This window comes from Gossypium arboreum, chromosome 10 (assembly GCF_025698485.1).
Source record: "Gossypium arboreum isolate Shixiya-1 chromosome 10, ASM2569848v2, whole genome shotgun sequence".
NCBI lineage: Eukaryota > Viridiplantae > Streptophyta > Magnoliopsida > Malvales > Malvaceae > Gossypium > Gossypium arboreum.
In genome coordinates this window covers 118697519-118769121 of record NC_069079.1, presented here as the reverse complement: position 1 = coordinate 118769121, position 71603 = coordinate 118697519, and the positions used below count along the sequence as shown (strand labels likewise).

At 32.4% G+C, this 71603-nt stretch overlaps 6 protein-coding genes and 1 long non-coding RNA gene across 10 annotated transcripts; 3 read left to right on the top strand and 4 right to left on the bottom strand.

Moving 5' to 3' along the window:
* The first annotated feature begins 5686 nt into the window (after positions 1 to 5686).
* On the top strand, positions 5687 to 12396 carry LOC108489296 (phospholipid-transporting ATPase 1-like). The gene is made up of 7 exons (XM_017793736.2): positions 5687 to 8050; positions 8150 to 8456; positions 8947 to 9664; positions 9783 to 9906; positions 10035 to 10254; positions 10828 to 11286; positions 11893 to 12396. Exons 1-7 carry the CDS (start codon positions 6535 to 6537, stop codon positions 12110 to 12112), a joined length of 3564 nt encoding a protein of 1187 aa, XP_017649225.1. The 5' UTR covers positions 5687 to 6534; the 3' UTR covers positions 12113 to 12396.
* Positions 12397 to 12534: 138 nt separating this feature from the next.
* On the bottom strand, positions 12535 to 19952 carry LOC108487358 (chlorophyll(ide) b reductase NOL, chloroplastic). 2 transcript variants are annotated; one of them, XM_017791677.2, is made up of 13 exons: positions 19650 to 19952; positions 19469 to 19537; positions 18756 to 18817; positions 18547 to 18633; positions 17741 to 17808; positions 17589 to 17637; positions 17431 to 17516; positions 16252 to 16309; positions 15304 to 15354; positions 13420 to 13470; positions 13303 to 13344; positions 12860 to 12970; positions 12535 to 12726 (listed from the first exon to the last, which is right to left on the bottom strand). In XM_017791677.2, exons 1-13 carry the CDS (start codon positions 19921 to 19923, stop codon positions 12679 to 12681), a joined length of 1056 nt encoding a protein of 351 aa, XP_017647166.1. In that variant the 5' UTR covers positions 19924 to 19952; the 3' UTR covers positions 12535 to 12678. The 2 variants fall into 2 exon arrangements, with proteins under 2 accessions (XP_017647166.1, XP_017647167.1); XM_017791678.2 differs by lacking the exon at positions 18547 to 18633.
* A 605-nt stretch (positions 19953 to 20557) lies between these two features.
* On the top strand, positions 20558 to 22355 carry LOC108488419 (pentatricopeptide repeat-containing protein At2g13420, mitochondrial-like). The gene has a single exon (XM_017792699.2). The coding sequence runs from the start codon at positions 20658 to 20660 to the stop codon at positions 22233 to 22235; it is 1578 nt and encodes a 525-aa protein (XP_017648188.2). The 5' UTR covers positions 20558 to 20657; the 3' UTR covers positions 22236 to 22355.
* Positions 22356 to 23648: 1293 nt separating this feature from the next.
* On the bottom strand, positions 23649 to 31187 carry LOC108489701 (uncharacterized). The gene is made up of 15 exons (XM_017794404.2): positions 30603 to 31187; positions 29850 to 29947; positions 29415 to 29577; positions 29207 to 29317; positions 27818 to 28867; positions 27578 to 27730; positions 27391 to 27490; positions 27189 to 27283; positions 26800 to 26991; positions 26647 to 26703; positions 26499 to 26570; positions 26233 to 26331; positions 24766 to 24897; positions 24475 to 24648; positions 23649 to 24233 (listed from the first exon to the last, which is right to left on the bottom strand). The coding sequence occupies exons 1-15, from the start codon at positions 31005 to 31007 to the stop codon at positions 24072 to 24074; spliced, it is 3063 nt and encodes a 1020-aa protein (XP_017649893.1). The 5' UTR covers positions 31008 to 31187; the 3' UTR covers positions 23649 to 24071.
* Positions 31188 to 37520: 6333 nt separating this feature from the next.
* On the top strand, positions 37521 to 38256 carry LOC108488382 (uncharacterized). The gene is made up of 2 exons (XR_001871746.2): positions 37521 to 37705; positions 37967 to 38256. It is a non-coding gene; the product is annotated as an uncharacterized LOC108488382 (long non-coding RNA).
* A 2975-nt stretch (positions 38257 to 41231) lies between these two features.
* LOC108489339 (ubiquitin carboxyl-terminal hydrolase 5) lies at positions 41232 to 54369 on the bottom strand. 3 transcript variants are annotated; one of them, XM_053019982.1, is made up of 14 exons: positions 53969 to 54369; positions 53575 to 53847; positions 52243 to 52387; positions 52086 to 52145; positions 51887 to 51982; positions 50749 to 51165; positions 49041 to 49181; positions 48785 to 48955; positions 45157 to 45414; positions 44919 to 45067; positions 43960 to 44493; positions 42368 to 42488; positions 42215 to 42286; positions 41232 to 41777 (listed from the first exon to the last, which is right to left on the bottom strand). In XM_053019982.1, exons 1-14 carry the CDS (start codon positions 54136 to 54138, stop codon positions 41598 to 41600), a joined length of 2787 nt encoding a protein of 928 aa, XP_052875942.1. In that variant the 5' UTR covers positions 54139 to 54369; the 3' UTR covers positions 41232 to 41597. The 3 variants fall into 3 exon arrangements, 2 of the variants coding, with proteins under 2 accessions (XP_052875942.1, XP_017649302.1); XR_008272131.1 differs by having other exon boundaries at positions 41639 to 41777; positions 42215 to 42312; positions 42422 to 42488; positions 53969 to 54368; XM_017793813.2 differs by having other exon boundaries at positions 42215 to 42488.
* A 10074-nt stretch (positions 54370 to 64443) lies between these two features.
* Positions 64444 to 69131, bottom strand: LOC108489715 (ethylene-responsive transcription factor WRI1-like). The gene is made up of 7 exons (XM_017794422.2): positions 68723 to 69131; positions 68524 to 68606; positions 68287 to 68295; positions 67962 to 68050; positions 67747 to 67871; positions 67204 to 67280; positions 64444 to 65310 (listed from the first exon to the last, which is right to left on the bottom strand). Exons 1-7 carry the CDS (start codon positions 68971 to 68973, stop codon positions 64631 to 64633), a joined length of 1314 nt encoding a protein of 437 aa, XP_017649911.1. The 5' UTR covers positions 68974 to 69131; the 3' UTR covers positions 64444 to 64630.
* Positions 69132 to 71603: the final 2472 nt, after the last annotated feature.

Sequence of the window (71603 nt, the reverse complement as noted above, 5' to 3'; positions counted from 1 at the left end):
TATTAATTTTTTTAAAATAATCTCATTATAGGTACTAATTAGACTTGCTCGGACTGTTCGAAAAGTAAGAGGGTTTGGGTAAAAATATAAACCCAAAAAATAAGTTTGGGCAAAAAAAAAAGTCCATTTAGAAAATGGGTCAGGCATCGGGTAAGGCTTTTTTGACCCCGGCATTTACTTGTTAAGTTGCATCACTTTTAGTGTTATTTAAGTATACATATTTTTTTAAAATTTTACATGCAGAATTTTAGGCCAATTTTTTTAACGAGCCCGAGCCTAACAAATGAACTTAAAATTTTAGTTGAACTCAATCCAGCCCATGAGCACTTCTAGTACCAGTCATATCTATTGTCCTACTCTAACTCATAAATAGGAGAATAATGCATTTCAGTACACTCGAACTCACATATTCCTATGTTGGTAACAATACCTCTACTAATCGAACTAAGACTTAATCGACAATATTATTATCTTTTTATTACGGTAAAACTTGAAAATTATTTATTTAATATTTTTAACATTTTAATATAATATTTTTATTTTGAAAGTTTAATATAACAGCTATAATTTTTTCATAAATTTAAAATAATTGATTTAATATTTTCTAAATTAGCATTTAGCATCTTTTGTTAAAAATTATATTAACTAAAATTTAATATAAGGTATCAAATAAAAAATAGTGTTAAATTTTTACTTTTTCGAATATGTAAAATTTTGTCTTTTTTTATTAATCTTATTACAAGTTATTTATCATATCTATTCTTTTTATAATGTGTCTAGAAATAGTCCCTCCCCAACCCCCATAGTTCCTTTCTAACCTTTAAACAAAAAGATAATGCATTTCAGTACACTTAAACCTACGTCATTCTGCACTAATAATAAAAAAATCAAGCTATCAATATGTTTTGTATTGATTCACTTTGAATTAGAAGTTCTTTTTTAAAGTGGATTTGTGTAATGGAGAGGCAATTTTGGTTAAGTTCTTGTTTTACTCCATCCTATTTCACTTTAAAAAAATTTCATTTTAGTCCCTTGTAATATTGTACAATCCTTCTTATATATTTTTAGTAAATATATTAAATTATATTAACATGTCGATATATATATTAAATTATGGTACGCTTATAACTTGAGTAAAAAATTATATAATAATATATTTATTAAAAGTTTAATAATCAAATGGACTTATCAATGAAGAGATCTTTGTGTGTAGTCTAAAGGTTTTAAAGATCCAAGACATCCCAACCATGATTATAAACTTACCCAAGACTTGTATGGTTTAAAGCAAGCCTTAGGGTATGTTATGAGAATCTTTCAAAATTCAAGCTTGAATAAAGTTAAATGAAGGGCAATGTATATAAAATTTGTTTATAAAGAAAAAGAAATGTGAGATGATAGTTGCACATGTATATATGGATGATATAATTTTTTAATTAATATCTCAGCAAGCCAAAAAAAAAAAAGCTTTTGCTAGAATGATGTAGCTAGAGTTTGAGATAAGGATGGTAGAAGATTTATCCTACTTCTCAAGTTTTTAGATTAAGATGGAATCTTTCTATCTCCAAAAAAGTATGCTCGCGACTTAGTTAAGAAGTTTAATTTGAAGGGATCAATAGTAATTAAGACATTTACGAGAGTTTTAAAATAATCAAGCTCAGATGTTAAGGGAGTTGCAACTAATCTTAATAATTATTGTAGTATGATTGGTAGCCTTCTTTATCTCACTACAAATAATCAAGATTTGTGCTACAATATAGAGTACGTGTATGTGTGTGTAAAGTATCAATCTAATCCTAAGGAGTCTCAATTAAAAATTTTAAATTCATATGATTCAGTTAATGTGCTAAATGATCTTGAGGGTCTCCTCAACCATCATACATAAGAAATTTAAATGTAGGGAAACATGATGTCGCAATATCTTCTTAGCTAAGGGCTCATTTTTATATTTCTTCACAAGGACCTCATTTTTTGAAAATCCTGTAAATGTTTTCCTAACTTTTCTACTTTTTCAGTGTTTTGACTAGTATAACTATAACTGTCATCATAGCTATAATCTCTATCATCGATATCGACGTCCTCATCTACTAAATTTTCATTACCTTGGTTTGCACGTTGTTGATCTTACTCAAAATGAATAGATTCTTACTTTCTACTCGTGGGTTTTTTTTTCCTAATTCATCATATCTGCTTTAAACTCCTTAATGAGTTTTTTTTTTTTCATTTCTCTCACCCGTCTGTCACTGCCTTTCCATCTACTCCTGGATAAATTTTTGTTGTTCCTCATATCTCTTTTGTTAAAAGGACTTTTTTCCTTTTGTAACTTTTATTTTCTCTTGCATGTTAAGATACTGTTGATTACCAGACTGATGACGCTAGGAGCTTTGAACCGTCGATGATGCTCTGACTCGGTGCTGGTTTTAGGGGTTATAATACCATGGGGGATATTGGTAAAACCGGTAGCTTGAATTTTGTAGATTTTGATTTTGTAGGGGATATTGTTAACCAACATGCAATGGGTCCTGGTTCATTTTCTTATTCTACTCCATATTTACTCCAATGTTATGACCAATAGAGTCTATAACTTGATAATTGGTTGGGTCAAACTCAATACTAGAAGGATCATTAGTGTGTGGATGCACCTTATCTTTATACTGAGATGAACAAAGAGAAGAAGATGAAGGTTTGGTGAAGAATGAAGAAATAGAGGTTAGGAGGAAGTTTCAATTCTCTTGCGAGAGAAAGGGATTTGGTGGGTTGTCTACTTGAGTTTGTGAGCTATTTGCATGGCTATTTTATAGGAAAAAACAAATTTGACTACATACCCTAATATTGTTGATGTGAAAGTCTGATTTGATGCCATTGATAGTGATAATGATGTAATGTCTTAAGATGAGACATGTTAAAGTGGCTAACAATTAACTACTCTAAATTTTCATGTGATCCTCATATAGCCTTAACAAAAATGTATAATTTGTCAGGTTGAGGTTTGTGGACTAATCATAAGCGATGAGGTGCATAGCTCACCAAGTTGAGATTCGCAAACTAATTATGATAAGTTGTAAGATCCCCTATACAAAGCATAACAAAAATCTAAAAGTTCATAATTTATTTTCTAAAATTATAAAAATATTTTTAAAATATAGTTATGCAAAAAAATCATAAAACTATAGAAAATCCTTATAATTTTGAAAGAAACTAAAATACATAATTTTTCCAATTTAATGATGTTTTTATTGTTGACAAATCTACAATGTTTTGGTGAAGTTATATTTTTATTATTATAGAATTTCAGTTTTTCATATAGCAATAATAATCTTATTTATTTCACAAAATAAAAATAAAATTTCGAATATGGTGATATGATTTTTCTTTTAAAGTTTTTTTTATTATATATCAGAAAATCATATGCAATATTTAAGTCCAAATATGAGTTGAATAGGTAGAAAGTTGATGTTGTTGGCCAAAGGGGTAAAATTAGCAGTTGTGTTTATCGGGCGTTGTTCTTCACCTACCAAATTTATGTGCCCACAATTAAGAAGGAATTTCTCAAATTTGGTAGAGAATTTATTTGAGTTAGAGAAACTTAAACATGTATATATCAATAAAAATATATTAAAATTATGTATAAATATAATTTTATGATTGATATTGTAAATAAATTTAAATTATTCTATTACAAGTAAAATCTAATAAAATGTGATAATTAATATTTAAAAAATTTATGTTAAAATCAAAGTTAACAATTGATAATAAATAAATATTTAAGTTAAATCATATGGACAAAATTATCTATTTTATTTAATTAAATATTTATTTTTATTATCTAATTAAATATTTAAGATAATATAAATATCTAATATTTATTTTAAAGTTATTTGGAAATAATGATAAAACCTGAGGAATAGATAAATTATCTAATTTAAAAATACTTTTAAAATGTGATAATTAATCAGTTAAAACCGAAATTTTAAAATAAATAGATAATAAATAATAAATATTTAAGTTAAATTAGACAAATAAATTATCTAATTAATTTTAAAATTCTGATCATCTAATTAAATATTTAAGATAATATAACAAGTTATTTGAAAATAATGATAAAACCTAAGGAATGGATAAATTACGTAAATTAAAAAGAATATCCTTTTTTTAAAATGTGATAATTATTTTTTAATTTTTTATTGAAATCAAAATTTAAAATCTATAAGAATATAGATAATAAAATAAATATTTAATTTAAACTAAATAGATAATTTATTTAATTAATATTTATCTAAATACAAAAAAATGCTACTTGTCGCAATTTTAATATTTGTGTTCCTTCTTATTATATTATTCATATAATAGCAGTAAAAAGTCATATGTTAACTTCTCACTTTTTTTTTATTTTTTTAAAATATTAAAAAAAAGAAATTGTAAGGGCATGTCTTTGAACTTTTAGAACAAACCTTAAATAATTTCAATAATCTTTGCATTTTATATATATATATATATATATATATATATATACATGATCCTAAATAATATGAAAAAATGAAAAATTAGAGAGAAAAGAAAAGCATTACTGTGTGGGTTTGGGTTGTGATAATGGATTGATGTTGTCATTTTTTTTAACCTTTAAACATTCTTTTAGATTTTTAAAATAATTTTGAAATTATTATTAAAAAATCTAAAAGTACTAAATTAATATTTTATCCATAATTCAAATATGAAATTAAAATTAATCCTTAAATTAACATGCCATATCATCGGTCAAGTAACTAAAACATTAAAAGTTAACAGAAAAATAATAAACTTCAACAAACCTATATCTTCCTACGTTGACAATAATACTAATATCAATTGAACTAAGACTTAATTAATTATATTTTTTATAATTAAATAACTTAAAAGAATTACTTAATAATAATAAAATAACATTATCTTTTAACTTATACGGAACAATAATTAAAACTGCCACTAAACATTCATTTAATATAAATTCAAATTGTGTGATCTCATTTTCCTGACTCCACATATTAATGAGAATGGCCATTTAATAATTTATCTCAAAATTATTTAGGGACTGGTCCCTGCCTTAGCTTCATCTTTGATTATATTGATGAATGAATGGATATTGGCTTCAACAATTAAACTCAAATTTCAATCAATTTTTATAAAAAGATAGAGAATTGTAAAATTAAATGTTAGTGTCATAAACTGAAAAATAATATTAAATTTATTTAAGTATATATTCAAAAGTAAGTAGGAAATATGATAAGATTATTTGATAAATGTAAATTTTATATATAAAATATTTAAAAGATAATATTAAAAGAATTCGAAATTTTTATATATTAAGTGATAATTCTTTATTATGGATTATCTGTTGTATATGATAATCTGTCCAATTTGTTGATATGTTAACGAAGTTTTATCTGGAATAAGAGAACAAAACATAATTTTCAGTTAATTTAATTTTTCAAATAAAATTTTAGTCAAGATGATTTTGAATTTTTTGAAGTTGTAATTTATTATATCAAAGTTCATATCGAACTCAAACACAGATAAAAATAAATTTATTCAATAATTAATTTAATTTATTATTATTATTCCAATTACTGTATGAAGATCGAACAGCATACGAATACGACAGTGATGAGTTGTAATGAACGATTAAACGAGTAAACGACAGTTCAGAGCTTCTAGAAACAGGAATTAAAAATGTTTGTTTTTTAATCAGAATCCAAGAACCTTCTTCTCTCACCATGTAAAGAATTTTTATTTATTTTTAATGGTCAAATAAAAATTCGGGATTGAAATTTTCCGGTGAAATGAAAAAGACTTGATTTCAACTTTTTCATTGATTGTTTTGTTAGTACAAAATTTTTCCTTGAAAAACCCGCTCTCTCTTTCTCATTGGTTTTCCATTGCAATGCGTTTTGACTTTTGGACATTTTCATCTCTCAGTAGCTAAAAGAAAACAACAACAGAATCGAAAACCTCGAAATCCCAAGCTTCATAATGAGTGGCGCATCTACCATCATTATGACTCATTTTCCATTGTCTTGTTCTCGAACGTACTCGCTTTTCAAGTTATATTACCAAAGGATCATAAACTGAAAGGTTCTTACTTCTTTCTTCCTTCCTTTCTGCTTTGTACTTGTGTAAGTTGAATTTGTTTTTGAACTGGGAGAGTAGCTTTGGCTTTATTCGGCTGATTGGAATTCTGGGTTGTTTTCTGTTTCTTATTATCTGTTGCTGAAGTTTGGTTTTCTAGCAAACCGTAAGCTGGGAATTATATTCCTCTGATCTGGGATCCTGCATTTGTTTCTGGGATGGATTTTAAAACCCCAGTTTTGAGATCTCTTGCTGAGCATTAAACCAGCAAATTTGGTTGAAACCATAATCTATGCCTTTTTTTTTCATGATTTTTGTTGGTTTGTTGACTTTGAGCTGTTAGAGATGTATTTGATCCATAGATAGTGGTTTTTGTAGTATAGTCCTCTGATCTAGAAGAAGAAAGTTGGAGGGGATCCTGCATTTGTTTTTGGGATGGATTCAAGAACCTCATTTGAGGATTTTTATAGTATTGAATCTGCCTTCAGTTCCTCATCAAGAAGGAGCAATTTTTCTGTTCAGTCCAAAGCTTCGGGTGGGAATTCGATTAGGGAAGTGAATTTTGGTGATTTGGGAACTAAGCCTGTGAGATATGGATCTCATGGTGCTGATTCAGAGACGTATAGCATTAGCATGTCACAAAAAGAGATCAATGATGAAGATGCTAGGTTGGTACATATAAATGATCCTGTCCAGACAAATGAGAGGTTCGAGTTTTCTGGGAATTCGATTCGGACTGGGAAGTACTCGATCCTAACATTTTTGCCTAGGAACTTGTTTGAGCAGTTTCATAGAGTTGCCTATATATACTTCCTTCTCATTGCTGTGCTTAATCAGCTGCCTCAGCTCGCAGTATTTGGTCGTGGAGCTTCCATTCTACCATTGGCATTTGTCCTTTTGGTTACAGCAGTTAAAGATGCATATGAGGACTATAGGCGCCATAGGTCGGACCGGATTGAGAATAACAGGCTAGCATCAGTTTTGGTAGATGATCAATTTCAAGAAAAGAAATGGAAGAACATTCAGGTTGGTGAGATAATCAAGATTTATGCAAATGAAACCATTCCTTGTGATATGGTTCTGCTCTCAACTAGTGATCCAACTGGGGTTGCATATGTGCAGACTATTAATTTGGATGGAGAATCCAATTTGAAGACACGCTATGCAAAACAAGAGACCCTTATGAAGATTCCAGAAAATGATGAGGTTATTGGGTTGATCAAGTGTGAGAAACCCAACAGGAACATATATGGATTTCAGGCAAACATGGAAGTGGATGGGAAACAACTGTCACTTGGTCCCTCCAATATTATTCTTCGTGGGTGTGAGCTAAAAAATACTGCTTGGGCTGTTGGGGTTGCTGTCTATACTGGTCGTGAGACTAAAGCTATGCTTAACAGCTCAGGAGCCCCATCTAAAAGGAGCCGGCTTGAGACTCATATGAACTTGGAGATCATCTTCCTATCATTGTTTCTTATTGCTTTGTGTACAGTTGTCTCTATTTGTGCCGCTGTTTGGTTGAGGCACCACAGGAAGGAGTTGGATTACTTGCCTTTCTATAGAAGAAAGGAATTCTCTGATGGAGAAGAAGAGAACTATAATTATTATGGATGGGGATTGGAAATATGTTTCACATTCCTAATGTCAGTAATTGTGTTCCAGATCATGATTCCCATCTCATTGTATATTTCCATGGAGCTAGTCCGGGTTGGTCAAGCTTACTTCATGATTCGAGATACCCGGATGTACGATGAGTCTTCAAATTCGAGATTTCAGTGCAGGGCTTTGAATATAAATGAGGATCTAGGACAAATAAAATATGTTTTCTCTGACAAAACTGGTACACTTACTGAGAACAAGATGGAATTTCAGTGTGCAAGCATTTGGGGGGTAGATTACAGTGGTGGAAATGCCATTTCACTGGATCAGAATGATGGTTACTTTGTCAAAGGTAAACAACAGATATATTTCTAATACCTTTTGTCATAGAAAGGAATGTTTTTGAGATCTCTTTCGCATTTTCTGACTTTGTTTCCTTCTTTCTAATCAGTGGATGGAAAGGTTTTGAGGCCTAAGATGAAGGTTAAGACTGATCCAGAGCTTCTACAATTCGCAAGGAACGGAAAAGAGACACAAGAAGGCAGTCATGTATATGATTTCTTCCTTGCATTGGCAGCTTGCAATACAATTGTGCCTCTAATTGTAGATACGCCTGATCCTACCGTAAAGTTGATAGATTACCAAGGAGAGTCTCCAGATGAACAAGCATTGGTTTATGCTGCTGCATCATATGGATTTATGCTGATAGAACGAACCTCTGGCCATATTGTGATTGATATTCAAGGAGAAAGGCAAAGGTAATCCAAATTGCTGACTTCTATCTTGTTGAATTTATTTTCACCATACATACATACGCACGTACATACATACATATGAGTCTTTGGAATTTTCCTCAACTAATTTTGCACGAATATCATGATTTTGAACTAAACTCTTAACCTGTACAAGTGGAATGACCTGTATCTTTCATGGTTCAAATATAGTTTTTATAGTAGTTGAGGTTATTATCATTATTTATGTTACTTATTCTTTTCATATTTACCTAGTACTAAGGTAGGTGAAAAGTCTGTGAAAACCTGTCTTATTTTTGCTGTAACTTTCCTTTTCCTTTTGTTGTTGAAAATTTGAGACATTGAGATAACGTAAGGTTAACAATTGACATTGAAATTTTCATGGTTTGGGACAAAAAAAAAGGGAGATGTGCTGCTAGTTTTGCTAGTGTTGTGCTCCTGGATTTTAATTATATTTTTCTTCTGTTGATGAATAAAAATATTTTGGGCCATGCAGGTTCAATGTTTTTGGTTTGCACGAGTTTGATAGTGATCGGAAGAGGATGTCTGTTATACTGGGGTTCCCCGACAGATATGTAAAAGTGTTTGTAAAAGGCGCTGACACATCAATGTTTAGTGTCATAGATAGGTCCATGGATATGAAGGTAATACGTACTACTGAAGCCCATCTTCACTCTTACTCCTCTTTAGGTTTGAGAACACTTGTTGTTGGGATGAGAGAACTGAGTACTTCAGAATTCAAGCAATGGCACTCCACATTTGAAGCAGCAAGTACTGCTCTAATGGGTAGAGCCAGTTTACTTCGGAAGGTTGCGAACAATATTGAGAACAATCTCCATATACTAGGTGCCTCTGGTATTGAAGATAAACTGCAACAAGGAGTGCCAGAAGCCATTGAATCTCTTAGAACAGCGGGGATAAAAGTATGGGTGTTGACTGGGGACAAGCAGGAAACTGCCATATCAATTGGGTATTCCTCAAAGCTCTTGACTAGTAAAATGACACAAATCATAATTAACAGCAAATCTATGGAGTCGTGTAGAAAGAGTTTAGAAGATGCCATCATTATGTCTAAGAAACTCACAACTACATCGGCTATATCAGGCACTACAAATAACACCGGAGGAACGTCAGGAGCTGGTTCAACTCCTATAGCCTTGATTACTGATGGCACTAGTCTTGTATATATTCTTGACAGTGAACTGGAAGAAAGGGTACGGAGTCATAAACTCATGTTTCTTTTTGGTGGTTGTTGTTGTTGTTTTTTTTTTTTTTTTTCACTTATGATGTTCTGCATGCTGGTCTGACTTAGTTTTTCATCTTTTCTTGCAGCTCTTCCAGTTATCCTGTAATTGTTCTGTGGTTTTGTGTTGTCGGGTTGCCCCATTACAGAAAGCCGGAATTGTTTCCCTTGTAAAGAAGAGGACTGCAGACATGACACTTGCCATTGGGGATGGTAATCATCAATCAATTTATTTTTCTAATCATCATCTTCATCTTATGATCTAGAATATAGCAAAAAATTAGCTGCTTTCTTATTGGTGATTTGGGCTAAATTATTTCACACTGCCGAATGCTTGACAGGTGCCAATGATGTTTCAATGATCCAAATGGCGGATGTCGGAGTTGGCATCAGTGGCCAAGAGGGTAGGCAAGCTGTAATGGCATCTGACTTCGCGATGGGGCAGTTCAGATTCTTAGTTCCTCTTTTGTTGGTCCATGGCCATTGGAATTACCAGAGGATGGGCTACATGATACTTTACAATTTTTACAGGAATGCAGTATTTGTCCTTGTTTTATTTTGGTGAGTTACAATTTTTAGTAAATGCATATATTCAACCTACATTAGGTGTTTGAGCATGTTGGTGGTCTAAACCAACATTGTTTTCGCCTTAGATTCACTGCATAGTCCTCCATCACACCGATAGTATAAAAAAAATTGTATCAAATAGCCTCCATCACACCAGATGCACATAGTGCAATAATACAAATATATAGACATCAATCCCGTACTCTCCCATACCCCGTATATTTTAATGGTGCCAGTAAGGTTTCGTTGGCATGCCAACTATATCTAAATCTATTCCTACCACTTTACTAGGGCATTTCAATCAATAGCTGCATGCAAATATTGATCTTTTACTTGTACACCCCACTTGTATTAGGGATTTAGACTATCTTACCTCCCCACTGAACAAAGAAAAAGTATAATTCTTGCGGTGCTCACTTGGATTAAGATTACTGAATTTTGATCGCCGTTGGTTCAAAATCATTTACGTATGTTGGGTTCAGAAATAGAAGTTGAATCACATTTTGGTTAAACAAAATGAAATTCTTTTGTAGATTACTTTTTAAACTTCTCTATGTTTATTTGCAGGTATGTGCTCTTTACTAGTTTCACATTGACCACTGCAATCACAGAGTGGAGCAGTGTGTTGTATTCTGTAATCTACACAGCATTGCCTACGATTGTGGTTGGTATTCTTGACAAGGATCTGAGCCGAAGGACTCTTTTAAAGTACCCTCAGCTGTATAGGGCTGGTCAAAAACAAGAATGCTACAACAAAAAGCTTTTCTGGATTACAATGATCGATACTTTCTGGCAGAGCGCAGTCACCTTCTTTATTCCTCTTCTTGCATACTGGGAGAGCACCATTGATGCATCGAGCATAGGAGATCTTTGGACTCTTGCGGTTGTCATATTGGTTAATTTACATTTGGCCATGGATGTTAACCGGTGGAATTGGTTAACTCATGCTGCTATTTGGGGATCTATAATTGCAACTTTCATTTGCGTTATCGTTATTGATGCTTTACCATTTTTAGTCGGTTACTGGTAAGCCTCTTTTATCATCATATAATATACATATTTCTGTTAGTTTAATTTACTTTAATCGAGCGAATTTAGAAATATTTTCAACAGTTTCCCCATGAAATACCTTAAAACATTAGGTTTTTTCCTTTCCTGCTAACACAAAGGCCTATGTTCTACAAGTACATATAAGTACATATAGAGGTGGTAAATACAGGATCAACTTTGAATTCGAGTCATTTTATGTTCAGATTTCTATGAGTTTCCCTTCTATATATCAAATAGATATGCATGTATGCATGTGCATGTGTGTGTGCTCTCATGAACGTGCATATGTATGTATGTATGTATGTATGTATGTATGTATGTATGTATGTCAGCATGATCATCCTCGAGTTTAGAGATCTATGTACTTAGCAGCCATCTCTAGAACATCTCAAATTCTCAATTACGATCTTTTGACCTTAGCAAAATGGAAATAATTATTCATGGTAAAAGATTTAATTAGTTGATTCTATGCTGCTAATGATTTGCAATATATTGGTACTCCAAAGTAAATGCTTCATTGATATTTTGCAATGTCCATTGTATGATATGTTTTGACCCTTACCAACTGATATGCTTTGACAGGGCCATCTTTGAAATCGCGAAGACCGGATTGTTTTGGTTGTGTTTGCTTGCAATCATCGTAGCCGCACTAATTCCTCATTTTGTTGTCAAAGCTCTTTATCAGTTGTACGCACCATGCGATGTTCAGATCGCAAGGGAAGCGGAGAAGTTTCGGACTCTGTGTGAATCTGGAGCTGTAGAAATAGAAATGAATTCAATCTTGGAGGTTCCTAGGAGATGAAAAGGATGATTTTGTTCTTCACCCCTCTTTCCATCATGTTCTTTAGGCTTTGCAGAGCATTATTCTCCGTTGCGGACGCTGCTTAGACTCTTCATATTTCTTGAAGCAATCGTGACATATGTGTCCGGCTCATATTTGCACATGGATATGGTCATCACATGATTGTTTGCTATCCGAAGGATAGAATTAGTACACCTTAAGTTGGTGTTTATGTTGTTACATATCTTATAACATTATTTCATGTAAATTATTTAATGAAAAGGAAATGATACAGTTTGATTACACTTTTTGTTGTCCATTCTTGAAATTCTTTTTATTTTCTTTCCAAGACCAAGTTGGGTCAGATTAACCCTAAAGCCCATTTTAATATTAAAACAACCAATTCTGGCATAGAAAATTAAAGAAAATAAAAGAGTGAAGCATTGAAAAGCATTAGGGATGGAATTCTTGCTAAACAAAAAACAATATGTACATGAATTCTGCGGATGTTATACACCAATTTTGGCATAGAAAAATGGGGGTGGGATCTTAAAGATTTAGGAACTTTACATATTGGATGATGTTCTTCAATCTTCATGCACGTATCGGTTTCGTCTTGCACCGAATGCTAGTCTCTGCATCATGAGGGCAGCCGAAAAACACATAAAATAAGTGAACATCTATTTTACTACACTACAGGTTAAATATTTGATGCCAGTAAGTTCAGGAATGATGAAAAAAATAAGAGAAACTGCTGCATTTCTTAACTGAAAATATTTGAGAGTAAGCTTTCAATCCAGTGAGGAACCGAATATACGTTGGCTTCCATGATCCACTTGCTGGGATCGACCTGATATTCGGCACAAGGTAGTCTGCAACCTATGAACCCCACCCGCAAAACAGTGAATAACGAGGAAAAATAAGGAACAAAATTGTTGACCCCTTAGATAACAATTACTAATTTGATCAAGTTTACCAAGTAACACACTATCCATGCAAAACTATTCCGTAAGTGACCAGATTTCAATAAATTTATTATATTAAGATACTGCAATCTTATTTCAGCTCAGGTCTTCACCATATTTAGACAGAGACTTCGAGCCCATATATTTTCTTTAATTTGATCAGGTGTAATCTCGACATGTTAAAACTGAAAAGCTATAAATAAAGAACCATAGATTAAGCTTGTAGATTACTACCCTAAGTCTTACCACTTCAGCGGGTTCTGCTAAAACATTGATGAAAAACTTGGCCTGAAAATGACAAAAAATTAGAAATTTTCTTTTAAAAACTGAACTAACAGGAGAAGGATATGATGTGTGGTCAACCTGCTTTGTGGTTGCACCAGACATGAGAAGATCAGTTGTAACCATTCCAGGCTGAAAAGGAAAAGAAAAATGACAGTATGAAAATAGTTAAAAAATATAACAGATACAGATAGCATTTACGGACAGATGGGTGTTAGACACCTGTATATATCCAATATGGGTTTGTTTAATTTTTTAAAAAAGATTTTCATGTATTTGAAGGGTCCTAGGAGGGCATATCCTCATAGCTACTGCTGGATGTGTGTTCACGAATGCTTGAGATATAGATCCTTCATGAAAAATGAAGAGTTGGAATAATATATTTCATAGAAAGAGGAGGCATTTCAAATAATCAATTACAACAAGCACTCAGATGACATCTCACTTCTGGAACCCCACATGAGGTCCATAAATTCTTTTCTAAAACTTACAAAGGAAACAAAACTGAAGGGGGCAAGTAGCTAAAATGCGTGGATTTAACAATGCAGAATGAAAGGAGAGTAAAGGTATACTTTAGGTTAGCACAGTAAACCAAATTATGAGATAAAGCTTAAAAATATTATGTACATTCCTTTTCACCCGAGCATCTTTTCAATCGAGGCACACCATTTACCTAACAGCAGTGAGAGAGGTGCGCATTTTTCTCTCCCACTTCAAGGGATATGCTAACTTCACAATAAACTGTTAACAATTTTATGATGCATAGGTGCCTGCCCTAATAAGAAATGCATGTATTGTCACCTTCATGAATTGCATGAAAACAGTCTTTGCTAAAGCAAAAATCAAATCCTTATCTGGTCACTGCTTGACCAAAACTGGGATTAAAAATGAAGATTGAACTAAGCTAAAATTGGTCTTGAAAGGAAGATTGTTAACAAGATTCCCACAAGCATACAAATCCAAATGGAGCTACTTATTCTCTGAACTGTAGTTCCTCTTGAAAGGTCTAAAGAAGTAAGCCTAATTTATACTTAATGTCTTAATCAGTATAACCCATATTTTTATCTCGCCAGTGGTCACATTTAAACTAACCACCAAGGCATTTTGGCTCATGTAGAATACTTCTGCTATACAATGAGTACATATATAACCGTGACCTTCTGAGGACTGAAGGCCATATTCAAGGACAATGAACAACAGTCATTTCGGTAGAAGTTTTAGCTAGAAAAATGTATGCAGATGGTTAGATTGTGATTTTGGAAGAGATAAGCCCACAACATTAACTTAGGTTAGCTACTATTAGACCTTCACTGAAGAATGATATTAAAGGGCCTGTGTATTACTGTCGTACTTGCTAGCTTTGTTGCATAGGCTAAGAAATAAAACAGTGGTTTTTTTCCTTTGCCACATGAACCTTAAACTATGTCTTGGGACTATCTAAAACTTCTAGATGTCATGATTTGATGAATGTTGTGATTGATATAATATTTTGCTCCAAGTCAGTTCCAGTGATTCCTATTGAATGGAAAGGTTAATCATCCTCTGATCTTGTTGATCAGCTTCATACCTTGAACCTAAACCCTTGGATTATATTTGCAATTTAATTCTCCAAAACTAAGGTCCTTCTGACTGAAAGAGAGTAACCGGAGAGTATGTCTAAATTTTTGAGGCACATATTGAGATGGAAATTTAGAAAATACGGTTTGTGTAAAAAACTCCAATACTGTTTAGCTTCCTTGATTTTCTGTTTTAAGCATTTTTGCGTGTGCATAATTTATCTGGAGGAATTCCTATGAGGAACTAATACGAAAGCAACAAATTTAACCTAAAGCACAAATGCATCAGGTAGATTTAAGATTAAAAACAAGATAAGTAGAGAAGAGAAATATACAAGCACCATTCAGTATGGCAGGCTTAACATTAAGAGATGGAAATTAGATGACTTTGTTTAACATAAAAACATACCGATAAATTATGTACTACGACATTTTTAACATCTTGCATCTGCAGTTCAGCCTGTGAATAGGTAAGAAAACCCAGCATTACAAATGAACTTCCATAGGAAATGTCCTTGCCAGAGAAGATAAATAAACATTATAGTCATTAAGAGTATTGTTTACATTATTTTTTTTTAATGACCGCATGCAATATATTAATAAGGAAAAATAAAAGAGAATAATAAACTGTTGACAAGGTCCCAATGCATATATATCCTCAAATGTGTCACTATGATGCCTATCGTGCTCATTTTGTCAAAAACTAAACTATTCCTATTTCAAATCATTAGAAGAGAGCAACTCCCAAGATTCCAAACTGTACTCATACAATCATTTTGGGGGAGAAAGATGCAAGGAAATCTTTTTAACCGAAGACATTATGTCAGCTTGAGGCTCAATTTTCTGCCAGCCTCTACATAACAAGTACAAATGGTATATGATTTGTCCTTATCCTACATGCATAAATTACAACTTGGATCCTACTTTATTTCCTTATCTAGACTTCTACTACATGCATGCATAATAGGTGCATTTACACACCCTCAAATATTATAAATTCTGACAATGAGGATGGTGAACTTTGAGCCTCTGCATAATAACTTGTAAAAAGGAAAACAAAATACTCCTTAAAACTTGAATGGTTATGGTTTCATGTCCAAAAGAAGCAAATAACCAGACAAAATTGGATTTGTGACTTAAGGTACTTATTTAAACTATCACACCCTGATTTTTTATGGTAAGCTTTTTATACCGCCGGATAATATGCCATAAAGAAAAGGAATCTTGGGATGTTTCAAAAAGGAAAATAGACAATACACCCAATTGAAAACATGAACAAAAACGAAAACAATTGGATTAGTTTCCTCCCAAGAAGTTATAGACTGCAAGACACTATGCAAGGCAAGTTGAACATTACCTGCAGCGATTTTGTCAAATGCACAACACTACGTTTGGTTGCTCCATATGCAGCAAACCTGTAAAAAGAAGTCAGATAATCAAAGAAGTAAAAACCCAAACAAAAATATGACATAATGATTTGAGATACACAATGTAATTCATATGCATGGAAGAATGGAAGTTAAGATATTTAATACAGCCTCCAATGTTCTTAAGCTGCAATGACAGAGAGAGGACTCTATTAGCCTAACCAGAAAAATAACAGAACACTTTAATGAAGCATAAAAATTCAATATAAACCTGCTATGAGGTTGTGATAAAGCAAGATGATGGTGAACAAAAGGCAAGACATATGGAAATTGGAAAGTAGAGTGCAGTGCAGGTAATTTAAAATTACCACGAAAACTGGGTTGGAATACCAGAAGGTATGAAGCTGAGACAATGTTATGGCACTGCACATGCAAGATATAGATATATTCATTTGCTTATCTTTTAAAGGGAAAACTTTCCATCCTTTGAGCATCCTCCCTCTTACCTTTACCACATTTAAGGTCACCTTACTAACCATAACCAAAAGAAAAATAGAACTGAATTATCCATATAAAGCATCAATGAAGATCCAAGATTGGTTTTTCCATCAGAACATAAAGAAAATGAAGGATGAAAGCCCTCACATTTTTCACCTGGTTTCATCAAATTAAACACTTAATGAACAAGTTGAATAGGCTGATGAAGAACTTCACACAGTAACTATCAATGTATTCATGAACTACTGGAAGAAACAGCACAAATTTTTGACTCATTTTGGCAGCAATAATGCAGAGTCGCATAAATTCTAGGCAACAACAAACACAAGCTCGGGAAAGGGAAAAAAAATTCAGGTAGGAATTCGCCCAAAAGAAATTCAGGAGATAAAGGATCAAGCAAGAGCAGAATACTCATTCACACCGCTTCCTCTGATGTTGATGACCATAAAATCGTTACCAGCAGTATTTATTCTCAACAAGAACAAGTAATCAGGACATCAACTATGATAGTAGAAATTTCCCATTTGGAAAGCACCCTTTAACAAGTAAATGCAACTGTATTTGATAGATAAAGCCATAAAACAACTTCCAGAAAATTGTTTGCACTTTATCCAAGAAGAATTCACTAGAAATTAAACAAAACAGCTCCCAATATTTCTGGGCTACAGTACCTTGGGGTTGGTCTTCCGTCTGAACCGGCTCCATCAATGTTAAAAATATGACCACCTCGAGGCTGCTGCAACATCATCTTGATGGCCTGAGAGACAACTATATGCATCAGAACAGAACTAAAGCAGTCCAAGCAAGAAAAATGAGAATATGTTTTTACCTCTCGGCAGCAAATCATCAACCCAAGGGTGTTTGTAGAAACAACTTCACTGCATAAGGACAACCCATATTATAAATCAATGGAACAACATACCAAAAAAAGAATACAGAACAAAGAGGAGAAAAAAAAAAAGATTGTATATGTAAGCTCACATAAGATCTTCATCTGATGCTTCTGCCAATGGTTTATAACTATAGGCATTGGATCCTGCATTATTAATCTGCATCATTCTCAACATAGAGTAAGATTATAACAAAGGAAGAGAAGCATTGCCAGAGTAATATGCAAAGCTTTGTACAGAAAAGAGCATAAGACCTCAAAATCAATTAAAGCAACAAATGAAAAAGGGAAATCTTTTTGGGGATTGATAAAGACATGTCACACAAATAAGTGCCATGATATAAAACCCAGCTTTGAGGTAAATGAAAAACATGTGCAGCAGCAACCGTTAATGTTTCAGTACAAGTTCGAATGGAAAATGTCCTAGCAGCGGACTTTTGATCTTAAAAGCATCATGTTTTATTGCATCAAACAACAATGGAAGGTTCATTGGCTTAAACCAAACAAACAAATATTTGCATGTTGTGACACAGTAGATATTAATTTTCAAGGCTGTTTCCAGTGGCAGAACTAAAAGAATCCATCATCAACTCATAGTCATGATTTTTTTTAATATTCATTCCTTGATTACAAACTTTATTATTGTTCGCTGATAATATGATCTATTCTTAAAATTAAACTCAAAAAATTTTGTTAAAAAGTGAAAGACCAGATAAGCATTTTCAACACAATTTTCCTAAGCAGCTTCTTGTTGAATCCTATTCATCAAGAACATCTAACAGATCTCATAAATCGTCATGTAACAAGCTAGACTATGAGTTTCCAGAGATATCAGACTTATTCTCCAGATAGAAATTTGCCACCAAAATATAGAGGGACCAAGATAAGACATAAATACCCATATGTCGATGTACCCCAGGTTCTTTTGTGCAAATAAAACTAAATTCTTCACACTCTCTGCCTCTCTAACATCACACTGAGTACCCTGTGAAAGAGATTTGTTCAAAGCAGCGACAAGCTTAAATTGGAGAAATTTTATGCATGGAAAATGAAGTCACAAGCATAGATGAAGAATTGGAAGTCATGAAAATGTCATAGCAGATGTACCCACACACGTTGTTCCCCATATTCTTCTCTGAGGTTGTTAACAGCAGATTCCACCCGTTCAGCTGTCAAAATATCAGTGCAAAACTATTCACTCAATTTCAATTTCCAATTAGCTTTCTGACCATAACTCTACTTTCTGATGATTCATCACATAGCGTGATAATCAAGTACAAGTGATGCAAACTCAACACATAATTTCAAGCAGTATTACAAAGCTAATTAACTGGTGGAAAGATGATAAAAATATTATTCAAGAATAGCAAACATTCCACTGCATCAAATTTGATATCATTAAACAAACGTTCAAAATTATACTCTAATTTAACTTTGTGTTCAACTCTTATTCCTAATCGATGATTTCCAACAATAGAACTGAAGGCTGGGAAAACCAACAGGACAAAACAAAATACAAAAGGGAGAAACGACCAATTGTATTAGTAGTTCCTCCAACCAGAAGATAAAGCTCCCCCCAATATGTTCAAGGCAAAAAAAATACACGAAAACAAATTCAATTCTCTCTGGCTATCCAACACAAACATATTCAACTTTTTCTAATAAGAATCAAAGCAACATAGATGTCACTTTTTCATTACATATATATTAATCACATGAAACAAAAGTATACAACTTTAGCCAGTTACATAATAGGTATATTGCAATACAGCATAAGGGCTTTGCTGATAAGAAATGAGATAAAGCAATAGAAGTCTTACCGGATCTTGAACAAATTATGACATTGTCACCTGCGATCAGAAATTTTTTCGCCAAGGCATACCCTATTCCTGAAACCAATAAACTACTTTCATAGTTTTCCTCACAGAGAGAGAGAGAGAACAGTTTAAATGCTTCTACATTTGCTTATTTAAGTTCATTCTACAGATTATCCTCACTAACCTTTGCTTGAGCCAGTTATAAGAACATTGTAAGGAGGAACCATGGGTTCTCTTTCTCCGTTGATGGAAGCTTGAGCTTTTACTAGCAGTGGAGAATTGGAGGAGATTGTTGGAGTTGGAGAGAAGTAGTTATTTCGGAGTGAACCATTAGCTATGATTCTGTAAGGTTGAAAATGGGTCTGTTTGGAGATGGGAGAGAAGATAATTGGATGAGGTCTTGGAGACCCAAAATGAGTCAAGAATTGGCAAGCAGGAGAAGAAGTTGCAGTCGCCATTGATGATTGAGTTCCAGTGTTTGATTGATTAGTTTCAAAGCGCTGTGGGCTATACTATATCTGCTACCGCTTCATGTTTACCCACGTGGCGTGCTTCACATGCTGCCACATAGGAAAGCTAACCAGCCCAATGTGGTCAAATTTATAAAAGATCCTTGTGTTATCCATTTTTCACGGATTTGGCACCTTTACTATATTTTTTCTTTCTGAACAGTATATTTTTACCCCTTAGCTTAACTTTTTCAGTTGACTTCGTTAAAATAATTTGATACAATTTATTTGAGGTATTTTTTAAATGATGAAAATTTGTCAAATTAAAGCAACGTTTTAAGGGATCAGTTTTTGGTCTGACTGATCCATCTAATTTAAATCAAATAAATTATTTAAAAATACATAAAAATAAAAATATTATAAAATTATAAAATTCGATTCATTTGATTCAATCTATTTTTATTTAATTTAATTAGTTTAATTAATTTTTAATTCAATTCGACAAATAATTTAGTCCAAATCCGATTCGATTATGAAAATATTCAACTAAACAAACAATTTGCTAAAGTAATATCATATGAATTTTCATCACGTAACATTAAATTATTTAATGAAATTAAAAAATATATTGATCTAAGAATTGAGAATACCAGGGACCTTGTAAAGAATTTGACCTTTTTTTCCTCTCGCAGAGCAAACATCAAAAACCAGATATGGTGTTTTGTTGAGGATGAGGATAAAAAATGGCGTTTAGATTATCAACAAAATGCAGTCTCACCTCCTCCATTAGCTACCGTTTCTTTCCTTCCACTTCCCTCCGTTTCCTCTCATCTACTTCCCTTAACCTTCCCAGACTAGAACCCTCAAATGAAGCCGACAACCTTTCCCAAATCCTCCTCACCCACCACAACCCTTTCCACTTCATGGAATCTTCCCTCCAAATCCATGGCGTCTCCCTTACTCCCTTCCTTCTCCACCAGACTCTCCTCCGCCTCCAACACTCTTCCAAAATTGCCCTCTCCTTTTTCCTCTTTTCCAAATCCCTCCCTCCTTCTCCCTCTCCTCTCCTCTCCACATCCTCCTACAACCTCATCATCGGCATTCTCGGCAAGGTCCGCCAATTCGACGTCGTTTGGCAGCTCATCCTCGAAATGGACCAATCCGACGTTTCTCCCGATCCCTCCACTTTCATGATTTTAATCCGTCGCTTAATCGCCGCTGGCTTTACCCGTCAAGCCATTCGCGCTTACGATGATATTGGGTGTTTCGTTACTGCTGGCACCGACACTGATAGTCAAAACGATTCGTTTTGCTTCTGTTTCCTTCTCGATACACTCTGTAAATACGGCTACGTGAAGGTGGCGGTTGAGGTTTTTAACAAAAGGAAATCTGGGTTTCGTGTTGATTCGAAAATGTACACGATTTTAATAAGCGGGTGGTGCAAGATAGGCAGAATCGATAAGGCAGAGAGGTTTTTAAACGAGATGATAGAAAGAGGAATGGAACCTAATGTTGTCACTTACAACGTGATGTTAAACGGGATTTGTAGAAGAGCCAGTTTGCATCCGGATGAAAGGTTTGATAGAACAATAAGGAATGCCGAGAAACTGTTCGATGAAATGCGCCAACGAGGGATCGAACCTGACGTGACCAGCTTTTCAATCGTGTTACATGTATACAGCAGAGCACATAAGCCTGAGTTAACGCTTGATAAGTTAAAGTATATGAAGGAGAAAGGTATTTGCCCTAGTGTGGTTACTTATACTTCAGTTATCAAGTGTCTTTGCTCCTGTGGGAGACTCGAAGAGGCGGAGAAGGTGCTTGGTGAGATGGTGAGTAATGGGATTAGCCCTTCGGCTGCAACTTATAATTGTTTCTTTAAGGAGTATAGAGGGAGAAAGGATGTCAATGGTGCTTTGAATTTGTATAGGAAGATGAAGGCAGGCAAATTATGTGATTTGAGTTTACACACATATAATATCTTACTAGGGATGTTCATGAAGCTGGATCGAATCGACGTCGTTAAGGAAATATGGAATGATGTTAAAGGAAGTACACCAGGGCCTGATTTAGATTCTTATACATTGTTGGTCAATGGGTTGTGTGAGAAGCAAAAATGGAGAGATGCATGCCAACTGTTCGTGGAAATGATTGAGAAGGGTTTACTTCCTCAAAAAGTAACATTTGAGACATTGTATAAGGGTTTAATACAGTCTAATATGTTGAGGACTTGGAGAAGGTTAAAGAAGAAACTTGATGAAGAATCAATAACTTTTGGTTCTGAATTTCAGGATTATCATTTTAAGCCATACAGGAGATAAACTTCACCCTGTTTTCTATGTTTTTTGCTTTGTCCAGTTATATTTTAAGCTTCACAAATGTTACTAATTTGATACTAAATAGATTGATGAGTAGATTGAATCATTAGTTTTTGACATTCACCTCATCTGTGTTGACTGATCATGTGGTACTATTAGAACGTGATCTTTTTTTTTCTATAAATATTATATCATTATAAATTTTAAAAGTTAAAATAATATATAATTATTAAAACGATATTTAAATTTCAAATAATTGTAAAAACACTTGAAATTTAAATACCTTTTAGAATTTTATAATTATATGTTTTAGAATTTTATAATAACATTTACTTTAAAACCTTTTAAAAAATTTACAATTTTTGTAATGATATTATTAATTTCAACTAATTTCTTTTCAATTATCATATTTTTTATAAATTTTATTTTATAAGCTATTATAATTTATATGTTTCTCTAGATTTTATATATATTTTTCTGAACTTTTTATATATTTATTTTTATTTTTATATTTTTTTAACGTGCATGCATTTAATAAAAGGAAAAAAATTATTTGAAGATGCCACGTAACATTTTATGATTGGCTATAAGACTTTTTAACGTCTGCTAAGAATGAACTAAAAATGTAACAAAAGCATACTTTAATTATCAAATTGGGATAAAAATTTAAGTACTAAAATAAAAAATGAGTATACTTTAGTAATCAAATAATGAATTAAGGTTTTATAAAATTTCACTATTTTTACCGAATTCAAACCATATGCAAATGACACTTGTTTAAGTATTTAATTGACACATTTATCAAGAGTTAAATACTTGCATAATTTTCATCCTTACCCTTAAAAACAAATTTCCTTTTCATTTTAATGGATTTGTTTGTTTGAAATACATTCATCATTCAATCTAAAGTTAGAATTTGAATGAAATATGAATATGGATTGGCTTCAAATCCAATTAATTTGAGTTGAATCAAAGCTGAACTTAATTTTTTGTAGATTGATATTTTGGGTTAATTTAGAGTGCTAGATTTAAATCATTCGGGTACAAACTGTTTGGGTTTAAGAAACACTGGATTCATATTATTGTGGTACAAATTATCTGGGTTTAACCATTCATTGTAAAGCTATTATGGCATTATATTTGGACAACACAAGTGTGAAGCACGGACAAAGACCAACATAAGTCAACCGCATGCAATGGATTATCTTGAGAAGATATTTGATAATAGGTTTCTCAAATTGGAATGTTCATATTTTCCTATACGAAAAATCCTTGTATTCATATCACATGGGTACTTCAAACAACATTTAAGACAAAAATATTCACTTACTATTCCTCTTTGCTTTCTTTTAATACAAATATATATATATATTCCTAACATGATATCACATTCATGGTCATAACTCACAAGATGACTTCAGGTGAACTTCAAGAGAACATTCATGATGACGTTAACAATTATCATGAACATGTAAAATTAAGTAAAATCAGGACGTAATATCAACATGTTGCAAACTGCCTAAAATCAACAAAACACCACCCCATACCATTTCCACAACATCAACAACCTGAAATCTAACGAAAACATGGTACTTTTTATACCAGGATTTCAATTACAAAATCGGACTGCAAGGGCAGACGGTTGATCAACTCCAAAATTTAGATGCAAAGAATATACCCCCACTGCCAAACTAATTGATTTCTTTAAACTCACCTTGTCTATAACAAACTCAAAGATCATATGTATGAGCAGCTTTAGAGACTTATCATTCAAATTGCCTTGATCATACCTGGTTTGGAGATCAGTCACCATAAGTAACAGAATCAACTGTATTGTGTTCAACTTGCAAAGGCCTTCCCAAGTCTTGCAGCAGCAGTTTCAGAGCTAGGGGCAGTCATCAAATTTCCACCATCAGACATGTAGAAATTGTTGTAATTAATTCTAGTAACCAGATCAGCCAAATGAGGAAAGTGCCCCACATTGAGCTTGAAAGACAGGACCTGCATTTTGAAGACAGCCTTTGGATTAGAGAGTCCAATTTAGGATATTATATTTTTCAGCTCCCTAAACTAAAATTTCTTCATGCTTTCTGAAAAAAAAAACATAGTATTCACAAGTAAGGATGCATGTTGGTCTCTTTGAATGCATTTAGCATTCTTGGCAAACATGAATGAGATGCAAACTATAGAAACCCTGAATTCAAATAAAAGGCTAAAGCAACTGGAAAGGGTTAGAGGGTACTCTAAGGAGGAAAGCAATGCAATCGTCAAACTGCTTCTCAACCCGGTCTACTTCCATTTCACATCTGGCCTTAATTGCAGAAACTGCTCCAGCACTGCTTAAAGTCTGTTGTAGGGAGTAAAAGTCCAGGGCTAGTGCAAGAATGCTGTTGATTCGGCTTGCAATCAAAGCCCACTGAAAATCAACGAGATCATTAAGCAATAATCAAATGTAACTCCTCAAACCTTTTCAACCTACAAAGAGTAATCATGATTTTTAAAAGATTACAAATATAAAAATATATGATCCTACCAGCTTATCTGGAGCCACAAAGCATTGACGATGAATTGATAATAAGTAGGCCTCATGTACTTCTATAACCTCATCTAGAGACCCAGCTGCTGCCATTCCTTCACAAAGTTCACGCCATGCACTATGATACACCTGATTACCAAAAGCTAGTCAGAGACCCAGCTGCTGCCAGTATTTTTCTTACTTGTTTTACCCTATGGTTCCACCACACTAAGTTTTTCTCTCCTGAGGCAAAGCTTACTATAACAGTTGTTACAACTTCTGCATCATGATACATTGGAAATCGGCCTGCTAACAATATTTGTCTAGAAAAAGAATATGACCCTTGAACAGTTGTTATATTTTGTAATTAATTCAAACAAATCTATATATGGAAATCAGCTGCTACAACATGAAAAGCCTCTTGATCAAACAACTGAGGTGGTATCAATATTGTCATCGATATATGAAACTTAATTTGAAACCCAAAAGATAGATACACGCATTTAGGTTCTCAATAATCCATCCATGTTGTAACAGTATAATTCCTAAGAATGGAACACAATAGAAATGCAACAAAACTAGCAATTTTGTTGTGTTAAAATAAAAGAGTTGGATCTCCAGTGTTAGAGAGGTCTGCTAAACATTGATTTAACTCATTTCATCCATCACAGAGAGGACCCACAGACAAATTATAGAAACCACATCCTGCTATAAAAGCACCAAACAATTGCAACATATGGATAAGCAAAGAGGATTCTACAAACAGATATGATGCAACAATAAGATATACGTTTCATTTTTTCTTACAAGGTTTTCTTGATGTCGTGAAATGTTAAGACATATTCCAGTTATTTCTGGGAGCCATACATTCAATGATTTATCAAGTCTGCAGCTCATAATTTTATAAATTTATACTTAATTCGAAACTCCATCCAAGAATGGATGGTCATATTTCATTTGAGGAAATTTTGAGAAGTGATATTGAGGATATTTATATCTGAAGAGTGACTAAAGCATGATACTTGGTATAGTGATTCCCTTATACAATGAAAAAGGTTAAAGCTAACTCCATTTAGCCTTTGAAATGAAATTATCTACCTTTTTAAGCTTATAGCTTGGTTCTAAATTTCTACATCAGCTAAGTTGCTAATACCTGAATCCTTTGGAAACTATGGCTCAGACTTAGCTATCTTAATCTCTTATTTATGGGCATTCAAGTTATGTCTTGAGCCATTTGTGAATAACATGGTTTAACTGCATGTTTCTTTCTATATTCAACCAGATGGTTGCTACTTGTCCTTTCTTTTCATTTTTCATTTGTGTAATTACCGGAAATCTACCATAACATTTCTTGGACAATCAATCAGCACAAAAAATTAGAGAGAACCAGAAAAATGGAAAAAACTTTTAAGGAAAAAAAAACAGTAGACAAAAGTTATAAAATAAACGATATCTTACTCTACCAATTTCAAAAAGAGAACTTACTCTGTCCATCACATATTGGTGAAAAGCATCAACGAAGTGAAGGAGTTTTTGCTCCACTAACCAATGGTGCTTGCGGCTGTTTCTTACAGTGCCTTTATCCTGGAAATAGAATCATCAAAGACTGACTCATGAATCAAAGAAATAGTGACAACTGCATGATTGGTTCTCACAAGCACATGTTTATGTGTTCTTTGTGAACATGCACTAACATGGAGAAAACAATGATTGTTTGATAGAAGAACACTCTCAAAAAAAATTAAAATAACCTTCCACATCCATCTCCGAGCTTTATCAAGTGCAAACTTTGCCCGCTTGACCTTCAGCAAGAAGGCCATGACCTACATTACATAAAATATTTGAGGAACAAGCATATTTCTAGATAAAAACACCTTACAACCAAAATGAGATTAGCACCTGATTATACTTCTTAATTGCCTCTGAATTAGCTATCAGTTCAAGAGGCCAAGAGACCTGCCACATCCAGTGCATGTATATAAAGGACATTACACACTTGCTAAGCAGAATGGATTAAAATTAGGGAAGAAACTATTGGTCTCAGGAATGGACCTTGTAAGTGAATTTCAGAGAATCAAGGCCATCAATTCCATAGCTTTGCGAACGACTTTTACGAGGAGTTGAAGCAACAGTAGCTTTATTACTTAGCTCATCACTATCAAAACCATGAGTCTTGGAAATGGACACCACCAAAGACTCCGGTGCACTCAATAGCGAACCATCAGCTGAGTTTCTAATGGATTCCTGTGGTTTATAAGGATGTATAACATTATCCCAATAGAAGTAATATAGAAATTGAACAACTGCAAAGCAGATAATTGTACATTGCATGACCGAGGGTGGCAATTGGCATCTTTGCAATGTGCACAAAAGCAACAAATTAGGCATCCAAAAATATACGAAGGATTCTAAAAAACTAAATTGTTACACCAAGTATTCACCTGCAATATTGTGTTCAACTCAAAATCATCATCCCAGGTTTCTCCCCTATCTAACTTATTAAATATCACCGTTAAAAAGTGTTGCAGCAAATCACCTGAAAGGAAGGTATGAAGGAAATGTCAGAGATATAGTATACCGCTTGCAGCACAAACAAGTATATGGCAACCAATATACATTAGAAGTTAACAAACCATATCATACCTGAACCTAACAAGTATATGGCACGCAGCACTGCAAGCTCATCCATTAATCTCCAATCATTCATTAACTTTGACAGAATAAGGCCGCCAATATAATCCACCTATGACATTATATCCAAACATTTAGATTTATAAAAATGTTCAACTAAAAAAAATGTGAATAACAAAGGCATATTTCAACAATTTACCTGCTTCTTGATGTACACAGTCAGACATTCCTGCATTATAACTGTAGGAAGTGGGCTAATTCTTGGTTGAACAGTTTGAATCCAGCTAAGTACACTTGATGAAAGGGTGCTATTCTTCTGGAAAGGTAAGAGCTTTGACATGCTGATATTATCCTGTTTCCAGATTCAGTTACATTTGAAAAATGCTTGCATGGGGTTTACATCACATATTGAGTTTAAAAAACATCAGTCTAGCAATACCTGTAGAGAAGGAAGAATAGTAGGAAAGGGTAACAAAACTTCCAACAACTTAGTTTCATGCTGGGCACGAAGATGTTCAGATTCACTAAACTGGAAACCAAACATATAGTTGGTTCCATGAGGTCCAGAAACATTCTCCCTTTTTTCTCCAAAAACAGCTTTTCTTAAGCATTCATCATTTAAAGTGGGTAAGCAAAACTTTTGTGACAAGTTCAGTGCCTCCCATGAATTCCTGTTCTTGTCGAGCAATGTTTGACAAACAGTAATGACTGGATTTTCAGGAAAAAAAGATCTTTGGGACAAATATTTATTTTCAATTCCTACAATCACATTTTCTGCTTTTATATCAGGGAAACAACAAGAATCCTCATCTGCAGGCTCTATATCTAAAACCTCTTTCTTTAACAATGAGTTAACTAAGAACTTATACCAGATTTTCTCTGAGAATGTTGAAGGTGGCAAGGCTCCATCAGTACCAGATTCCATAATCTGTTCTTTCATACATGAAGACAAGGAAGAAATAGTCTCTGCTTTGCATTGGTCACCTTCGAAGAAATATCGAGAGATACGATCACCATGGCCTAAAAGGCCGGCTAAAGACACACAAAAGATTTCAGCTAAAGTTACCCCTGCCATGCCCTGCCAATGGTTCATCTTATTTATATCACAATCATTATAATTCCCAGAACCATCATCTACTTTATCACTATTTTTGCAAGAAGGCACTGTTGATGCCATAGGAACATGACGGATCAGCTGCAATGATTTCCCAGCAGAAACAATTGATTTTGCTATGTCCTTAATAAATAAAGGACACACTATAAGGTCTCTATTGTTTTGTTCTTTTCCTTTCACAGAACCAAATGTAGAAACAAACTCCTTTTCAGTAGTTTCCTTTTTGTTACTCATCCCATGTACATAATCATGGCTATAATTTGGGGCAGAGGGGTCAACTTTTAGATTGTAATTTTGCATTATCCTTGGTAAATAACTCTTTTCCCAGAACTCAGGCTCATCAACGGAGATTGCTTTATTAGCATATAAGAACATCTGCCACAAGAGACAAAAGACAATAACTGGGAATTCAGTGAGGAACTTGCAAAAATGCATTTGAACCTGTAAATAGAAACGCATCATGGAAAACCACCTAATCCCCCTCGTGTAAAGATACTGCAACTTCGTATTATTATGTCAACAGTACATATGTCAGAGACATGAAGCATACTAGAGTCCCGCTAACATTTAATGCAAAATGGAACTCTAATTGCAAACTATCATAATCATTCACAAAAAGAATGAGTTCATGTGCCAAAAAGAATTTCTGAGAGATGTTAAATTGAAGAAATTGTTTCAGGCTTTAGAATAAATTTCAGCTTGAATCAAAGTTACCTCCTCGAAAGGATCATCCAGTGTCCCTTCAAAAAGCCAAGAATCAAGACCCTCAATGTATGGTAGTAAGCTTCCAACAAATATATGAATCAGCATCTTATATTCATCCCCCTGAAATTAGCATGAGCTCAAAGTTAATATTTGTCAGATGTTCATACAAATGTGGAGAATCAAGAACAGTAATCAACAATGAGAAAATAGATACAACCTCACCACCTTGTACGAGGCATGCTTCATCAAGCTTTATATAGAGATAGTCAAGGATATAAGTAGCAATGTCAGCAGCTGAAATATTCGAAGTAGGCTCAAAGTATGCTTGGGGAATGGCTCCATGAACTATTTGCAATAGATATTCAGCACCTGAACAAAGGCTAATATCATTGAAAAAGAATCAGAAATTTTCAATATAATAAGACAAATAATCCTATTAATTGACAAAAAGAAAGAAAATAATCTTGGAGATGGAGTTGAAATTTATCTGTAAACATGTCTATATCTAACACTCAAAATTATTCTAAACTGCAGGTGCTCTTCAATACAAATACCATAATGGCAACAACTCAAAAAACTGAGAATAATGAAAAACAAAACTAAATGCCTAGAGTTTGTTCAGGTGAAAGTTTGTAAGACAAAACATACCAACCTTGATAAAGAACTTGTTAATCCCAGCAAGGTCAGCGTAGATCCCACATTTGAACTGCTGATCTTCGTTTCTTCGTTCAAAGCAATATCACGCAACCTCTGCTCTAGACATAACAATTTGACTAAGCTTTCAAAGAATTCATGCCAACACAAGACAATTTAACCTTTCTATATGATGGCAAAAACATCTTAACTAAATACGCTTCTAGATGCAAAATCAAACAATGTAGCAGTAACTTTTTAGAAGAAGATAAATCAACGGTTATGGTTATTTCTCTATATATGGAAACTATGTTAATCACGGGGTATTACATATTTTACTCACAAGTCCATCTTAATCAATTATTTGTGCGTGTGTGTTTTCTTACTAAGAGTCTATCATTACCAAACAGAACCTCAAAAAAAAAACATTTGGATATATACATCATAATTTTTTTAAAGTTTGGATTAATAATTGAATGTTACATAAAAAAACCTAATGTTAAGGTTATTACTTCTATATCAAAATATATATATGTTAATAACGGGTATTGCATATTATACTCACTAGTCCTTCTTAATCAACTATAATGTATGTATTCTATCTAAACAGAAACTCAAACAAAAAATTTGGATATATACAGACAAATTATAAATTTAAAAAAAAAAAAGTATTGGGTCAACAATCGAATGTTACATTTGCTTAGAAAACCCAATTGAAATCAACTTTCATCAATAAAACAAGAATAAAAGAAAAAGAAGAGCAAATTATGACCTTGAGCCAAGAAGAAACCGAGGAAGCAAAAGCTCTCAAAGTGGGAGGAGGAGATCTAAGCTGCGATTCCACTTTAGAAACCGCAATTTGCACAAGTCCAAGACACGTAGCGGCGTACATGAATTGGTTGAGGATTACGGCCAAGCTTGACTGAGACAAATGGGGGACGTAAATCCCATTTCTGACGCAAAATCGCCGCCCCTTTTCGTCCCAAGAAAACAAGGAACTCGAGAAGCCTTGCAGCATTCGAACAACGCCTCGAACCAACTCCATTTCGGTAGTCCTGGAAGACGAAATCGGGAACGAAAATCGGGCGTCATTGTTTGAGAAAACGCCGTAGATTTTGTTGATTAAACTTTGAGAAGCTTCTGGGTTTGAATTGATTGAATTACTCGTAGTTTTCATTATAAACCTGCAGTATCGGAAAGTTAAAGAAATACTAAGGATTTGAACCAAAAAAACAAGGACATTTTCTGTTGGAATCAAAGAGTGTCGTGGACAGTCTTCAAAGTTTTTTTTTTTTTTTTTTTAATAAAGAGACCCTTGTTATTATTTATTTATTTATTTCCTATTTCATTTATTTATTTTTTTTAGTTTTACTTATATGATAGTGAAATTTTGGAGTGTATATTATATCAATGCTCACTCAGTTTTGACGGAATGCTCCCTCTAATTTTAATTCATTTACTTAATTTTCAAAAAATAATAAATTAATCATTAATATTATCAAAAAGTGATAAATCAATCACCTATTAACATTTAACGGAACCGCTGACTTGGCCAATTAGTGGCAAGTTAACTTGTCACATTAGACGAGGCAAAGTTAAATAACTATTTTTTTGTCCTAAATGACCCAATATTTTTATTTTTTGCGTACATAGCCTAATATATTTATACTTCTTCTCCATCCTAATAATCTCTATTTTCAAATATGGTCATCTACTCCACTCTTCCATCAATCTCTTTTGTCTCCTCTACCTTCTAATTTCTCCCCATTCAAATTTTACCATGCCAAAACCCAAACCACAACTTTCAATCTATGCCCTCATGGCTGTCATTGTTGTGTCACCAAACCACAACTTCCAATCGTGTATTGCCAAAACTAGAAATAAATATTGCAATCTAACTGTTTGTGGAAATGCCACAATTTGCTATGTAACACCCCGAACCCGAGACCATCGCCGGTGTCGGACACGAGGGGTTAGCAAGCCAAGTTCACTTGTTTTGCCCATCCATTGGATATTTCCAGTCAGGCTGGAAAAACTGCGTCACTGTCGCCTTAAAATCATATCTCGAGTTTCAAAACTCGAAACTGATTTCGTAAATTTTCCTGAATTTAGACTCATATATCCATCCATGGATTTATTTCTAGAATTTTGGTCGGGCCAATTGGTACAGTTTATTAGTTAAAGTCACCCATGTTACAGGGATTGACTGCTCTGACCTTCGCGCGGTATAACTTGAATATCTCTCTGTACAGGGCTTTAATGCTGGTGCCATTTGTTTCTAATGAAACTAGACTCAAAATGGAATCTGTACATATAAGGTATGTCTCCTAGTTCTTTTTGGATAATTTATAGTGAATTTTTAAAGTTGCGACAGGGAACCCAGAAACCATTCTGGCCCTGTCTCACAATAGCTTTAATATCTCTTAACCTGTAACTCCTATGACCATTTCGTTTCTTCCATAAGAAAATAGACTCATCAAGGTTCATTTACATAGCTTATTCACTATTTAATTCCATTCCTATGAATTTTGGTGATTTTTCACATTCACGCCACTGCAGCTGGCAGCATCTGTTTTTAAGGTAGGGCTTACCTATTTGGTAGTCTCCATGAATCAACTAGTCTTGCCATACATAGGTTCATATATGATCATTTTAACCATACCAATGGCTGATCATATAACCAACATTCCTAATTCCAAGCCATAGCCACATCATGACACCGAATATATATATACAAACCACAATTAGTCTAAGTTCATGCTTCCTTTTCAAGCCATTTTCGCATGGCCGTACATACTTACATTACAACATATTCAACAAACATGAGGTAGTCCTATACATGCCATCTTAAGTTCAACCAAAATTTATACCAAAATGGAGGCTTGATAGTGTGGATGACTTGACTTCAACGATCCCAAATCCGATTGCTTGACGAAATCTAACAAAAACCGAGAGCCAAAGCAATGGGGTAAGCATTTTATACTTAGTAAGTCTCAAGGAATATAATCAACTCTAATTACAGCAATACATTCACATAGCCAAATGCATCATTTCATTTATACACATTCTTACTTCACACTTCATCATTATATAATTTCACAAAGTATCAATCAATTCATTAGTCGATTGAGCGAATGTTGCTCAAACATGTCGACTTTCAATGCACATATAACGTACCTTATCCTTTGGGCTTTTCGAGTGTACTGATTGAATTCATTACAGCAACCAACACTCACCTCCAGCCCAAGATTCTTCGGAATATAACCGGATATAATCACGTGCACAAATGCCTTCGGGTCTTAGCCCGGATAGAATAACTCGCACGAATGCCTTCGGGTCTTAGCCGGATATAGCCACTAGCACAATTGCCTTGGTCTTAACCGGATATAATTTCAGCATAATTGTCTTGGATTTAGCCGGATATCATTCAATTTCCCATGAACACATACATCAATTATCATTGGACATACATAATTCATTTTCACATTCGAGGCTCAAACGCAATTATAGTCACAAGCATATTCGCCCGGGACTTAGCCGGGTATCATTCAATTTCTCATACACACACATAAATCAATAATCATACACATCCATACTTCATCTCACATAATTCAAGTAAGGTCACTTCTTGAGGACTTACCTCGGATGTTGTTGAACGGCTTTTTCGGCTATTCGATCACCTTTTCCTTCCCCTTGTCCAATTGTGGCCCTCTTAGCTCTTGAGCTAATTCAAACAAGTTCAATTTATTAAAACCTCATTGTGCTTGCTTATGGCGAATATGACAAGGATTTTAAATGGTCATATGGCCACTCTTTAGCTTGAATACACAATGGTCATGCACATTTTATACTACATCAAGCAAATTCAATACAATTTATTTGAGCATCAAGGAAATGCTAAGGCCTTCAATAGGCTACCCAAGGCCGAATATTCATGTACATGTTGAGGTCAAATTTGCACTTAATACCTCACAAAAACAGCATGCAATTTACTAATTAATGCTTTGCACATTGTGGCCCAAAACTTATAATATAGCATCAAGCACTTATAGGTGTGCTAGGCCGAATTGTGCTTGCAATTTCACAAGCATTCTTCCACATTTTCTTCTTTAAACCAATATATTCATCACTTAGTTCATAACCAAACATAATGTGCAATCATATATATGCATATATGAGCATGGCGAATTTTCAAGGTGTCCATAGCCATCCAAAACACAAATTTTCAACTAACATGCAAAAGCATGAATCATGCTCAAGAATGCATCATGGCGAATATGACAATCATGCTCCTTTTCAACTTCAATCATAATAAAACAAAGAGAAAACTCATAGTCTTACTCAAGAGTAGACAATCCATCTTTGCATGCATCATCATCAAGCTTCACACTTAGCATGCAATGGCTTTATCACTATAACAACTTTGGCCAAATACCATTTCCATGGCATACCAAAGATTTGAGCCATGGCTAACATGCACATCAAGTTAGCAACCAAAACATGCATGAAACTCCCAACACAACCTCATACATACCTTAATCTTGATGCAAATTTAGCCAAATCACCTTCTAGATCTCTTCTAAACAAAGGAAATGAAGCAAAATCCTTCTTCCTCTTAGTATTTTCGGCCAAAAGGAGAGAGCAAGCATGAACAAATTTTTTGTTTTTCTCTTCTTGGTTGCACGGCAATGGGGTATGCCACTCTCTCACACACATTTTTTTCATTCTTTTCTTACCCATGCTTATTTGTTTACTATTTCTCCCTAATGCCCAACAAAACATGTTTCATGACATGTTTAACCCATATTCTTTGTCATGGCGGCCATTACTTGTAAAAGGGGAATTTGACATGCAAGTCCATTATTTTGCATGCATGCTTTAATTAGTCATCACCCCTTTCCCTATCGTATTTTCAAAGTTCACTACTAAGTCCTTTCTAGTGGAATTCACCTTTATAACACTAAATCAATCATCAAAAAATGTCATACATGAATACACACATATTATAGGCATCGAAATAAATTTTAAATTATTGTTATGCCTCGGTTTTGTGGTCCCGAAACCACATTCCGGCTAGGGTCTATTTTGGGCTGTCACATGCTACCTTTTTCAATTATCAACCCAACCTCCCAAATGCGATGACCATCGGTTCAAACTCAACTGTGACAGCAACAACTGCATCATTTTATCCTTAAACCATGGCAAGTTCTACATCCAAAGCATCTGGTACAAATACTCTACGATCCGAGCTATCGACATGGCTAGTTAACAATAAAAGAAGAAGAAGAAAAAATGGAGATGACCTGAGATGAGATGGTGCATTTGGCCGAATACGGTGAATAAGAGCTTTCAACTGTTCTTGTCACTGAAACTATTCTTTGTGAAGCTTGCCCCACAGTTGTCATCGCGGTCCACAACCTTATGCTGCTGCTGAACCACTTTAGAATTTTTCTCTTCTTCTTCTTTTACTGCCCAGCCCAACTAAGGTTTTAAATTGAATCGTTTACACAATAGGATGCAATGCCACTTTTCCGTTAGGTCTTTAATGGAAAATGTTTAAAATGACTAATTTGTTATTTTTCGTAAGTTGAGTGACTGAATTGAAATTAGAGTGATAGTTTGGTCAGTTACATCAAAATTGAGAGACTGTTGATGTAATTTACCCAAATTATAATTACCTACTGTCGAAACCATCTTTAAAAGTTTGAAAAAAATAGGAATGGACTTTAAAAAAGAATTATGGAGTCGCCACCGATCTTTTTGAGGTGTAATCGGATCACCTTGAGATTGATCATTTTAATAAAATATTTGATTTATTAAAACAATAATTTTAGGTCTACGAAAATTGAGAGAATGAGTTCAGGAGTTTGTTACGCACAAGGAAGGGTTAGCACCCTCGTAACGCCGAAAATTGGTACCAATTGATTATTTAACGTCCTATCGTTGAAAACTTAAAGAAAAAACTGCCAAAATACGATTCCTTTAAAAATGTGTGATCAACTCGAATTGGATTTTAAAATTCACTCGTTTCAAAGAAATAAAATACCACATCCAACACGTTAGGACACGATACTTTAAGCCTCCAAAAACTGATATCACCTTATAACTTCCAAAACGCAACGAAAAGGGTATTCAATCATTTGGTCTAACGAAAAAACGAAACCCAGCACGTTAGGGCACGATTTCCCGAATTTCTAAACATAGCACATTGCCCTATTTTAAATTTTAGAAAACATGAATGAAATTTTAAAAGGAATATTTGACTATTTTGGGCAAGCAAAAAATCGAAACCCAGCACGTTAGGGCACGATTTCCAAAATTTCCAAACGCCAAACATTACCTTTGTTTTAGAGGTTTTTTAAAATTGATAAATTATAAGACCAATTCAAAATGCTTTTTATTTGGTTTATTTGGAATAAAAATGAGAAGATCAATATCGATTAAAATGCTGAAATTTGAACCACAATACGATAATATATGAAAAAGAAAGTCAATATACATGGATAAAATATTATACAAATGAATAGCCATTATGTGGAATTTTAAAAGGAACGAATTTGGGCGCGTGCAACGGTGAACACATCATATATTATACATATACCAATATTAACATCTAATGAATTAAAAGCGAACTTAAAGACATATCAAGTAAATTGACACAAATAATATATAACAAATTTTCTAAAACAAATAAACAAATGAATGATACAAAGGAAATGGAATTTAGGATTATCAATATGCAAACAATATACATAAAACTTAGAATAAGTAATCTACATGAAAGTTTAAAATAGACCAAGAAACTAAAGATAATAATATATATAAAAGAAATGTATAAATGAAATTTCTAAATGAATAATGTATGTAAAAAAGGCAAATGATATACAAAATAATATATATCTATCTAAATACATAATAAACATGGAAAAAAACTTAATATAAATAATATATATATAAAAGTATAAATAGTAAAAGCATTTGACATAATAAAAACAATAAAATAGGGTTTTTATAGGAAGTGAACTATATAAATAGATTCTTATAGAGAATACACATATAACAATAATATATACATAAATAAATTCAAAAGAAGATATATATACATATAAATACATTTAAAAGAACAATATTTACATAAAACAGTATGAATCAACGATATATATTTAGAATTTTTTTTAAAAATGTAAATGTATGTACAATAGGATTAAAATATCTTTAGAACACATAAGAATATAAAACAAAGACTTTAAAATAAATAAATTGTGAAATAAAATAATTAGGAGAGAAAACAAAAACAAAAAGTATAAAATGGCAAACTGGAACAGTGCAAAATTAATAAAATAATTCAAAATAATATATGAACTAAAACTTAATTGAAATGAGAGAAAAACTAAAGAGACAACTAATAAATAAAAAACATGGAAAGTAAGATAAGGGCCAAAGCGCAATACGGGCAAATCCGCGGGGACCGAAAGCGCAAATGGTCCAAATCCCAAAATGTTGTGCCCAGGTGCGGGCTAAATTGAAATGACGCACAAGTTTCGGGGACAATTTTAAAAAAATAAGGAAAATATAAACAGGTTTTAATTACAAGTCAGCACAAAAGAGGAGGACTCAATACGCAAATCCCCCACTTTGAGCCAAAATGAGTGGGTCAAGCACCCAACGGTGCTTTTTTTATTCCAATTACTTAACCCATTTTTTAAACCATTTTATTCTTTGTTTAAAAACAACCCTAAATTTTGAGAACCCCCACCTTTTGCTCACCCCTCTGCTCCTCGCCGAAAGGCTTATGCCAAGCCTTCAACTTCTCCGAAAACTGCTTGCGACCAACGAAGTAGGGCCCTCCAGTGGTGAGAGCGCGACGCAACTCCGGTGTGCTTCTCCCACTTACTCTTATATTTCGTATTTGTATTAGATCCAAATGAAAAGGGAAAAAAAGGAAAAAAAATAGAAATAAATTACAGCAAATAATCACCTTAGAGGTATATTTTGATTGTTTTCTATTGATCTTTGTATGTATTCTGTATACAGTTTCTCTGAAAAAAAGAAAGACCCCCCTTTTACAATCCAAATTTGACAGCTTTTATATCCAAATACAAGTGGTTTCTTGCCGTTTTCTTGCTCAAAATGCAGGTTGTGAAGACGTCGGAGCGGAGCACACGAACGTGGGGTGTGCAACGCGCAAGCCAGGGTCATGCGTGGAGCGTGCGTGGGGCTGCTGCGCAAAAGGGGAACTTTAGGGTTTCTGAAACCCTAAAAATTTGGGCCTATCGGGCCGTTGTAAAATTTTGGGCTTGTAAACCGAACCTATTTGATGGACTATTTAATTTTTGTGTTTGATTTTGGTTTCCCTATGGGCCGGGCAAAATTCGGGTCTTACACCTACCATAAAATTAAATATATTTTGCTTTTTCATTAAAAAACTATATTTGACTTCAACTAGATTTAAATATTCTAAATTTGTATATTAATCTTAATATGAATTTATTATATTATTTCATCAAAAATTAATTAGTTATCATTATTTAGAATGTCCTAATAAAAATTAATTAAAATATAAAAATAGAAAGATAAAGGAAAAATAATAAATTTATTATATATTAACCCTAAAGTTAATGCATTGAATCAATTTAGCTGCAGTTTATTTTAAGATTGATTCAATTCATTTATACAAATCAATTATTAGTCCAACCAATTGGCCTGATATGGTGAATGTTAACCTCAGGGCAGGTAAGTGGATGTTTTATCAAGTACGAAAAAGTTCAAATACATTTTTATATACTTAGAATTACTAAATCTCTTGAATAATTGTCCACACCTTACAATTTACTTAACTTTTTAAACTTTAGTAACAGTTGGAGGAATGGAATAGCATCCACCTCTTATTATTCTTATTCATTGAAGGGTAGACCATTCTTTTGTTTGGTTGAACATAATACTCATTCAATAGAATAATTATTACTTTTCTATTACTTGTCTTTTGTAATAGCAATTCTTTGGTATAACTAAAAATGACAATTTCATACAACATTGAATAACAAAAAAAAAAATTTACAGATTAGTCCTTTAAAACATGGACTTAGAAAATATAAAAATAAAATCTTTTATTATAATTTAATATAAAAATAATTATACTTAAAATATTATTAAATTATTTATTTATTATTATTATTAATCCTATTAAAATTTAATAATAATAACTATTTACCTAAAAAATTTGCTAAAGGTACTCTAGTCATTCAATCAAACACAAGAATACTATTACAATTCTATTCGCTCCAAAGCAGTTGAATTATCGATTATAACTTTATTCTATTACAACTCAATTACTGATACAATGAACCAAACGTAATATAAATGTCTCAAAATACTATAAAATATCTTACAATAATTTACTACTTTCCTAATTTATTATCACTTTGTAAATTAGTGAATTTTCTTATAAGTTAACATAATTTCTTTGATGATTACTAAATTTCTTAATGAAAATTGTTGAAATTCTTACACAATTACTCAACTTGTTACAAAAATATCTAATTTCTCACAGGATTATTGAATCTCTTAAATCATTACTGAATTCCCTAACAGATTAATGAATCTTTTTAAATTTATTGAATCACTTAAAATTTGTTAAAAATCTTACAACATTCTATTATTTATCTAACACTGAATTTTGTTATAAGATTACTTAATTACTTATGTAATTCCTTTGGAGTACAGGAAATAATAAAACATAATGGATTCAATCATTGTTTAAGTCTTTTGGCAATCTTGTAAATGATTCAGTAATTTTGAAAGACATCAGCTACTTAAAAGTATTGAATTTTTATAATGTTGTAATGATTTCAAAAAAAATATTAAATTCTTTACAATATAAATTATTGATCCTTTTACAAAACTATGGAAATTCTTAAAAATTTATAATTCTTTTGCAAAGTTACTTATAACCTAGTAATGCATGTTTCTTAATATCTTACTTGGAGCTTATAAGCAGCTCACTTTAAAGAGCTCATTAGAATTTTCCCTTGAGTCAACTTGATTCAAATTTATGCATTGTATAAGAATATATTTATTTATTTATTTAAATTTGACTTAAGACCAAAAAAATATAAGTATAATATTTTATCTAAATCTTTCATGATAAATGGTTAATTCAATTTTTTGTTGAATATAATTGGAAAGCAACTTAATAATTGAATTTGAGTGTAATTACTTGTAATTATATGAGTGTAATTACTTGTAATTATACGTGTTTGCATGTTTTGATAATCATTGCAGTTAACAAGTCTCACGACTGTAATTGGATTACCCTACTCAAATTCTTAAAGAGTGCGCAAGAATGGAATAATTACATGAGTGTGATTGAACATTGCAATTACACTCTTAGGAAGAGGGTAAAAATTAAAATAATTACATAAGTAATTACAAATAATTATACTCAAATCAGATTTTAGATAAGAAATAATTTTTCATGAATTTCTTTCAAAACAATACCTACACTAAACATAACCCTTCAATCTCCAAAGTGGAAGATATCATATGCTTTAGCGTATTTAAACTCCTTCAATCTCCAAAGTAGAAGATATCATATGCTTTAGCGAATTTAAACTCTTAAGTTATTGTAAGAATAATGATGACAACTGGTCTAGAACTTAACAATTTTATTTTGACCAATTAAATATTTGACAAAATTACATATTATTTATACTAACTAAATTACATAGAATACCTCATTCCTCGTACCTATGATTTTTTTTGTTCTTAATTTGACACCAATAGTTTAATTCCATTTACCACTTTACCCCAAACTATTACAAAAAGTGATATAGCAATATTGGACCAATCAACACCGGAGATATAGCATAATATTTACATTTTACATTTTATTTCCCCTTTATTTACATTTTATTTCCAGGTAGATTGATCATCAAGGTGGTGGTCTGGGTCTATGGTTTTCAGTCAACAGTTTCATGATTAAACTGAGATTTTTCATTACCAAATAAAAATAATACGTATTAAAAAATTAGCAAGATCTTCAACCTGACGTTAAATACTCAAAACTGATTCCATAACTCACCACTCAAACTCAAGTATCACCTTAATCAAGCCAGCCAAATTCGAGTAGCTTGTGAACATAGATATCTCATTTCCGATATAGTGTTGCTCTTGATACAATAAAAAGTTTTCATCATTTCAAATAATAATAATAATAATAATAATAATAATAAAGACTCAATTAGGTTGGCTGCCACTTGAGCTGGGTGTTAAAATACTCAATATTCCATCGATAACTTGTTACTCAAGCTTGACCTTTGCCTTGACATTGACCAAGCATACTTCAAGTTTTTCTAAAATAGCTTGTAAACCAAGATAACAGAAATAAAAATACAAGAATTCATATTTGAATTGAGATTTTTCATTACTAAAAATAGTAAAAATACATATTAAAAATACTCGATTAGGTTGGCAAGCCACTTGAGCTGGGTGTTAAGATGCTCAATAACTCACTACTCAAGCTTGAGTTTTGACTTGACAATGACTAAGCCGAATCTGAGTATGTCTCATTTTCAATCTGATATTACTCTTGACACAAAATATTTTTGTCCAGGTAATAGGTTAGCAATTGAAGTAAAGCAGCACATTGAACAGATCACTAAATCAATATTTTGCAAAGACAAGCTCACAACACTCTCTGTTGCTTTAGCACTCTACAGTCATGAACTTACATGCATGGCAGCAAATAGTTTAGGCATGTACCTTCACTTCAATACTTATAAGATGTTTTATCCCGAGCTCTACGAGACCCTGCAGAACTGGTACCTGAGGTATCGGACTTTGCCCTTCGATAAAACAGGACATATGCAGCAGGTGACTTTACATCTTCTTCATTTATAGGTGATATATGGCTGTCATCAAAGTTGTACCACTTATTCTCATCTAGAAGCTGCAAACAACAAAATCACCATAAAATAGTATGATGAGATACATGTGCATCAACAACGATTGAAGCCAATTTATGTAACTACCTGTATCAGACATTCATGTTTGATGCACATTTGGACATGGTTACAAGGAAAAATTCAATACATGAAAAAAAAAACCCAGAAAATATTGAATATGCCTGAACTGGACACGTATCTTATATGACACATTCAGTCTAAATAACATAGATTTGTGTCTCAATATAAATCTAAACTCTAATTAAGAGGATTCAAATCTGATGAAAGCTAAGAGCCAGACCAAAAGAGCAGAAAAATAAATGGTCTTGACTGAAAAGTCATAAATGGATGCAACATCCCTGTCCAAGTCCCCAGCCCCCGAAAATGAAAGTAAATAATGCACACTTCCATTTCAGTAAGGATATAGATGCTTCTTACTTACTTTGATGTGCGCGGTATAGTGGCCACTGCCCATGCCACCATAATGGTTGGTCAAGGCGTAGAGTTCGTAGAGCTGAGAACAGGAACTCCTCTTGTCAGCTACATAATTTGTTAAGTCAAAATCATGAATAGGAAAGTTGACAAAAGTTTCTACTTTATGCTTCATTGACCGGCTATATGAGAATCTTTTTAGATGAATAACTAGAACCTCAGGAAGCCTCCACAGGTCAAGTTTTTTACTCGCTTGTCGTTGTTCCTTGCATTGTGGGCAGTACCTACATCAAATAACACTGGTAATTCAAAATATTGCAGGAATGGAACCCCAAGTTTTTCCTTAAGTACAACTTAGCACTAAAGACTGTTAAAACTGTCAAGCAAACAGAAAATATTTGCTCGAGCCATTCAAACTATGGTGTAACGGTTACCAAATAGAGAGTATGAATCTAGCAACCTGAAAACATTCCAAAGCGTTCAGAGTTGAGAACAAGACGTAGTTATAAAAACACAAAACAATAATAGACATCTGCTCCCTATAATGTCTAGTTAATGGTGGATCCAAAGGTGGGCAAGAAGTGGCCCTGCCCCTTTTGTTAAAATGGAGCATTGTATTTTGACCCCAAAATTAGTAATTCAATTTGAGCCCTTTTAACAGAAAGTTTTTGGCTTTGACCCCTTAAAAAAAATTATAATTTTATCCTGCCCCCCCTAACACAAAATTCCTGGCTTCGACTGTATCTAGCCATTCCTTTTGCAAATTCACAAAGGTCTTCCACTAAATTTATGGAGATCGCAACAGACTACTAGGTTAAAACCAAAATAAGACAACAATTATCTTCTGGTTGAAGGGGACATTCTTTAATCTTCACAAGTGCTGCTCCAAAATAGCAAAGATGGTCTTCAAAAGATAGACTGAGGATGGACAAAGGTTTTGTTTTTGCTTTATGTACTTTTTTTTCTATTGTTTAAACTTAAGAAAAATGCTAACCCATGACGTGGCACTGGTAAGATGATATCTAAGATAAGAAATTAGAAATTACTTTTTTCCCCTTCTTGAATTTGGTGGAAGTAATAAATTATGTGCAAAGACCAATGTTGTCAAGGCAACTAGAACTTCATATACATGCAAGCTTAACAAATATGATACACTCTAACACGTGGGCCAGTTTATCTACAAAACATGCAATTTTTTCATTGGTCAAAGTGAATAATTTCCTTATGGTCCATGTTTGTTGTTGAATACTCAAATAATAAGAAGCATAGAGCATCAGCTATCCCCTTTTTCCTAGTAAAGTGATGTCCAATGAAAAAAGTGAAAAATAGAAAGAAATTAAAGAGAACTTCATCAGGCCGATTTTATTTATGTTATTGCTAAAAAAAGCATACATAGGTTTACCAGGTGTGCACATGATCAAATGAGCCTTGCCCAAAAGGGTCTGCGGCGCTTTACAGTCTAGTGCTAAGGGGCAAGGCACAGGCAAACCAGGCTCATGCTTTGCAGACATTGCAAAGACTTTCCTAAAATGGTTAAATAATATTTAACTAGTGCCTATAGCCACTCCTGAACCCATCCAAACAAATTAGTAGGGATAAAGAAAACACACCAATGGTTGACATATTTATTGTAGGCAGGAATAGCACCTACCAAAGGATTATGAAAAAGCACAACACACCAATGGTTCACAAAATATTCATGTATATAAACAATGGGAAGAAACACTTCAGTACAAGAAAAAGAGAATAACTAACCACATATCTTCTGGCACCAATGGCTCCTCTCGTAAAAAGGCCTCCAGGCAAGTATACAAAGAAAGAGGTTCAGTACGAGCTTTCTTGGTAATAGGCCCATATTTAAAGACCTCAGGCAAGTTTTCAAGATAATTTATATTGAACTTCTCCAAAAGCTTTGATGTCCAATCAAGATACACAACTACATGTGACATAGCTGACAGATTAATAGCTTTCTCGTCTCCCGCAGACAGGTCAATACATGTCTTACTTTCATCGACCAACTGAAGTGGTAGTTTTGGTAAGACCTTATTTATAGAAGTCGATGCACAGTTAGTATCCACTTCACCAGAACCATGATCAGATGGATCCCTTGCCATCCCCGAGGTGCTTGGATCTGAATCATCAGAATATTCTATACCCTCTTTCAGCAGCGGTGTAAGCATTGTCTGAACAATTGTCTGAATAACACCACTTCTAATTACATCATCACACAAGAGAGATGAAATAAGAGGAGTTCCAAAAGGTTTCCATCTTTGAGCATCGCTAGTTTCCCTGTACAACAATACAACAATAATGTAGTATTGCATTAGAAACAACTCAATGCCAAGGAACTCTCTTAGCTTCGAAGCAAGAATATTAAAGCAGCGATGGCAGTTACCATCATGAAATTACTCAAGAATTAAAATCTATCTATCTATCTCTCTCTCTCTCTCTATATATATAGAGAGAGAGAGAGAGATTAAACTGTTAAAATAACAAATATAATCAAGCATTATAAAACCATTTAAATAGGAAAAAAAACTACAACCTTAATAGCATTGAAGTCAACCGCTTCAGATGCCAATCTAGCAGTTAAAATAACTAACTAAAACCACTTCAAGTTCGACTGGCAGCCAATGGTAAACCTTTTGGTGCCATGCTTACATCCAAACATTGCTATGTAAAGATAAGTATGAGGGTAGCCAAATATTACATACTGTTCTTGACGGCGATGTATCAACTGAAGCAAAAGATTTCCCGTTGCTGACTTTTGAATCTTGTATGCAGCAAGATGATCATCATCTTTGATTGTGGACAATGATACAAAAGAATCATCTAAAAACCTATGAATCAAATGATTCCGTATCTGCAAGAAATAATTTCACACAGCTTAGCAAAATTTTAACACACATGTAATTCCATGAACAGGAAATCAGAATGCTTAACAGAACATGCCTCAACAAGCTTAATCTCCTCAGTCTGCTTCAAGGAACAAGCATTGCTAACTGCTTGGATCAGGTCCCTGTAACGCCCCTGCTTCGGAACAGTTATGGTGCATGTTGATGGTAAAGCACTTCCATCACAAGTAAAAATTGTTATTGTCATAGACCGAGTAGTGGCAAATTGCAGAGGCAAGGAAAGGTACATGAAGGGATCAAATGTTACAGAAACTTTATTGCACACTGGACAAACAAGTGTTGATTTGTATTGACCCTACACAATGGAATAGACATTGATCAGATGCATAATAATGACAGTAACAATGAATATGACATAACATTTTTTACAAGTTCAGCTTAGTCTTTTTACATATGATAACCATAAGACTAAGATAAAAAATTATAGAGTTGATTTAAAAATTAATTCACGTAGCTTTTATAATATTCACCCATTCTTGCTAAACAGTAACATAAAATCAGTAACAAAGCAATAACAGACGGAACCACAATTATGATTGATTAAAAGTTACTTTATCAGAAAATTAAATAATAATAAAAAAAGAAAAAACCCTAAGATTTTTTAGAAGATAAATTTGCATCCACGTGTATAAAAATTGTAGTCTTTTCTACTGAAGTTCATACTAGACCATTAGCACTAGGGGTCCACATCACTATGGTATTTCTATTGCGAGACAACTTCTAGTTGGGGATTTTCCAGCACTATGGATCTTGTAATTGTGTGAAGCAATAAACTTCTAAAAGTAAATCGTAGGAAAACATAAAACTATGAAGCCTAGAATTTCTTTTTCTTCTGTTTACTAGATTTCTGCAACTTTCATTAAGAAGTTATATCTACCATCCATTTAAATTAACTAACTCAAAATTCAGCTCACAGATATGAAAATAATTTCCTGTATGTTTCTTCTAATTATTTTTCTCATCTCGGGGTCATCTAAAAGAGGTTGCTATAGAGAAAAATTCCTAAACACCAAACTACATTGCAGCCACTACTCACACCACTGCAGACTCACATCCCACTGCCCATCATACAACCACCAAATCATCCTCTCCATTGGCATCCTTTTCTCTAGCCTCCATACTTGAGCTTTAGTCAAGCCAAAAAGCAAAACTCTTCCGATCACAAAATTAAGCTAAACAGAATGGTCATGCTTGAGAGAAACAGAGAGAGGGAGCAGGAAATAGATTTGCTGGAAACATCACCAGACAAAATGGAGAGAAAGTGACTTGTAAAGAATTGGGTATTACAGAACTTAATAGAGAACAAACAAGGTAGCATCAATCATGAAAGCAGATCGTAGACTTGAAATGTAATCAGGATATTAGAACACAGCAATATGTTATTTTCTCTTGCAGTCCTAAGTCCTTTCTTTTTGGCCATAATACCATAACCCTTTGTTGATTAACTTGAAGAATGAAGCATTTGGGAAATTTGACATCATGGGGTCATACTTCAACCGTGTACTTTAGACCTTTAAAACATCCACTTCAAATGCTTTATGCTTCATTTGGTTACTAATGTAATAATACTAGAAAAATTTTTATATAATACATGTCTTAAAATAGTTAAACATAAAATAAAAAATAGTTAATACAAACTTAAACTTGAAATTAGAAGGATGAATGAAACTTCTGTAAAAAATAAAGGCTAAATTTTCTATTAGTCCTTGTACTTTACGAAAGTGATGGATTTAGTCCTTATACTTTAATTTGGTCATTTTTAGTCATTGTACTTTTCAAATTTTAAAATTTGAGCCCTCACCAAATGATAACTACTACCAATTGAAATTAGTTAATTGCTAACTCATATACTAAGACTCCCTTTGAGTAGGGAGTGGGACTAAAAACAGCGATGGCTGTGAGATTAGTTATTTGTAACGGTAAGATTAAAACTTGAAGTGGGATATGTGTTTAAATTCAAACGCAACGGTGGCTGGGAGATGAGAATAAAAAATGACTCAAAAGATGTATCATTACATTATTTTTACATATTTTTAACAATTTAAATTATAAAATATTTTATTTAAATATTTTTATTAATCAACTAATTATATCATAAACCTATTTATTATTTTAAATAAACCTTAAACTTTTAAATAAAAGAATTTAAAATAAATTAACTAGAGGAAAAAATTAAACACAATTAATTTATGATATGTTTAAAAAGACAAGTGAAATTAAAATGGTTCAAAGTTAGAAAAAAATAAAAAAATAAATTGAAGTTTAAAACAATAATTTCAAGAGTCCCACCGGAGGTTCAGTTATCAACTGGACCTCTTCCCCTCCAATTAAAAATCAGGGATCAGCAGAAAATAAGCATACATCCAAACAAAAATTTCAGTGCGTTTGAAATTGAAGTAAATTGTTTGTGTTAAACTCTACTTCACTGAGGGTGCGGTGAATCCAAAGGCACCCTAAGACATGTTGAAAAAATAACACTCTTACCCAATGTAACATCTACTATTTTTCCTATTCTTTAAGTCAAACCAGGTAATTGCATTTTAAAATTTTGAAGTCCTAATTGGAAATGAGATCATTCTTAAGAATGAAACATCCAAAGGCAACCTAAGTGGCTATCTAGATCCTAGATTTCTGTACTTAGCTTCAAATCAATTTAAACCGTAATTATTCAGGGAATTTCTCTACCTGCTTTGCCGTCAAGTTGCCCTAAAAACAGACCTCACACCCTAATCACCCAGCTATTGGGCATCAACTCATGTATATTTTTGTAATTTGCACCATTCTTTATTATCACAACTTTGAAATGCATGTAAAACATTACATGGATAAATTTGAAATCAGAATACTTCCAATAAGTGCAACCTTGATAAGAGTTCTTCTAAATGATTTCAAAGTTACACTTCACCAGGCCTATGGAAATTATATATCCTATAAATGAAGTCATGAACCATATAAACTACTAAATAATTTGATACCAGACAAAGAAAAAAACAAGAAAAAGGATAGACAATTTTTTAATTGGCATAATGGCATAAAAGGAACAGATAGTTAAGCATTCAAGAAAAAGCAATTCTAGAAGGTATGGTTTTATAATTCCATTTCTTCAAAGCTTAGGAAACAGCATGCAAGAACTAAACTTCAGCACTTTGAAAGTACACAATCACAAAAAAGAAATTCTTCCCATTTCTTGTTGTTGTTGATTGGGTCATGTGGGTGGGGGGTATTGGAAGGTCCTTAACTCTTACATCTATCAAGAAATGATAAAGTTATTCTAAAACTTTTAGAGAAATAATAAGGCTCACTAACATAAACTATTCACATGTTTCATTTTAAAATTCTTGAAGTAAATTGGTCATCATTGGGGCAAATCTCCAATTCTTCTAAGTTAATGAAACTTGGTATCCAATGAGTTAAGTGCATCAAAAACTTTACAACGAAACATTCTCAACAGAGATTAAAAGTAGAGTTCAAAACATCATCAAAACAAATTATATCTTGCATCATCATATATCCTCTTCGAGGACAAAGCTACGTTAAATACTAAAGAAAGTGCAGTCTTAAATCTCCAGATAAACATCCATGTTATGAGATTTACCATTCACATGCAAGACACCACCACAACTGTTAGGCGTAACAACATTGAAATGTAGAAGACATGTTCTTACCTGGCACACATCAACAATTATCGAATCATTACGAGCAATATGATTTGCCCAATACTCATCAGCAACTTCTTCATCTGGGCGGCCATCTGCATCTCTAGAGTTTACATAAGGTTTGTGTTTGACACGATTCAGATCTTCATGAAGACCATCAAGCAGAAATGCTAAAAGCTCCTGGGGAAAAATAATTTTAAATGAATAAGCCTGTAGAACTATATGCAAAGCAAGGAATAGCAAGACTTTAATATTAATTACAAACCTGAGAGTCATGTTGATTGTATCCACTAAATTGTGGGGCAAAGCGGGCAAGCTTTGCTTTAAAGGGCCGAGGGGCAACTGGAGTTCGACCAGGTGCCCACAGCTTTCTTAGCAACTCACCAAATGCTAGAGCAAGTTCACCCTACACAAGAAGAGATCAGCTTAACATATTAGTTATACAACCGAGCTCAACTCTCAAAAAAATGCACAAGATTCAAATAACAAATAGCCCACTAACATCAAAGTTGAGACATATCAGCAAAATGAGAATGCACCTATATTCCGAAATTCTAACTAAATAATTATTTTCTATCGTGTGTGATAAAGAGAGGAATAATACAAAAGGACAATTCCATAAAATAATACAGTCAACCTTATTTTGGGGCCCATAACGAGTTCATAAAGCAGGCATTCGATCATATTTAATCTTAGAACATTACACTTCAAATAGCTACTACATACTATCTCTGTAGTCAGTATACGGGACAAAATGTTTTTAGCAGTTAGGTTAGAGATATGTGTCATGTTCATTTCAGCACAAAGTGATCATAACGACCTGCAATAACCACTTTAGAATAAACCACAAGGAAAAAAGCATGGTAAGCTCAAATAATCAGTAGAAGCGACGCGATCCTTAGAGAGGAGCATGCCCTAGATTTCAGGGACTACCCATTTCAAAAGGAGAAAGAACCCCTCAATAGCAAACAAAGAGTGGTTCCAAGAACTTCACAATCAAACTACAAAAAGGACACTAAAGAATACCCATATAGAGGTTATGCAAATTGAAGGAGAGCTAGAGACCAATAATGACTTAGGATAATCCTTGACCTTTATAATACATTATACAGTAGAAAATTCAATGGCCATTTGATTTTAAATGTATTAGATATAACAAGTACAAACACATATAAACATCTTGAACTAGTATCTATCTGTGTGTTTACATCCTTTTCTTTTTCCATTTTAGAAATTAGAGCCTTGCTTTCTTAAGCACAAACTCTTTTTACACATTCTTGTAACTTATGCCCTTGACTGAATTGGATCCAATCTAGAACAAGCACAGTCCTCATAAGAAAAATGTTAGCTAGAAAATTGGGTTACAGCAACCTACAAACATTAACCAAAATATGCATGCTATATACCTACTAATAATGGGCTATAGATAGGTTATGGCATTGACACACAAGTGTCATACTCAAAAACATCTATGATCTAGACAATGCACTTGGCTCTACATGCTCACAATCTAATAATGTGCATAGAAGCTCTGAAAAGAGTACGTGTGCATTTAACTATATTAACCATAGATCATGCAGAATCTATGTAGATGATTACATCTAAACTCGTCATCAAATATGTATGGCACCAACAAGTTCTTTCCGCAAGAATGTTCTCTTGTCTCATCCATACAAGTAACAAGAACAAAGAAAACGTAGTTATTTTAAAACACCAATTCTTGACATGTTAAGTTTTAGTTAGAAGCTAGCAGTGTGCTTCAAAGTGAAGATCCACATATAAAATTTGCTTGATGCATATACCTTTTACACAAGCAAGTACGACTAGACCTAATAATGCACAAAAAAAAAAAAGATTAAAGGAAGGGGGAAAACACTGTATTACACTATTCACAAATGAGAACTTCTCCAAGGAATCATGACTATGAAAGGATAGTTCAAAACCACATCTATTTTTGAGGGTTAGAAACTTACAACCATGCCCAAAGGGTTTTGCCAATTTATCTCCTGATGATAGTCTTCTCGAAAGTATCTAGCAAACTCTGGTGTATGAACAAGGCACTGTATTGCACTATTCATGAAGCAAGTATTCCCAAGATTTAACAGCCCAGTTAAACCACCAAAAGTGCCCCTAGTACTAACACCACTGTTCCCAAAATGGTTATCCGATTCTTTATTAGGACAACCCAAGGTTTGATTTTGCAATTGCTCTGCACTATAGCCTTTGGATGCAATCTTGTTCGCAGACAGACCTCCTGCAATTGATAAGCTTGATTTAGACGGCTCTAGAAGAACAGAAGTGGCTTCCTTATCTGCAAATCCATTGTCTGTAATACTTGTACCATCGGTTACTAAAGTATCATTAACATTGTTAAGAACCTCGACCAGAATCTGTTTAAATTGATGACAAGAAAATAATAGGTTAGAACAAAATTTGATTGATAACTAATGCTAAAACAAGAAAAATCCCTAAATGCACATCCATTTCTGTACTTCCAATATGTTTTTTTTTTTTCTCAGCTCTATCCAATATGTATCTGCTATTCATGTCCCTAAGAAATGTGAGCATACATATGATTTGTGCATGGATATAAAGAGAAGAAAATGTTTTTACCAGTCAAGTTAAAAGGCGCTTTTTTTAATAAATAAAATACACACATAATTTTGTACGTCACTGAGACAGATATTGCCGAAGGAAATAGATGATAACCAAAAGGGTGGCATGTGGACACGCATATATGAAGTAGATAATAGTTATTATGCTGTGGTCACCAAGAAAACATATCAAAGAGGCTATCCACCTTAGGCTGTAGACAAACACCACAGCAGGAAAGGACACAAACAGCAAACCCTTCATATTAAAGGATGGTAATATGCAGGAGAATCATTGATTTTGAAATAATTTCTCATTGCTTTTAGCATAGTTGACAGAAATCTTAATCAAGTAACATATTAATAAAATGTATGAAACTTTTTTACTCAAACTTCTATCCATTTTGCAGTTGTACAATGGGCAGAAGCATCAGATGCAGGATCCAATTTCAGACGCTGAACTGGTTTCTTTATAACAGACACACTAATCATAATAAGTGTTGCAACAAAAAGGACCCACATCCTGATCCATCTGTATGTTGGCATCATCAAGAGTTTTATCCATGTCATTCATCAAAGCATGCTTCCGATGACCGTAATAGTCCCAAATACAAACCTGAAAATATAAGGAAACAGAAACAGTAAATAACTTGAAATGAAAAGAGAAATTTGAGGAAAACAAATAACAGAAAAGGAAATAATCTTGCATCTGAAATTACTTGCTCCAAGTTGAGATGAAAAATCTCACAGGCTCTTCGGTGAAGCTCACCTATGGTTTCCTGTCCAAGATAATTCAATCTTCAGAAATTAGTTACTATAAAAAAGTACAACGAGAGCAGCACAGCTGACATAAATAAACAAAGTTTCAAATTTTACCTTCTTACTTATTCTTATAGTAGAGCGATCGCCTTTCGGTGTCACAAGAAGCTGCAAACGCAGTGGATAAACCTCCACAGCAAACTCTGTCTGAGAAAGACCTGAATTAATTACTTTTCGTGACAATGCTGGACCACCACCATACCTGAAAACATATGTGCTTAATTGATTACTCAATACATAAGAAAATGTACAGTACAACTTTCATAAATTAGAATACATATATATATAGCAATACCAAGGACAGTGAAATTTAGATTTATTTCCACAATTATGTCCTATATAAATATACTATACAGTAATAGTATATGCAATCCAAAAGTTTCAATGACAGATCATTTTGTGATATCCAAGTTGTCCAAATTCAGATGAATGGAAAGAATGATGGTTGAGAGGATTTTGGTGTATTGCATGTATCCGCTTAATCCTTAACCACGTACCAAAACATTTACCTATCCACACAAATAAACACACCTAAAACATACAATTAATCAAGGGTTCCAGAAAAGTTTCTGCTTGGTTGACAACAAGAAAATAGAAAATGACAAGAATAAGTGGACACAGGAATGTATAAATTTGTCTAACAAATGCATTAATCAACTTGAACCTTGGTTATGAAGTTAAGTCATAGGTTCAGAACCTCTGTATAGCTAGGTATACTAACAATTTCTCATGTACGAAAGAATATATTGGAACTCCAAAAATGATGAAAAGTTCAAAGTTTTCTTATGCATAGGTGCCTCATAATAAAAATGTATAAATGAAAACACAACATTTTAGCATCAAAGAATGATGTTTTATGAAAATTATGGCTACAGTTACTCCTCAAGAGCCAAGACAACCATCCAAAGCTGTCTTTGGTATCTATAACAACAAACTTGGGGCAAAACCAGTGCATAAATGAACCTTTTTGGTAATTGACGCTTCACCTTAGTTGCTAAAACCAGGGCATCCAACATAGAGAAATTTGCTTAGCTTAGTGCTGAAGCTGATATGAATCCATAAAATGATCATTATCTTGTAAAGCATTAGAGCTTAAGAACTCCACAAACAGATTCATATACTTAACACAATTCCAGGGAGCTTGTCTAGCTCAATGTCGATTTTAATTCACAAAAATGTTATCATTATCTATACCTACAATTGAGGTTGAAACCTCCACGGGCCTGTCTAAATACTTGGAACATGAAATTTAATAGTTAACAAGGATTTCAATATGGTATCATTCCATTCTTAACTTGATACAACTTGCCAACAGAAACTTACCAATAAGTTTTCTACATGCAAATAATTCTTAACAGAACCCAAAATAGTCCAAATTATCCAACTAACCATGAAAAAAGTAGGTTCCAAACTTGTTGAGGGAGCAAAACATAGTCACGGCCTTCTAATAAAGTATCATGAATCTCCACACCATCATCAGAGTTCGCGTCCTCCGCCGGCCCATCAGATATTAAATCAGAATTATCAATTCCAGAAGGCCTTTTTGAAATACCCACACCATTTGAATCTGAGTTCCCTGACAAAGAAGAGCTTCCTTCATTGTTGTTGCTGTTGTTAGGCTGCTGGTCCTGGTTCACATAATCAATCCAGTGTTGCCACCATCTATTTTTCAAAAATAAAAAATAAGAGAGAGAGAGAGAAAGTTAAGAAAATAGTAAAAATAGCTTAAAAATGAAGTCATAAGAAGAAATTCGAGGGAAAAAAAAAACTAAAGGATATTAACTTTTGAGTGATGAGGAAAAAAGAATCGCCTTCTTTGGTGTTAGCTTCAGCAGTAAGGGCAATGTCTCTAATTAAAACCCTCTCTTCTTCGGGACTCAGTTCTTTTGCCGCCTTCTCGGTCGCCATGGCTATCCCCGTCGCTGCAGCCGACGCCGTCGCCACCTCCGTCATCACTGTCTAGTATTTATCAATTCGCACAGCAGATCTTCAATTATTTAGCGAAAATTTTCAAATTTCAGATTGTGGGGTTAGCCCCCTACCACCCAACGGACAAACCTCTGTTTTTCCTTTTTGTTCGAAGCTGAAGAACTGGTTTTTCTTTTTCCCCCTTAGCTTAAACTGCCTGAACTTCGAATATAAACCGGCCTTTTTTTTTCTCTTTCCCCCTTAAATATGTTCCTCTATGTACTTGCCTAAAATATTCGGCCCGGTCCAACTAAACCTGTTGAAGAATTTTTATTGCAAGGCTTCAAGCCCAACTAAATTATTTCAGTTCAAAGAAGGTATCCCAACTTTGGGCCAACTTATTTTTTTGAAAAATAGATTTATTATTTCACCTTTTTATTTGTAAAAAAAATTAATGTGTATAAATTTTTTATTATTTTTTCAAATTTTATTATATACAAAGTTAAAAGATGGACACTTGGGCTCCACATATTCTTCCTCGACCGATTTGAACTTGAATTGTCGCCATTGATCGAGTGTCTACCTTCTTCAAAAATAACTTAAATTCAATTTAGAATCATATAAAAATAAAATAAAATTTTATTATTTTAATAACCAAATAAAATGGGTCATCCATTCCTATTTTATTTATATGAAATTATTATTTATTTTTAAGTTACAAGTGGATGGTGAAACTTAAATCATAATAAAATATAGATTAAGAACTCACATATCATTTAAATAAAATGAGGCTTAAACTTAAAAACCCTAAATTCTAAGAACTCCAAATTCTTATAGCCTTAATCATGTCATTAAGCCAAGGCCTTATCAACTATTTTGATTGTTTTTTTAGCATTGTGTTAATGTCATGCATGATATCATCAAGTCTATAGTCTTCTAAAGTCTCCACAAATCATACGTAGGTCATGTCCGGGTTTTTTATGGCCTAGGTTTGTGTTAATGTTGGGTTGATTATCAATTGTAACTTAAGTTACAACTATAGTAACAATTAGTAGAGTAAAATAGTAAAGATAGATACAAAAATCAGTTACATTATTCGAATTTCTTTCTTACTTTGGCTTTACCTAAAGAGTAATGTATTGTTAATCAATAGTACAGGTTGTAATTTATTCTCAATTTGCAAAAGCTTTCTCCTTAAAACTTTAATTATAAACTGAACATGAAAACAAATTGTTTGCAATCAATTTGCACTCAATACAAGTTCCTCAAAAGATAAAAAAATGTGCTCTCCCTAATTCATTTATAAACACATAAACAAGTCTTTTTAAAATAAACAATTGTAAACTTGAAATCTTCAAGCTAGAGTGAATGAAATATATTTTAGTAATTGCACTCTAATTGTGTAACACCCATAACCTTTGTCCGTCACTAGAACAATTGGAGACATGCCCGTGTCTTAGGCTGTGTGGGCATTTAATGTAAGGTACACGGCCAGGTCCCGACCCATGTTTATACCCGTGTAACTCTCTGACTTAGGTCCCACAGCCAAGCCACATGCCTGTGTCCTAGGCCGTGTGGAAGGTGCAGGGGTCACACAACCAAGCCACACCCCCGTGTGCTAGGCTGTGTGCAAAAATCTGGGCATTCTGTTTCTCAATTTTAATATGCAGGCGACACAGGGCCATACCACATGCCCATGTGCTAGGCCGTGTGTCACACACGGTTGAGACACATGCCCATGTCTCTGTCTGTGTGGAAGAAAATAGGTTATTTTATGGCCTCTTTTCTCACCTATTCTTAACTTTAACCTACATACACCAAATTTCATACATATAAATCATAACAAGATCTTTAAAACAACCAATTCCTAACTTTAATATGGTCATACTATCACATATATTCTAACATTCTAATTAGAACATGAAACAATTCACACATGCAACTACTTATATCAACATTTTTTACCAATTTATTCATTACTAAGCCTAAGAACTATCCATCCATTAACCACATTAACACTATACCAAACATGATAGAACTATTCATATATAAGTTAACTTGAAACATAAACAAAATGTAATTTTTGACATTTACACAACCATTTCAATCCCTATACATGCATATAAACCATAGTATATATAGCAAAATCTACCAGAGCAAGTTGGATAGTGTGGCCAGATGTGTTGATCCGATCCTCTGATTTACGTTAATCTACAAAGACATTAAAAAAACAAGTAAGCTTAATAAAGCTTAGTAAGTTCATCGACTTTTAAACATAAATCTTATCGAACATACTATTACAATTCATTTAAGTAAATCATTCAATATATTATTCCTGCCAAACACAACTTCAATTGATGAATTCATTTATTTTAGATCGATATCAAAATAAATTTCAATCTTCAGACATTAATTCCATATATCACTTACCAACCTTGTCAAATCAAAGAACGTCTTACGGATATGAGTACATCGTATACAGAAGCCCGAAGGCTACACAGAAGCACATAAGTGCTAACGAAAAACAGTAAGGGTTGAATAGAAGCTCGTAAGGGCTAAACGAAAACCCATAAGGGTTAAACTAAAGCTTAAAAGAGCTAAACGAAAACCCAATATGGTTAAACTGAAACTCATATGAGTTAACGAAAGCTCATGAGAGTTAAACGAAAAGTAAACATGAGAGTTCGCAACAAATGTTGAACCTCAGTTTACTTGGGTAATTTGCTATCAATTTCTCCTTTGCACTAAACGATTGTACTCAATCCGCGTTCCATTCGTTTCGAACATTCAATTCAATTTCATAACTTTAAAAATAATTTTATTTTCAAAAATGATATGAATAAATACAAATTAATATTCATCAAATTTAACAAATAAAATTAAAGTTTAACCATACGAACTTATCTGAGTTAAATTGTGAAATTGTAGTAGTTTAGGGACTATTCTACTAATTTTCCTTTTTCACGATTATCTTCAGGCTCTTGATCTAAAATATAAAATTATTCATTCTTTAGCATATATTTTAGTTTCAATTCACTTCACAATTAATAAAATTAAAACTCCAAATCCATGTTAATTCATCACAAACATCCAACACTCATCAATGGTAACTTTCGAAATTACCCATAAAATCAAAAACTAATGAAATAGATAGTTGGACCTAATTGTAAAAGTCTCAAAAACATAAAAATTTCAAGAAAAGAGCAAGAATTGAAATTACATGAAGTAAAATAAATAAAATCAGCTTAAAATCTTTTCCTATGACATTTTTGGCTGATAAATTGAAGAAGAATAGCCTATAAAACTTTAGAATTAAACTTATTTAAGTTAATTTCATAAAATTCACAATTTTGCCCTTATTTCACCTAAGTTTATTGTTTTTTTTTTCTGCTTATGCCACTCCAAACATGTCTATTTACCCTTTTAGTCCTCCATTATTTACCACTTGGCTATTTAAATCACTATTTTTTTAATTAACAAGTTTTCCACCTTTTTCAATCTAGTCCTTTTTATTTAATTAACTATCAAAATGTTAAAATTTTCTAAAAAAACTTTAATACTAACTCAATGACACTCTGTAATATTCATAAAAATATTTATGGCTCGGTTTATGAAATTAAGGTCTCAATACCTTATTTTCGAAACCACTTAACTTAACACTTTCTTCTAAAATACAAATCACTATTTCAAAAGTCATCTTAAAATCACATTTAACTCATAAATACTAAATAATAAAACTTCAAACTCACTCATCGGATTTAGCTATCTCAAACCACTGTTTCCGACACCACTGAAAATTGGATTGTTACAAATTAAACTTCTATAAGGCATGAAATAAACAAAGATCAATCACCATTTGAAAATTTATAGAAGAATTAATGTAGGCTTTGCCCCTAAACTTGAATGCTTGTACTTAATTAGAACTTGAATTTTTTTTAGACTTAATTGCTATTTAAACTTTAAATCTATTGTAACAGCCTGATTTATAGTAGTATCGAAAAATATGGCCTTGGAATCCCATTTTTATAACTTGAGTCTGTAAATGTTAATATTTAGTATTTATGAGGCTATCATAGAAATATATTAAAATTTGGTTCAGTAATTTTGTCGAATTGATAGTTAAGTAAGGTACACGGACTAAATTGTAAAATTCCAATCACTATAAATTTTTAAGTTGCTAAAAGCTAAAAATGGTAATTAAACCATTTTTTATTCAACAGTGAGGGATGATGTTATCATCCACTATATTTGTTAATTATGATTAGTATATACTTAATTAAGTTTTAATTAATTAACTTCAATTAATTAAGGTTTTAATTAAGCTATATAAGTTTAAAAAAAAATATTCATCTTCTCTAATTTTTTCCTTCTCCACCATACAAGGATGAAATAAAATCTAGGAAGCTATTTCTCAAAATTTGGCCTTGATTGGCATGTGATTTCAAGTCATTTTTCTTGTAATTTTATGTTTTTGATATTGTGAGATCTTGATTTAGCTAGCCCATGTACCAATTTGAAAAATTTATAAAGTTTTTAAAAGTTTCTATATTTGTTTTCTTGAAGATTTTGATATTAAATTGATAGATTTTGAGCCTAGATGTGAAAAAGGACTAGATTGTAATGTTTAATTGTTAGTTTTTGAACATAAGGACAAAAGTTTATAAATTTTCAAATTAATGTAAAATTTATATAATAACATATAATAAAGGGTCTTAGAAGGATGTAATTGAGATTGATATTGAAATCAAAGCTTGAAATTGAAAGTTATGATAATTTCAATTTTAGGGACTAAATTGAATAAAATGCAAAAATTTAGGGGCATCCAGAAAATAAAATTGGACTGATTCATTCATGTAATAGGATGATATAAAATGTTTGGAACTAATAAATTAAATAGAATTATTGTATAGATAAGTTCGTATGGAACTCATTACTTTGTTTCATGTTATGAATGAGTTGTATTCATTTTGTTTATTAGTTTATATAAATGTGAATTTGGTGATTTTTGGCATCAAATTGACTAAACTTGCAAAGTATGAAAAAGGTATGGTATTTATGAATAGGTACAAGGTACCGAAATGGAAATGAAATGCTTATAAGATTAGTATGACATGTATATGCTATTCCAAGGATTGAAATGGTATGATTACAGTAATAATACCTATGTGAACTTAGTAAAAGATTAGGATACGTATGGCATGCCATTAGAGTCAAATATGGAAATAATTAGGGATTTACATGGTTATATGATATCCAACATTTGTTATGGATTCTCAATTTATATGTATTGTTGGTTTAGCCTGAACTGATAACCTCGATACAATATTAATGTAACATCCCAGATCTAGCGAATCCAAAGTTTCAATGAATAGTAGTAAATAGTTTGTCAGGCGTAGCATTATCTGCCCAAAAGATTATTTTGGAGTATACGTGTAGGCATGTAATAATTGCCACAAAAGTAAGTAAGAAGTTGATTTTCTAATATTTTACCATGTATTAAGGAAACATCTATGTTACGGGATAAAAGGAAAATATGGGATAGTGTTCGCCAAAAGTATAGTACGCCTAAATTGTATGGAATACTACGCTATTTAGATTTTAAGTAATTTGGCTAGAAACCAACTTTATAGTTTAGCCTGGTACGTTTGATGCAGGGAACTTATTTATATTTTTCTCGAAAACTATAGGCCAATAAGAATGCAAGTATAATACGCATGACACTTGTTAAATTCTACTAAGTAAGATGAGTCATATTTATATGTGAGAATATGTTTTCAGAGGGGTTATTCTGTCTTCTTCTTTCTTTTCCTTAAGTAGTATATACTGAAACCTTCCTTAAATCTGAATGTATCCTACCTCGATGATCTAGAGGCTAAGGTTTTTTTATGATCAGTAATTACTTCGCGTTAGGTGATTGCTACTGATTCGTGATGGATATTTGGACCTAGAGCTTTAAACTGCATTAGGTGAGAATCAGGTGAGTTCTATGCTAACTCTTGCATGTATATTGTTCATATTGAGAGTCATCTATAAGAAATTGATTGAACTTTGGATTCGAAGTCATTAAAAGTATAGTATGTGTAATTGGTGTCAAATTTGAGCTTCGATTTACAATCTGGTTTCAATTTCATTTTTCAACAACCCTCTGTTATCAATAATTATAGCAATTTCATGTCAATTTAAAAATATTTACATTTTAATCATTATATTCAAAACTAACAATTTTCACTTTACAAATTAATCATTTTCATATCTAAGCTTAAAATCTAATAATTTAACATCAATTTCATCAAGTATTCATCAATGACAACTTTTAGAAACTTTAACAGTTTTGGAAACTTATGCTCGGGTTAGCTAAACCGAGCTTCTACAATCTCAAAAACATAAAATTTACAAGAAACAAACCAAATTACACTTACCATGCATAGGATCGAACCTTTAAAACTTCAAACAATGGCTCCCTTCTTTAATTTTGGTGATTTCGGTGGAGAAGAAAGTAAAATGCACGGATGACCACCTTTTTCCATTTATGTTTTATACATATATTATTAGTTTAATTAAAAAAATTATAATATTCTATCCATCCACCAAACCGTCCACTAATTGGGTAAACCGGTTAATTTGTCACTTCAAACCTTGTTTAATTACTATATAAGTCATTTTAATATTTTTACTATTTAGTCATTATACCTCAATTAGTCATTAATTCAGCAAAATTTCCTATCCAAACTTTAATTCACTCATATAATAACTCCGTAAATATTTAATACGGGCTTAGTTTACAGGAACAAGGTCCCAATATCTCATTTTCCAACACCACTAACTTTAGGGTCGAAACACTTGTACCTTAATTAACTATCAGATTGACAAAATTAGAAGACAAAACTTTAATTAAATTTTATACTTGTTATAGAATTGAATATCGGAAATAGAGTTTCAAACCACCATTTCCGACACCACTAACTTTCGGGTTTTTATAATGGCATTGACAACTAATAATACAATGACATGTGGCAATCCAAAATTATGACATTTAGCTAGTATTAATAAAAAAAATCTCAAAAAACTTTAAAAATTTTAAATTTATGAAAAATTATGAGAATTATTTCATGTCCAAGATGAATCTAGGCAAAATGATGTCTAGATTTAGCGAACCTAGACATCAATTTGTTCAGGATCATTCTAAATGTTAATGATAAAATATATTGTACTCCCAATAAAAGATTACAATTTCAGACCTTGAAAGGACATTATTGAGGGAGATGACAATGAATTTCAAATATGGATGGTAAAACGAACATGTAGAATAATATGTATATATATATATATGTATAAATCATTAAAAGAAAGAGTTGGTATTATAAAAAAATCCACACTAAAATCATTGAAAATTGTTTACGGTAAACTACCTAATTGGTCACCCAACTTTTAGGGTGCTTCTAGTTTGGTCACTCAAAATGAATTTTTTACAATTTTATCATCCAACTTTTAAGGCTCTTTCATTTTAGTTATCCAAGTGTTAAATCTCTGACGTCAATTGACTATGCACACCACATCATGTTTACACTCTCATTTTGGTTAACCAAAAAAATATCATTTTTTAAGTATTGATCAAGGTAAAAAAATATTAAGGTTAAAGTGAAAAAGTAGTAAAAATTAAAATAATGCATTAAAAAATTGTCAAATTGTATTTGTTTATCCCATTGCCGAAATTTCTAAATTTCTTTTTTTTATATAATTGAAATTTTAAAATTCAAAACATCAAAATCAATTAAATAAATTATTGAAAATTGTCATCCCCTAATAGTGTCACCGATATAGTACTATAATATTAAAATTAATTAAATTAATTGATTTAATCTTAGGTTTGTTTGGGATTAGAGGTGTGCATGGGCTAGGCCGGGTTGGGTTCGGACCAGGCCCAACTAAAATTTTAGGCCCGTTTACTAGGCCCAGCTGGCCCGACCCAAAAATGGGCCTAAAATTTTCCCAAGCCCGGTCCGAATAAAAATGTTAAAACCCGAGCCCGACCAGCCTGCCCATATTAATTTTTATATTATTTTTATATAATTTTAAAATATATATAAACCATCAAAATACTAAAACATCAAAATAAATATTTCTCAACAAATTGAAAATAAATTTTAAAAATATTTATACTTAAATAACACAAAAATAGATGCAATTTAACAAGTAAATGCCTCTAAAATAATAACAAAATTATCAAATGTCTTTAAAATAATAAAAAATTAACAATATCCAAATAATAACAACAAAATAGTAGCAACATAATAGTAAAATAGTAGCAAAATAGGGAGAAAATAATATTAAAAAATAGATTTTTTTTTTCATTTAGTGAATTCGGGACGGGCCTGGACCAAAAATGCTTTACCCGAGGCCCGACCTATTTTTTAAACGGGCCTTATTTTTTTGCCCAAGCCCATTTTTCGGGCCTATATTTTTGCTCAAACCATCCCATATTTCGGGCACCTGGCCAGACCCATGCACACCTCTATTTGGAATGGAAGAAAAATTAATTAATTAAATTAATTGTAAGGAATTTTTTACTTCTAGCTTAGCATGGAATATTCAAGATCATATAATAAAAATACTTTGGGTTTTGTAGATAGTTATTAAATATGAATTATGTGGGTTGATTTTAATTTGAAAATATTAAATAAAATTTTAAAATTTTAAGGAGGTTAAATTAATTAATTTTAATATTATAGTAACACATCAACATACACTATTAAGAGATAAAAAATCTAATAATTTATTTAACAGATTTTGATATTTTGAAATTTAAAATTTTAATATTGAAAAATAATTAGAATTTTTAAAATGGGATAAACAAGTATAATTTGACAAAGTTTTAATGCATTATTTTAGTTTCTACCACCTTTTCACGTTAACCCATCATTTTTTTTTATACTTTTTTGGTGAAGTTGGGTGAGAAAAATGAAAGTATAAGTATGATGTGCAGTGTACAATCAACCGCCATTAGAGATTTAACACTTAGATGACTAAAATAAAGCGCCCTAAACATTAGGTAATGAAATTGAAAATATTTTATTTTGGGTGACAAAAAAAAAGCATTCTAAAAATTGGATGACCAACTAGGTAGATTACCCAATCATTTAATATCATGATTCCAACAATTTTCATTAAAAGTTGGCATTATAAATAGAGTTAATTGCATCAAACACCCCTAAACTATGACCTTCATTTTAAATTAGTCCTCAAACTTTAAAATAGCCTAATTATATCATCAAACTATCGATGTTATATCAATAAGATCATTCCGTTACTAAAATCGTTAACCATTAAATGAGACATCAAATCTTATGTAACATAATTTAAAATAAAAATATTTAAAGAAAAATGAATTTTGTAAAATGGAAGTTATAAAAATCTTGGTTTAGAGGTTTTCAACGCTTTTAAAACTATCGTTCCTTTACTTTTTACAGTTTATTTTTTCTTTAGTTTTTAATTTAAAAGTTAATTTAAAGTTTTAATTTCAAATTATATCATATAAGATTTTACGTGTCATTTAATAGTTAAATTAACTATTTCAATAACATTGATAGTTTGGGGATGTAATTAAAACATTTTAAAATTTGAAAATCAATTTAAAATGAAAATCATAATTTGGAGATGTTTGGACCAATTAATTTTTATAAATAATTCACACTAAAATCTATATATTTGTGTCCAGTTTCGATCAATAGCCTCATGCTCGAATTTTCGAGACTTGACAAGTTCAACACTTGGATCTTTATTGTGATTGACATTCATATTCAAAGTCATGAATAGAATGGAGTTCGTCCGCCCACTATCTAAAAAAGATAGATCTACCATATCATTCTGTTATGTATGAAATTTGTGATTTCCATTAGCGTAAATTCAATCTTGGAATTTAAGGTGAGAAAAAAATTTCTCCAATGGTGGTATATGCTTATCCATTAAGCAGGGAAAATCCTATTTAAAAAGCGAAAAGATTATGTTAAGTAACATGTGGTGCAACTGGAATATACCAACACTAATAGTCCAAATATATTTTAATTATTAGTACATTGTACATTAATTATAAGTTATATGAATACATTAATTGTAATTGTAAGTTTTATTATATTTCTTAAAGGTATCCATCGAAGCAGGTCTTGTAATTAATTTTCCGCCCATTAAAGAGATAGATAACTGATCACAAGCTTTAAAACTGCTCCATAACCAGGATAAGAATCGAATAGAAGAAACCCTTGTAGTTTCGTTTTGTGTAATATATTGCTTAATTCCTTCACAAGTTTAAGGACATAGCAAATGTATCAAAATGTATTTGATTGGATTATGGGATCAAACAAAAACAGGTTGTCTTTTCCTTTTTTCAATATAATTAAACAGAAGAAAATGCATTAAAAACAACAAAAACAAACAACAAAAACCAAAGATATTTTAAATCTTTGGCATCCATCCACCCCACAACATATTTCCAACAACAAACTCTGAATTATCCGAAACTCTTAACCCGAAACATCAACCATTAAACAGAGTAGTTACAAGAAACCGAGGTTGTCGATGAACACGGAGAGTCTGAAGACAGTGATGACAATCTCTCCTTCCTATTATCGTCTTCCACGTTCATGGAAACACCGACTCCAATCACATCTTCATCCATCATGCATTTCCGATTAGCCTCTTCTTTGTTAGGCGGCCCTACGTCGAATATCAAGTCGAAGTTATCCTCAAATCCCGCATCATGATCAAACAAGTTTGGCAATTCAGCGGTTCCATCGAGAGGGATGTCCGGGACCAAAAACGATGTCAACCCGGAATCCATGCAGAAACTCCATGCTAGTTCATTACTATCAGTAGGCTCAATACCGGCCATTGTTGTCATCGGACTATCAATGCATAGAGGAAGCTGCATTTGCATGTATTGAAAATGTTGAGATTTTTCGGCCTCTTCTTGGTTCAATTCTTGTTCCTGTTTTTCCCGCTGTTCTTGCTGCTCCTGCAGCGGCTGTGGTCCATTTTCTTTGGATTCTACTCGTCGAGCTTCATCGGGGTTGGGAATTTGTTCTTCCGTTCGATCTACTAACAAAATTCCTTTCTGCTTCAAACGTTCAATGTAATGGCTAATATCGAAATTGGTCACGGCATTGGCCCCCCTATACTCCAATGCTGCCATATCATATGCTGCTGCTGCTTCCTCTTGTGTATCTTCAATAAATAAATGAATAAAACAGAGCATAAATAAACAAATTCTGAGGGAACAAAGAAACTTTACCATTTAACAATAAATTAAATAAAGTAGATCAAACTTTTAAAGTATTGCAGGTGAAAAGATAAGATTAGGGATTCACATGCTGACATTAGATCTTAATTAGTTACTGTACTGACAATTTGTATTAAGCTTTTTCCAGACTAAAATATGAAAACATTGTCTGCACTCCTTTCCTTTTTACCCCTAAAGTATCCGTGTTCAACACATGATCCGATGTTCAACCTCGAGTTTGAATATGTATCATCCAAATCCAGACAAACTTTTAAGAGGCAACATGTTGGCATAATTGAAGGGGAGAGTGCGAAGATCATGTTTTGCTACAGAAAAAGTAACCATCTCAATGAACGTTTTTGTTGATATGGTTGGTGACCTAATACCACCATTTGGCAGCATGATACAGGGAACTTGACCACATAGGGCCAAAGGAGGCCAAGGCCTTCCGCTCCGCATCAACAGGATCAACCCCACTCCATGTTTCAAAACATGGTGAGAGGTACGTCCAGTTGTACTATCAAATGAAACCCTAAATCCTAACTGCTCGATGAGGTTGTCAAGTTGTACAAATTAAGTAAACCTAGATTTCCCCATTGTTAATATATAGGGAGAATGTAGACACCATTAGGGGGGAAAAAATAAAGGATACGCATGGGTTCCTTGTCTTCCTTTCAACCCTAGCTTTGAAGTAGTTGAAAAGTTGATTAAAAAAAAGGGGGAAAAGGTCCAAATTCATTTCATAATTACTCAAAAAAGAATTAGTGAACAAAATCTCAACCAATCTAAAAATTTATCAAACACAAGAAAGATTCGGATTTTGAATCTAATGTGTACGAATAATTTTAAAAATAATAATAATAATTTATTAAAATTTAAAAAGAGAAAATCTATTAACCCAATTTTATTAAAAAAATATAAAAACCCAAGTTAAGCAAGTTGGAGCAAATCTTCATACAATTATACCAATCACTAATAGCCAGCTAGCAAACCTAAAGGGATTATAGGCTATTAGGTGACCTAAAGGAAGCCACAATCTAAGCTTATCACAAAGGCACGTGATCTCTGCTGCCTCTTACTCAGCAAAATATAATATATAAAAGGAAACAGAATCTCTTAATGGGAGAGTAATGGTCACGTGCCCATTCTGCCATTATTTTTCATGCAATTTTATAATCACAGAAATGCCCTTCCCAAAGTAGAAATAAAGATATCAATTGAATACATAGCAGTTATATCAAAATGGCTCATGGTGTCTTGTGATCAATGACATTGGACCCTAATATTAAAAAAGTTAGGACCATATATTAAATGCCAAGATTATGGATGCAAATCAAAAATATCATTTTAAGGGAATTGTTTTGGGTTTTTAAAAAGGGAAGACAATCATAAACCTTAAAAAAAAAAATTTAAGATGAGCTTGAATGGACGGCTCGTTTATTTGCTATTAATGTAAAAACAACGGTGGTGATGAGATTAAATATTATAATAACACTGTAACATGAGATAAAAAGTAAGCTAAATGCACTGCATCGGAAAATGTAAAGAGAAAGTGTGAGCATGTTTAATAAAGGCTTGAGTGAAAGCCCATGTTTGAATTTGGGGTGAAACTAGAAGTTTTGTTTAGGAAAAAGAAAAGATTATAAAATTTGAAGGTTTTGCATTTGAAAAGGCTTATTAAATTTTGAAAAAGGTTTAAAATTTCAAATTTTCCATCTAATCAAAGGTGAAAAGGACAAAATTGAAACTTTTAAATTTTAGGGCCATGGGAGGGGCATCTAGTTTTAGTCTTACTATCTAAAATTTTAAGTTTTAAGAGAGAGAAAGAAAGAGCTTACTATAGGTCCCTAAATAGAGATATTTGTTCCCAAAAACTCGACCAATTCGGGCTTCCCACCTCCCATTGTGGTGATGCCTGCCATTAACCAAATAAATATTAGTCAAAACACAATTCAATACCAACTTCTTTCACTCCCCTAATAATATTATAATATTAATAAATGTATAATTTTCCGTTTCATTTTAGCATTTTTCCACCCATTTAGAATGATTAACATAAATATTATTACAAATACAAAATTACAAGAATTGAATATGTTAAAAGATATTATTTTTTAATTATGAAAATATAATCAAAATTTATAATTTCAATTTCAATTAACCATCAAAACATATAATTTCGATTTTAATTAATGGCCTCTCCTATTCCTAAACCCTAAAATGTAGAAGAGGATCCACTGAAATTAATTGATTTTAGCTAACCCACGTGGGATTTAGGATTTAACACAACCAACATAAAGATTTTAATGTTTTTTTTATTTCATTGAATCTCATAAAATGGTCCATTTTAAACAAATATAAAATCAATTAAAATTACCTACCTAGCTACCCCACGATACTTAGAAACTCCTCTAGAAAACCCACTGCTGCGACGTCGTAGAGTCGCCAAGTACTCTTCCTTTGTCACCTTCTTCATTTCTTCCATCTCCTTTTCATATCTTTCTTTCTGCATCATCATTAAATTATAATATTAATATTTTTCACAAATCCACCATCTTTTTAATTAATTAATTATTTAATCATTTAAATTAAATACCGGGAAGTTCAGTATCGTTTCCGCCCCCCAATATTTGAGAGCCGCAAGATCATAGGTTCGAGCCGCTGCCTCCTCACTATCATAAGCCCCTGTTTTCCATAAAATGAAATTCAATGTTAATATATTTAACACCTTAATTTATTTAATTTTTTAAGAGATAGTATAATTTTCAAGTACAAGTATAAATGCATGTCCGATCAATTACCTGACTCAAAACCGAGCCAGGCAGGCTTGATTTTGCGAACTGTATCAAGCCCTTTTTTTTTTTTTAATTTTAGATAAATAAAAAGAAAGAATGAAATATGTAGAGATTTGAAGGACTTACCTAAATAAACTATGGAGGCGGCAACAAAAGCGTAAATAAAGAGGTTGAGATTGACCAGAGATTACAATATTGAAAAAAGGACAAACACAGTCAGTTCACACAGAATATAAATTCAAACAAATAAAGAAAACATAAGAATTAAAATACTTGAAAAAAACTGTATAGATCTACTTGAATTTCCCTTTTTCTGATTATTTTTTCCCATGAAAATTAAAAAATAAAATAAAAAAAATTAACCTTGTCTTCCTTTCTTGTTCTGAACATTATTCCAAGAACTCTTGTCCCAAAGGTGAGCCTCAAATCTCCCAGTCCATCTATGCCTTTTTTTTTTTTAGAAAACAATACCAATCAATTTGATTCAATTATTCATACATGCAATGCAAATGGACCCAAAATCAAAATTCATAAAAAAAAGAAAGAAAGAAAGAAAGAAAACCTGGTGACTCCTCTGTAAATAGAGCTCCTTCTACCGCTATTGTTGTTAGCATTGTTCAAACAAGCATTATTATCAGTGTTTTGATGTTTTCTAGCCCTTTTAGCCTTGGGTTTCTCTGATAGATCATGAGGGTTCTCACATGAAGATGATGATGATGACGAAGACGGTGACGGTGATAATGATGATGATGATGGTGATGGCAATGCAAAGCATGAATTAGAAGAAGAAGAACAACTCGGTGACCTCTTCATTTTTTTTTCTTCCCCCCCCACTAAGTATATTAAAAAGGGCTAACATAAATAAGAACCCTTTTCTTTCTATATGTATATATATAAGTAATGATGGAAGATGGTGAGCTTAGGTGAATGGGGGGAGGGGGTGGCTAAGAGTTGTTTACCAAAAGAGGGTAGAGTGGAAGAAGAAAAGAAAATTGGGAGAGGTTTTAAAAGAAGGAAAAAACGGACTAAACCATTGAATGGGGTTAAAAAAGGGAAAGGGGTTTGGTGGGGTTGGGTTAAATTTTAACTGTTTGAGTTAGAAAAAATGGACCTAAACCCCTAACACTTGGCTTGTGTGTGCAGCCATGCTGCCAATGAGATTTCTTTACTTAGGCTGGCAATTTTTAGTATTATTATGGTTTCAAAGAATCTCACCTTTCTTCTAAGTATTATTATGGTTTCAAAGAATCTCACCTTTCTTTTGAGTTTTTCCTTTTTAAAGTTTTTGTCTTCCCATGGTTAAACTAATTAATTTTTTTAAAATAATTTTAGTGTAACTTCTGATTATATCTGTTTTTCTGATATAATATATAGAATTACTTATAGTCTCTCTCAAACTCATAAATAAGAGAATAATATGTTTCAGCACACTTAAACCTACGTTGTCCTATATTAACAAGAACACTCATACCAATCGACATTAAACTAATTAATTTAGAATTTAAAATGACCTAAGTAGTAAGTATATTTATAGATAAATATTAAAAGGATTTATATCATATTTATGGGTAAATATTTTTTTATATATATTATTATGAGTGTAAAATTTTATATTTTATAAATTGTTTTTTCTTAAAAAACAGTTAAATTTTAAAATTTACGTTGTAATTTCTTAAAAGGTATTTACATAAATCTATTCAAAAAATTATATTTTTATTCATATAATAATTTGTTAGGATAAAATCGGCCAACTATAATTTTATTATGATTTATGAAAAGTTTGTTACTATAATTAAGTTAATTATTTGATACCTAAATTTTGGATATTTTAGATATGCCTAAAAATCTGTATTATTTACATATTAATTTTTTATGTATAATTATAACATACACCGTTAGAGTAAAAAACTTGAAAGTAAGTTTGGATTGATGTTATTAATTTGTTTTAGGGTATAATAAAATAATAATTAAATAATTTTAAAAAAATATTTGATATTTATCATAGCCTTAACTCACATGTGGAATAAAAAAACCTCCACGAGTTGTATATAAGATAATTTTTTTAAATTAAGAGAAAATGTTTGGTACACCTTTAGCTTTTAAACCAGAGTGATTATAACTGTCCTATAAAGTATAATAAAACATTAAAAAGTAAATATATAAAATAAACGAGACACGTGACAATTTTTAACTCTAATTGTGGAGCTCAAAATATACATCGTCAATGCACCAAATTCTAATCTCAAATTAAATGGATTATCATTTAATATATTAATAGATGCAAATTGAGAAATCATTGTGTTATTTATTTTATTTTTAATTTCATTTGTGAAGTAAAAAATTCTAAATAAATTTTGATCAATAAAATATTATAAAAATTTAAAAGAAAAACTATAAATTATGACAAAATATTTAGAAAACAAATAACAGAGCTTTTAGACTCCATAAAATTTTTATAAGATATGATAAAATATTTAAAAATAAATATATAAAAAGTTTAACAGTAAATTTAAATATAGATTTATTGATTTTAAAATTTTTTGACCTTTTGATTAGATTTTCATAATCTAATAATTTTATCACTTGTATGTACAAAACTTGATTTATTAAAATTTCAAAAAATTAATATTTTTCCAAAAATAGAGATAAGTAGATCCTAATAAAAGAAAACTAATTAATGTTATTTAATTTAATTTCCTAAAGTATTGCAATTATGAACTTATAGTTCAACAAAGGAAAGTTAGATATTTTATATTTATTAAAAAAATTAATTGACTTAAAATGTTTGAGTTTATGGAATTTGAGGAGAAACAAACATGAATGTTTAATAGTTTAAGCTTTGAATTTGCAAAATCTAATGTCTTATAAAAAACTAAACCTTTTATAAAATCATGTCTCTTTGAATGTTTTATCCTTTAACTATAAGAGAAGTGTAAAATCTTAATCATAATGCAATCAACGCAACTTGGAATTAGGTCATACTTGAAATGGTAAACACTCTGACCATTAGGCTAACACACGGGGTTCTAGTGTCTTTCAATTTTGATATTAAGCAAATTGATTTTTTTAAACAAATCGGAGCAATTTAATTTTTGTCAATTTCAAAAATGAATAAATATAAAAAATAAAACACAAGTAATATTTTTACTCAATTGTGCATCATTTTTATTTATATATAAAAAACTTCACATCAAATAGAGATGATCATGGGTTGGGCCAGTGCAAAAAATCAAGCCCGTTTTTTAGGTTCGGGTTCGACCCACCTTGAAAAATGGGTTTAAAATTTTACCCAAGTCTGGCTCGGATAAAAAACCCTAAACTCGAGCTCGGCCTGCCAGTATTAAAAATTTTAAATTGTTTTTTATATAAAAATAAATTTAAAAATATAATACATCAAATAGACTAAAAATATTAAAATAAATGTGTCCCAACAAATTGAAAAT

What these genes read in the sequence shown, in the direction of transcription:
- LOC108489339 (XM_017793813.2), bottom strand. Translation starts at nt 54,138, where the DNA reads ATGACGGAGGTGGCGACGGCGTCGGCTGCAGCGACGGGGATAGCCATG. An exon ending in ACATACAGATGGATCAGGAT is followed by an intron (nt 51,166 to 51,886) that starts GTGGGTCCTTTT and finishes CAATTTAAACAG; the next exon opens with ATTCTGGTCGAGGTTCTTAA. An exon ending in AGGAGATTAAGCTTGTTGAG is followed by an intron (nt 45,068 to 45,156) that starts GCATGTTCTGTT and finishes TATTTCTTGCAG; the next exon opens with ATACGGAATCATTTGATTCA.
- LOC108489296 (XM_017793736.2), top strand. Translation starts at nt 6,535, where the DNA reads ATGGATTCAAGAACCTCATTTGAGGATTTTTATAGTATTGAATCTGCC. An exon ending in TGATGGTTACTTTGTCAAAG is followed by an intron (nt 8,051 to 8,149) that starts GTAAACAACAGA and finishes CTTTCTAATCAG; the next exon opens with TGGATGGAAAGGTTTTGAGG. An exon ending in GACACTTGCCATTGGGGATG is followed by an intron (nt 9,907 to 10,034) that starts GTAATCATCAAT and finishes AATGCTTGACAG; the next exon opens with GTGCCAATGATGTTTCAATG.
- LOC108489715 (XM_017794422.2), bottom strand. Translation starts at nt 68,973, where the DNA reads ATGAAGAGGTCACCGAGTTGTTCTTCTTCTTCTAATTCATGCTTTGCA. An exon ending in ATTTACAGAGGAGTCACCAG is followed by an intron (nt 68,607 to 68,722) that starts GTTTTCTTTCTT and finishes AAAAAAAAAAAG; the next exon opens with GCATAGATGGACTGGGAGAT. An exon ending in AAGTATCGTGGGGTAGCTAG is followed by an intron (nt 67,281 to 67,746) that starts GTAGGTAATTTT and finishes GGTTAATGGCAG; the next exon opens with GCATCACCACAATGGGAGGT.
- LOC108488419 (XM_017792699.2), top strand. Translation starts at nt 20,658, where the DNA reads ATGGCGTTTAGATTATCAACAAAATGCAGTCTCACCTCCTCCATTAGC.
- LOC108489701 (XM_017794404.2), bottom strand. Translation starts at nt 31,007, where the DNA reads ATGAAAACTACGAGTAATTCAATCAATTCAAACCCAGAAGCTTCTCAA. An exon ending in CTGTGTACATCAAGAAGCAG is followed by an intron (nt 27,491 to 27,577) that starts GTAAATTGTTGA and finishes ATAATGTCATAG; the next exon opens with GTGGATTATATTGGCGGCCT. An exon ending in CTCTGAAATTCACTTACAAG is followed by an intron (nt 26,704 to 26,799) that starts GTCCATTCCTGA and finishes TGGATGTGGCAG; the next exon opens with GTCTCTTGGCCTCTTGAACT.
- LOC108487358 (XM_017791677.2), bottom strand. Translation starts at nt 19,923, where the DNA reads ATGGCGACTGCAACTTCTTCTCCTGCTTGCCAATTCTTGACTCATTTT. An exon ending in ATGGGGAACAACGTGTGTGG is followed by an intron (nt 18,634 to 18,755) that starts GTACATCTGCTA and finishes TCTCTTTCACAG; the next exon opens with GGTACTCAGTGTGATGTTAG. An exon ending in TGGGGTACATCGACATATGG is followed by an intron (nt 17,809 to 18,546) that starts GTATTTATGTCT and finishes AGAATGATGCAG; the next exon opens with ATTAATAATGCAGGATCCAA.